Below are 72089 nucleotides of genomic sequence, written 5' to 3' on the forward strand. Positions count from 1 at the left end.
TCTTTGATATAGCTGACCATGGCACAACATTCTCAATCTTTTTTCCTCAATGAGATTTAACTATTCATAGTGCTCTCGAATCCATTTAGCCTCTTTCAGTTTAACTTATTTTAGAACCCTCAAGGATGAGATCTCTACTTCTATTAGCAATACAGCGTCCATCCCATAAACAAAGAAAATAGAGTTACCCCAGTAGAGGTGCGCACTGGCATTCGATATGCAGTGCAAATGGTAATTTTTCATGCCAATCTTTATAGGTTTCAATCATCTTCTCAAGAATTCTTTATATATTTTTGTTAGCTGTCTCAACTGCCCCATTCATTTTCGAACGGTATGGTGTCAAGTTATGATGCTTGATTTGTATTAGGCACATATTTCTTACATCATCTTACTATTTAAATTCTTGGCATTGTCCAAAATGATTCTCTTCGAAAGTCCATATTTGAAATGATCTCTCTTTTTATGAACTTACAAACCACAGATCGTGTTACATTTACAAATGATGCTGCCTTTACCTATTTTGTAAAGTAATCTATCATCACGAAAATAAACCTATGTCCATTAGAAGCTTTTGGGGTAATAGGACTAATGACATCCATGCCTCACATTGAAAATGGCTAAAGTGGTGCCAAAAACATGTAAAGCAGATGGCGAAGCATGGATCTTATCAGTATATATCTAGCATTTATGACATTTAAGAGCATAGTCAATGCAATCACTCTTCATTGTCAATTAATAGTACCATGTTTTCATGATCTATCTTGCCATCATATGTCCATTAGCATGTGCCTAATATATTCCATCATGCACCTCTTCAATGATTTTTCTTGCTTAGCCTTACTTATACATCTCAGCAATACTTAATCATGGCTCATTTTGTACAAACCATCCCCGTCCAGGAAAAAGCTCATAGCTAATCTTCGGATGACCTTTTTATCGTTCTCCATCGCTTGAACTGGGTATTGTTGGTTTTTAATGTACTGTAATATATCATAAAACCAAGGCTTCCCATCCTCATCTTCTTCTACATTGGAGCAATGAGCTAGCATATCCTTGACATCTAACTTGATAGGTTGAATGTCAGTATTATCATTAATTCAGATCATTGCAACCAAAGTAGCTAAGACATCAGTAATCAGATTCTCCTATCGAGGTAAATGATCAAATTAGACATCTTCAAACTACTTAATCAACTTTAAAATATACTTATGATATAAAATGAGTTTTGAATCTCTCATCTCCCATTCTCCTTTCAGTTGATATATAACTAGAGCTGAATCTCCAAACACTTTTAATGCTTTAACTTTTCTATCTATAGCAGCTTGTAGACCTATGACAATACCTTATATTCAGCGATGTTATTTGTACAATTGAAATTTAACCTCGCTATTATAGGATAGTATTGCTCTTTTACAAAAATCAAAATTACCCTAATTTCATCTTCCAACACATTTCTTCATGTTTCCCCTTCTCTAATTAGGAAACAGTCATCAGACTTTCATCGAAAAGCTCCAATCTTATTGGTTTATATTTTTTAGTAGCACGATCTATAAAAAACTAAGCTATAGCACTCATTTTTATTACCTTTTGACTTACATATATGATATCATATTTCAAGAGCATTACTTGCCACCTAGTAATTCTCCCAAATAAAGAAGGCTTCTCGAAGATGTATTTAATTAGATCCAGTTTTGCTATAAGCCAAGTGGTGTGATAGAGCATGTATTGTCTAAGTCTTTTAGCAGTCCAAGCTAATGAATAACATATTTTTTTCAAAGAAGAATACTTGGACTCATATTTTGTGAATTTTTTACTCAGATAATAAATAGCTCTCTCTTTTCAATCATATTCATCTTGCTACCCGAGCACACATTCTATTGAATTATTGCACACTGTCAGGTATAAAATTAAGGGTTTCCTTGAAACAAGTGGCACCAACACTGAAGGATTTGATAAGTATTGCTTAATTTTATCAAAAGTCACTTGGCATTCCTTGTTCCATTCTTCAAGGTTATTCTTGCAGAGAAGCTTAAAAATGGGATTACATTTATAAGTAAGCTGAGATATGAACTGTGAAATGTAGTTTAACCTTCCCATAAAACCTCAAACTTCTTTTGGTGTACTCGGAGGTGACAAATTTTGAATGGTTCATATTTTGTCTGGATCGATTTCAATCCCTCTTTCATTGACCACAAAGCCTAGCAACTTCCCTGACTTTACCCTAAATGTGCACTTAGCTGGGTTCAACTTGAGTTAAAATTTTCTTAACCTCTCAAATAACTTTTTAAGGTTTGTGACATGATTTTCATTTTCATGAGATTTTGTAATCATATCGTCCACATACACCTCAATCTCTTTGTACATTATGTCATGAAAGAGTGTCATCATGGCTCTTTGGTATGTTGCCCTAGCATTCTTTAACCCAAAAGGCATGATTTTGTAACAAAAAGTCCTTCACATGGCCACGAAAGTGGTTTTTTTATATCATCTGCGGCCATTTTTATCTTATTATACCATGAGAACCCATCCATAAAGGAGAACATTGAATGCTTAGTCGTATTATCTACTAGTATGTCAATATGAGGTAAAAAAAAGTTATCTTTTGGGTTAACCCTATTTAAATAACGATAATTTACATATATTTGTACTTTTCTATCTTTCTTAAGAACTGGTACTATATTAGTTACCCACTTTGGATACTTAGTCACTTACAAAAAACCTGCATCAAACTACTTCTTCACCTTTTTTTTTAATCTTTAGTAGTATTTCAAGCTTCATTCACCTCAGTTTCTGTTAGACTGGTTTACATTCTAACTTTAGGGGTAATCTATGCTCTACTATATCTGTACTCAACCCTAGTATATCTTGGTTAGACCAAGCAAACACATCTATGAATTTTTGAAGTAAATTTTCCAAACGTTGTCTATCTTCTTATGAAAATGAAGTACCAATTCTAATCTCTTTCTTATTCTTTTCATCTCCTAGATTCACCAAGTCAGTTATCTTCTGATAAGGCTCAATTGGCTTGCTTTCTTGTTTAATTAATCTCATTAGGTCTGAAGGTATAACATACTCTTTAGAATCATCTTTATTGTCAAGTTCATCAGTATTAATTGAATTCTCAAAATTAACCTTTTGATCGTTATCATAATTATCTTTTTGTTCATTTAAAGATCTGAAATTGAATAAAATGAGATATGTTGGCAAGATGTGTTTGAAAAAGGGAAAAATGGCAATAATAAAGGCATAAGAAGAAATGAATGAAAATACATCCTTCCTAATCTTTATTAGAATAATAAAAGACAAATGGCCCAAACAAGAAAGATCACCCTAATGCTTTGGGCAATAGCTATTGGGATTTACAATTACATTGAATTAGTCTTAAGGGTAAAAGGTATTTCAATGGTACTCTAATTTTTAGCTCGTAATCTAGTGGACAAAGACAGATCCATCCTTTTTGTTCAAGCCCTGTTTCATCTTCAATAGTATAGATGGTTAACTGGGCGAACGCTTCTTCTATACGTTGTTTATAATTTTCTTCTACGTTTAGGTACATGAATCCTCTAGACTTGAAAGTCTCATACAAATGTGAGATGATCATTAATCTTGCTATTTTACCTGCTGATCTTCTTCTGATCTCTCATTCTACTGCTTTATAGCCTAGGCCTAGCCTTTCACTGTTGTCTACCACCGTTAGAGGCTCTCTTATTCCCTGTAAGTTCTTGTCCAGCCCTACTTCTAAATACCAACCTTTATTGATGACTTGACACATTACTATCTTTGAAAAAGGTTAATTTTTAAATCTTTCACCCATAGAGTTAACTAACTCGAAAAACTGATAAGAGCATTCCATTCCTTCCTCAGTAGCTTTCACATATGGGGCATTTAATGGCTGAGTTACTAGCATATCTTCCTCCTCAAATACCACTACCAATTGACCTTTTATATTAAACTTGATCTTTTAGTGTAGGGTAGAGGGCACAGCACCTGCCATATGAATCCATGGCCTTCTTAGCAGATAATTATAAGATGAAAATATATCTATTACTTGAAACTTCACATTAAAAGTGCACGACCTAGTTTGCAAGGGCATCTCGATATCTCTCAGGACTTCTTTTTTGCTCTCATTAAAAGGTCGCACTATCATTTGACTATCTTTCATATTAGAGTAGTCAATAAGTAGCTTTGCCAAAGTTGACATAAGCATGACATTGATAGCGGAACCATTATCAATAAGGACCTTGGCTATGATATGGCTCTTACATTTGATCGTTATATGTAGAGCCTTAGCACTTTTTCTTCCCTCTGGGAGAATCTTATCATCACTAAATTATATATAATTTGGCATAACTAAGTTTTCGGCTAAATGGTTCACATATTCAACAGACACATTATGCGTCATATATGCCTAGTTTAACACTTTCAACAAAGCATTTTGGTATGGTTCTGAGTTTAACAACAATGATAATAATGAAATTCGTATTGTCATTTTGTTCAACTGTTCAACAATTGAATATTCACTATATTTTATCAATTTTATGAACTCACAAGCTTTCTTTTCTGACACTGGCTTTGGATGATCCTCCTCAGGTTCTACTTCAGGGTTATTTCATTCCTCTCCTACTTTAGCTTTTTCTCTTCTAGCCTTCTTCAATACTTTTAGAGTATAGCATCTTTCACTTTGGGTAATGCCTCTTACACCAGTTATATTTGAGGTATTAGTCTTAGAGGCATTCTCTTCTTGCCCTTGAACTATTGTATCACAGCAATATTTTTAAGGTACAGCTTTATCATCTTTATATGGAAATAGAGTTGAAACTTTAAAAGTTATCAGCTTGGGAATAAGTTTGTCTATGACTGACTTTGGCTTGTTCCCATAATGAATTATTACTAATTTTGGAAATAGTTTTGCAAGCTTGTCAGTCATGGATACTTCACTACTCTTTAAGTCTTTTTCCTTTTCATAAACTTTCATCTGGTATGAATCCAAGAGCTTTTGTACCTCTTGGTGAAATTGCTCACAAGTTTCGATAGAGTGACCAATTGCCTCACTATAATATTTACAATTAGTGACTACTATATATGCTTCATGATAATAGTGCGAACTTATTAGTTGTATCATGTCAGCTTTCCACAAAGTTTTGAATAACTGACTGAGAAGTGTCTTAATATTTGTAACTTTTCTCTTCAGATGACGTTCCTATTCCTCACTTAGAGCATTCATATTGTGATTAAGCAAAGGATTACCACTAACGTTTGGTGTAGTTGCCCCTCATATATCAAAGTTAATCATCCCATCCTTAATCAATCATTGCATTTTATGTTTCAAGGCAGTGTAATTTTTAGTGAAATGACCAGTAATCCCATAATGATAGTCATAATGGGCTGCAGAATCATACCACTTAAGGTAAAGTAACTTGAGTGGCTCTAATTTGCTATGAGCAATCAAATGACTATTATAAAGCTCATGATATAACTCTATATAGGTCAGGGGAATTGGGTCAAATACAGGCTTTTCGTGAGTATTTCATTGCTCCTGTGAACCACTAATTGGGCTGGCTAGACGGGTCTGAGGTCTTGGGGTAGGTTGAATGTTAAGACTATATGTGGTATTTTGAAGCCTAAAAATATGTTGATATGTTTAGGGATAAGATGACTGTGGGAATGGTTGGTATGGGTAAGGGGAAGTGTTATTCACAACAGGATAATATGGATGGTAACCTTATGGTGAGTAAGATTGATAACCCCTAAATTATTTTCTGTCAAAGCTTACAGCTTGAGCTTCAGTCTTTTTTTTCTTTGGGGCGCTTTTACTTGATGCCTCCCCTTATTCTAACTTTTCATTCTTGATAGCACTCTAAATAATTTCTCATGAAATCACCATGTCGGTAAAATTCTTGATTGCATTTCCTATCATCTTTTCATAATAGGGAGATTTCAGAGTGCTAACGAACAACACTGTAGTTTTTTTTTCGGTTAGAAGAGGTTGCACTTGAAAAGTTACATCATTCTATCTCTAGGCATATTCTTTAAATGACTCATTTACCTTTTTCTCCATAATCTGTAAAGACAAACGATCATGAGCCAAATCCATGATATTTCGATATTGACTAATAAAGTCATGGGCCATATCACTCTAAGAACGGATGTGAGTTATATCTAGCTGTACATATCATCTAGCAGCAGAGCCTGTAAGGCTATCTTGAAAAACATACATTAATAATTTTTTATTATGAGCATGAGCTGCCATCTTTCGATAGTATATGGTGATATGAGTCTTTGGGCACTTTATACCATTATATTTCTTAAATTTTAATACTTTAAACTTTGGTGGAATGATTACATCTAGGACTAAGCACAGCCCAACAACATCAAAGAACTATAAAACCTAATTTCTTCTACAGCTCATAGCCTTTATTCAAGCATACTAATCTTCGAATCTTCCTGAGACTCCACCACTTTTACTTTTTCTTTCTCTTTCAAGTCATCTAAATTAGGAACTTGGATTGATTCTACTATCTTTTTAGTAAAGACAAGATTCACATAGCTATGGTAATGCCCTGGGTTCGAAGCTTACAACATTTTAAGGTATACAGGATATATGAACTACTATAGCAGTATATCTTATGTGGACTTGGCTTGTTATGGACTAAAAACTAGAAGATATAAAAGGTCGACCACTTCTTATGATTGAGGGCCCTGTTGGCTTGTGTTTTCTTCTATCTTTTTTTTTTGTTCAACTTGTTAAGAGCATCCAGAATCCTACTCAACTAATTCTCAATCTTTTGCTATGTTTTTTCTAGTTTCTCAAATCGGTGAGAGTTTTCTTACTCCATTTGTTTGGCTCTTGTGTTATATCGGTGGGCAGGATTTTGCTTGACGAAGCTATCCTTGAACCTTAAATATCATATCTTAGAATTAGCAAGTTTATATGACTATCTTATGGTTACTTTGTTAAATGTATTGAATGAGAATACAATGAATGAAAATGCATGCATGAAGAGAATATTTTCCTTAAGACAATGTTCAACCAAAATATTTCATTTATTCCAAAGAACTTTCATTTACATAAAATCTATCATCCTAGAGTTATAACTATTAAATCGTTTGATCTGCGCATACTGGTTTTTGGCTTCTTCGATGAAGTTTAAGAGACACTGTCCATGTTCTTTTACTGGGGCCACCACTTGTTTTAATGCCTCTGCCTCTTCTACCATCTATCTTTCCTGACATACCCCTTTGTAAATTTGGGTCGTTAAATGCTTAGTGTACTTTTATCTTCCTAGGTTTCCCTTTTACCACACCAAACTTGGTATGATAACTCTCTATGCTCTCTAACTAATGCAACAATGTAGTCTTTTTGTTCATTCAACCTTTGTCTCAACCTACTTAAGTAGCTATTCAACATATTTTTTATCTGTACTTAGGTTTTTTTTTTTCTAATTTAGCATAATCTTTCTTCAATTATTTATTTTTATCTGTCAGCTCAATGATTGTTATCTCTTTGGCTTGTACCTTCATTCACAACCTTTTATGTTGATGGTGTAGCTCCGCTAAGTCTTGGACAGCTGTGTCACGTTCCCTAGCAATCTTGTAAACTTTGACTTCATGCTTTTCAACTTTATCTTTCTATTGATCCTTCTCCTATTGAAGCTTCTAGATTTCTTACTTTAACTTTTCTTTTTCAAATTTGAATTCTTTTGTCGCAAGCTCCAATTCTAATGGCGTCTCTTTAAGCTTTTCTCTTGTTGGTGGTTGAAAGCTTTCATAAGTGAATACCATTTCTTGTCTTCGTGTTGCTCTCCAAACTAAGTACCTATGAGTGACTTTATCAGTGATTGGTCCAGGACTCACTCTACGGTGGTTTTTCCATGCTTTAACCACCTTATTCATCCTCTAAAACGCTTTTGGCTCACTGTAAGAAAAATCTGATTGATGAAGCTTATGTGTCATAGGAATGAACCATTTTGCCCCAAACTACCTCTTCACTAGAAATGACGCATAACTTATTGTTCCCCATAAACCCAAAAATGGGACCATAGTGTTATCTCTACACTGATATAGCAAAGGTTCATGATTTATCCAAGGGACTAACCATCTTACTTTGACACTTATCAATTTTTGTAAAAAAACTATCCACTCTTTTTTAGATTTTTATTCTAACCACCCACTTTCATATAATTCCTTAATCAGAGCTCGATTACAGACATAAAGCTTCAAGAAAGCACTTTTTCTCCATTCGAAGTAGCTTTTCATCTATAAGTACAATAATTGTATACAACCTATAAAATGCTCTCTATTCTGATGATAGTAACTCAAAGATCTGACAATCTTTGCTAATATTACCGTTGAAGGGTTATAACCATTAATCACACTTTTGAAGAAGTCAATCACTACTATTTCAATATAACCTAGAACCTTTGGAAATATCACCATTCCGTATATGGCTAAGGCAAATACGTCTAACCCCTGTTCTTCGTTGGCATGTTGCACTAGAAAATCATGAAAGAACTTCCAAGTTAGGCAAACCTGTTTTTGTTTCTTCTTTGTATGAGAATCTACAACCTCTTTGTCTATCCCCATGAGATGGGCCAAATCTTTACAAAATCTTGACTTGTGTTTTTTGACATATATATTGTCGGGAGCTTTGAGGTGCAAGCCTAACAAAGTCAAGTATTCTTCAATGATTGGTGTCATATCAACTTCATTGAAAATCAAACTCTTGTATGCATGATCCCAGAATTGTGTCGTAGCTTTAATTAGTTGATTGTTGACATTTATTGCAAGAAAATGTGCTATATGCCCATGTCTCTGGTAAAACTCTTTTGTCTTAATAGACTCATCTTCTTTTATATATCAACCAAATCTTCTAAATTGTTTTGTTTGAGGAGGATAGATGTCTCTTGAGATAAGGTAGAAGCATAGTCGATTGGTAAACAATCCTCCATCTTTAATTGAATCTTTTCTGACTGGACCTTTACTTCATTTGGTAACTCACAAGGAGCTAACATAGATGAAGAGCAAATTAGCCGTTCTATGGAGTCTATGAAAAATTCGTTGTTGAAGATCGTCTTTTAGGGTAATGTTCTTTATGCAACTTTATGATATGAGTATGGATCATGCAAACATGAATAAGAGAATAGGTTAGTACATCAAATAGAGAGAAATAAATAAATAAATAAATAAATAAATTAAAACATCATACACAATAAAAGGAATGAATCCTATATTTTTAGTTAACTCTAAAGGGAAGAAGATGACTCTATCTATAGGTTAGGCACTTCTAAAGTCCACTATATGTGGTTCGAGGTTAAAGTCTAAAGATTCCTAAATTGTTTCTTACATCATTGTCCATTACAAACTAGTAAGGCACCCAAATCCTCACCCATTATAGGCTATAAGCGAAAAAAGTTTAATTTGAGTGGGAGTATTTTGCTACCCATTGCGGAAGCATTAAAACCTCACGAAAGTAATAGGTACTTTACTCCCTCCTAGAGGGACCGAGCTCGGGTATAAAGCTCATGTTATGCACATGCATATGAATGACAATATTAACAAAGTAAATAAATATGAATGAATAAAAAATCTATACAAAAGGTTCAATTTTATTAGGCTTTTGGATAACACAAATTTATTTGCTGGTCTGACTCTCGAATTTTTCTAGTGGAGTCACCAAACTGTCATAACATATAAATATGGGGATCTATCGCTAGACATTGACTTAAGGAGTTGCCACCAATCTTTTTTGTTTAGGTGCGATTGGCCACCTAAGGAATCTATCCTTTCAAGAAACACCTAAGCTTAAGGGTCCCTAAAAGAATAGGTTCGGGTCTATTAACCAAAACATGATTTAAGAGTACAGTTATGAGCGAAGAAGGTTATAGTACCATCACAACGCCCATCGAAAGATGGTACCAACTTAATTTCATGTTATCCAATAAGCCTTAAAAATTTTATCAAGTAATTAATTATTAAAAATTATTCTTAATTAACTTTAATACTTTTGGCAGAAAATTAAGAAAATTCCCTCACCTCAAGAGTATGCAAGAAAACTACTGTTTCACTTGTAGAGACTCCATCGTCGGATTATTTAACATTAAAAAAATTTCAAAAATAAAAAAATAAAAAAAAAAGATTAATGATTCAACTTTTGATATAAATCTTTTTCTTAAAAAAAAAATTCATTACTTTTGTACAAGGAAAATTGATACTGTCAACTTTTTCTTAAAGCATTTGGAAGTTTTTATTTTAAGGAAAATTGATACTTTCAACTTTTTCTTGAAATATTTTTCTTGATAATTTTTATTTTTGAGGAAAATTAATACTTTCAACTTTTTCTTAAAATATTTGAAAGATTTTATTTTAAGAAAAATTGATACATTCAACTTTTCCTTAAAGCATTTGGAAGTTTTTATTTTAAGAAAAATTGATACTTTCAACTTTTCCTTAAAACTTTTTTCTTAACAAATATTTTTTTTAAAAAGAAAAATTGGTACTTCCAACTTTTCCCCAAAATGTATTTTTTTGAAAATTTTATTTTAGAAATTTTATTTTAAGAAAAATTGATACTTTCAACTTTTTCTTAAAAATATATTTTTTGAAACTTTTTTATTTTCAAGGGAAATTGATACTTTCAACTTTCCCCCAAAATTATTTTTTTATAACTTTATTTTCAAGGAAAATTGATACTTTCAACTTTTCCGTAAAAATATATTTTTAAAACCTTTTTATTTTCAAGGAAAATTGATACTTTCAACTTTCCCCCAAAAATATTTTTTTAAAACTTTATTTTCAAGGAAAATTGATACTTTCAATTTTTCCTCAAAATTGTTTTTTGAGAATTTTAGTTTAGGAAAATCTTTGACAAAAAAAAATAATAAAATAAAAATAAAAAATAAAAAATTAAGGAATACCAAATAATTCTAATTTAGAAATAATAATAAAAAATAAATAAATAGAAAAAAAACCATAACGTGGCTCGGCTCAGCGGCTTGGATTCGGCTCAACTTCAAGAAGAAAAATGGCTCAAAAACGTGGTTCGGGAGTGCGTGGCTCGGCTTGGCTCAGCTCCAGGGGTTAGCTGGCACTCGTGTCAGACACGGGTTACGATCGGGTCGGGTTGATCCAAGCAAAAACATGCGGACCCTGGGTTGATTTAATGCCAAAACGATGTCGTCTTGAGCAAATATAAAAGGCAAAAAATCTCATTTTTTCCTTAGATGCCTCCATTCCTTCTCTCTCTCTTCCCCTATTTTCTTTTCTTCTATCTCTAATAGAACCTAAAATTCAGTTGAATTTTCATCAAATTTTGGAAAAAAATGCTGGAATTTGGAAAAACACGTCGGAAACTTCAAATTTCGTCGAAAAAATTGGTCGAAATCTAGAAATTTCAAAAAATTTTGAGAAAAAATTTCATCAAATATTCTTAAAAAATCTTAAAATCACTTTTGAACCTTATAAACAGCTTTTTTTGCATTTCTTTTCTCTTTATGTGTTTTCGGTGTCTTTTCTGTGCCCCTTTTTTGTATGTTCTAGCATCTATTTATAGGGATTGATAAGAAGAGTTTCTAATCAATCCAAATTTCATCTAGGATTGGGATTCATTCTTTGAATCCAATCCAAACTCTACCAACCCCCTGATTTACGGCAGAAAAGTTTCTTCTAGAACAAAAATCATATATAAAAGCAATAATAATTAAAACAAAATTCAGATAAGATAAACCAAAAGAAAATAATAATAATAATAAATAAATAAATGAAAATAAAAATAAAAATAAAAATGAATATGGGCTCCATTTGGAACAGGTCCAATTGATCCGGGGTTGGACCAAATTGGGTGTCTACGAATACAATAACCATAATTAATAGATAAATATTATTTTTAAAACTGAAAGCTAGTTGCAGCCAAATAGATATACAGTAATAAATATTATCTGTAGCACATAAAAATATATGCCATGTAGAAGAACACTTTTACTAATATTCTAATGTTATAAATGTTTTTTTATTACTCAACTAGATTCTTTTAACCCAAGTGTTGCAAGATCAATTTTTTAATATATTATTTAAAATTAAAAATTAAATATATCTACAAAAAATTTAAATACCATATATTAAATAAATTGTTATAATAAAATTTATATTTATAGGACTACTATTATAAATATATTTCTCTATCCATTAGCAAGTTTATGAATTGTTTTATTTGTGTTATGAAATTTATTATATATATTAAAGTAAATATATGAAAATTTCATTAAATAAACAAAGAGTTTAAAAACATATATATATATATATATAACACATATATGCCAACAAATATCTAAGCATGTTGAAAGCCAAAAGACAAGTACAGATACAATATTAATATAATATATATGTTTTTAAAATGATAAAAAATCTGAAGGTAAGAAAAATAAAAAACACAATCAATTATCATAATTAATAAATAGATATTAATTTTATTAAAATAAAAAGAATCAAAGGCAAATAAAGCTTAAAAAATACATTTAGCGATCATAATTAATCTAATTTTAAATAAGTGAATACTATCTTTAAAATTGTAAAAATACTAAAAAACAAAAATCCCAAAAGAAACAATCAATTATTATAATTAATAGATAAATATTATTTTTAAAAGTGAAAAAAAATGAAAAGGTAAAAACCAAAAAAAATAAACAATAAATTATTACAAGTAATAGATAAATATTATTTTTAAAAAAGGACAAGATAAAGCCAAAAGGAAAAAAAAAAAAAAAACAACACACAATCAATTTAATATATATCTCCTTAAAATAGAGACAATCAAAATATAAAAAAAACAAAAAAATTCAATCAATTATCATAATTAATAAATACAAATTATTTTTATTAAAATCAAAAATAAAAAATCAAAATGCAAAGTAAACCCAATTAATCTAATTTTAAATAAATAAATATTTATGAAAAAATCGAGAAAGCTTAATTGTCACAATTAATAGATAAATATTATTTTTAATACTGAAAGCTAATTCCAGCCAAAATAGATACACAGTAATTTCTCTTTTGTGGGTTTTTTTTTTTTTCCAATTCCCATAACTGTTCAATTTAAAACTTTCTACAAAGGCTGGTTCTAACGTGAACTTTCTAAGGCAAATGCTGGATTCCAAAACTGGATGGATTGCTCCCTCTCTTTTGCTTATAGATTATATTATTCTGCAATTTATGAATTCATATTTGCCAATCAGTAACTTGTCTAAGTTTAGTCTTGATCATTCCATAAGATTGTCATAGCCTAATTATAATTTTTTGGGTATTTGAAGATGTCAAGATTTAAGTTCCGATTATTAAAACTAAAAGTTTAGCACTTAATCAATAGATTACATGGCAGCTTTCTAAATTATACCTGTGTTTATGGCTTTTTCATAGCCTAAATCTATTGGTTAACTATGTTAAAGAAGCAACGAAAACCTAGCGTTTAAATAAACTATATTTTTGTTTAAAAAAAAGTAGTATATATTTTATAAGGATTTGAACTTGGCTAAGCTAGCAAAGAAGTTGTTCAACAACCCTTTTCATCACATTCAAATTCAATGATGAAAATGATGACTTGAGGCAAATATACTTCAAAAGGGGAGACAAAGAAATGCTACAAGTTTAAAGGTACATATTTTATAAAAAAAAAAGCATGAAAAATGAGAGAAAATGTGATAGCAAAGTGTGTGGCTTGGCAGAAGAGTGGGCAATTGCAAGAGCTAAGAGTAGAACAGAACCCCACATTTCCAACAGACAAACAAGTGAAACTCAACCTCCTTCTATAAATAAAATCACTAATAGAAGAAATAGAGCATGGAGCCGTGCGGTAAGCACAAAGCGAACTATTCTTTCGCCTTTTACTAAAGAATACCGTGTGCTTACCACTTTTGGCGGCATACGTCTATTTTTGGAAGGTTGTTCCTGGTTGAACAGCCTATCAATTTTAGTTAAAAATTTTGAAATACCAAAGTAAGAAGTCAGTATTTTCTAGGGCCATTGTCATTTTCCTATGAACCTTGATTACTGTCAATGGACTATAAAATAAGGTAAGATGCAAAATTGAACGGAAAAGTTTCTTGTTAGCTTGAAACTTATGGTACAACTCAAACAAAAATCCCAGTTGTTCAACAAGTTCAATGTCGAGGCGGTGCTTACTGCTGTTGCAGATGTGATTTAAAAAATGCTGGTATGATTTAGATTTGTAGACAGTAAGAATCTTAGTGTAGGAGTAGATGCTTGTTGGTCTATGTTCAAAGTTCATACTTGTAGCAGTTCAGACAGACTTGCTTTCAGACTTTTGTTATGTAATTGGGGAAAGTTGTTACCTATCTTTATCTGGTTTAGAGTCTTTTGAAGTTTAAACCTATTTAGTGAATTTTTTTTTACTTAAACTTTCAAATTATTTCAACATTTGCAAAACAGGATTGAAACCACCAAGTATCAAACTGAGAAGTGGTCTGGTGCTCTAGCATTTGTGTCTCTTCAATTGATATAAAGAATGGGTTCTGTCGCTAACTTGTTTTGGTTTTGTAAATTAAATTTCTAGCATGTCAGTCCAACTGTACAACTGGAACATATTTGGTTATATCAAATCCTCAAACCATTACTTATAACCTCATTCTAGTGGTCTAAACAATGTATTGATTTCCTGCTATTGGAGGTAGCAGATCTCTGCAAGGAAAGATGATTGAAAAGTTTGCTCAACGGTTGGTGAATTGTCCTCTGCTCTTTCAGCAGGTTTGGAATCTCCCTTCTCCAAATCAAAAACAGGAAAAGGAAAATAGAAAAGTTAAAAAATTAGGCCATAGCTTATAAGTAATCTTAAAATTATACTTGTTGTGTTAGTTTAATGGTTCATGCATTTACCTTAAAAGATGACATCTAATGACTTTGGTATTCAAATTTCAATATTTACAATCACTTACCTATCCTAAGTTGAGATCTCATTTCTTAAATAAAAAGAAACACAGCAAATTTGGAAGTAGTGGAAAGAATCCCTGGCAATTCATGGTTGCTCCATCTGTGTCCTTGGTTGCTTTAAATATAGAGCTTTGGTTGCTCTATCTCTATAACACTTTTTTCTCTTAATTTTTATAATAAAAGGATGAGATTTGTTAGATAGAAGAAAATCACACCAAAATGTGCAGTTAAAATATTTATAATTATTTTTTTCTTCATTTCACTATATTCTTTTGTTAAACAAGGGTGTTGAGTGGTAATGGTTTAGTTATAATAATATATTTTTTTTGTAGATTTTCACTTTTAAACAACAGTGTACAAAAAGAAAAAAGTAAAAATGTTAATATTAAATACATATAAGTAGGGAAGGCAAAAAAATCCGTACCCGACGGGTTCCGGTCCGACCCGATTTTTTAGGGTCGGTTTTTTTTTAAAAAAATTGGGGGTCGAGTCGTGTAGCATGAAGACAAAGTCGGGGTCGGGTTTTAGGCAAACCCGACCCGATATATATATATAAAAATAATTTTTTTAATTAATTTTTTAATTTTTTAATTATATATATATTTATATAATGATATTTTTAAATATTTATATTTAAAAAATAATATTTTATTAATTTCGGGTCGAATCGGGTACGGTTTATATAGTGTTGGGTCGGGTTCGGGTTCGGGTATGAAAAAACAAAAAAAATTTCGGGTAGGATCGGGTTCGAGTTTTTTAAGCATTAAGTCGGGTCGGGTTCGGGGCGAGCAAAACCCGCCCCGAACCCGACCCGATGCCAACCCTACATATAAGGTTCATAAATCTTACAACAGAATTTATTTTTTTTATTATTTTTAAATTTAATATTTTTATCAAAATAATAACTTAACCTGATTAATAAAACTGAATATATTTTATATTTGTTTTTTTGTTCAATTTTTGCTTAAAACATGGGCTTCAAGGAAATATTTAATAATAGAATTTTTGTATAATTTTTTCTTTTAAGAACCTAAAATACACATAAAAACTATTTGAAAAAGTGTTCATACAACATATGAATTTGAATAGAAGCTAAGGGATTTAATATAACATTGATAAATTCTATAAAACTTGTAATGAATTTTATCTATTTTTTACATATTCTTTGCAATTTACTATCTATAAGACATCTTAACTTGATTAATAAATATTTTTATTTCTCATCTTATGCATTTATTTTTTTTTAATTAAAATAGGGGTTAGAATGATGATTTATATGGTAAAAAACTTTTATAAGCAAAACAAAAGGTGGATAATATTTATATTAAATATATATAAATATAAATATATAAATATATATAAACTCAATTGGCTTCTAAGGGTTTAATGTTAATTTCAAAAATCTCATGGTTAATTAAATTTATTTTCATATTTAATTTGTAAATCAATTTTTCTCAAAACATTTTAAATAGTTCTTTTATTTTTTTTCATTCACACTCATAGTTGAAAATAAAAAATTAAGCGATAACTTATAATAATAAAATTTTTATTTTAATTCTTACTTTAAAAAATATAAAAAAGGGGCATGAAAAAAAAATATTAATATTATAAATATAAGTGAGCTTGTATCAATTATTGAGGTTTAATGCTAATTCATAAAACCCATGCTTGAAAACAAGACTAAATTTATTAACTTTTTTATATTTTTTTCTCAATTTAATTTTTATCAAAAGAATATTTTGAATTTGCCAATGAGAATAATTTTTTCTAACTGCAACATTAATTAGTGGGCTTAAGATCAAGTCTAAAGCCTTACTTTCCTAAGTAATTTATGTTTTTATTAATTAGCAAAAAGTAATTTTTTTTGTTTACATTTTTCTCCACATCCATGACTTAGAACTTAAGTTTGAACCATATATTTTCATATAAAATTTCATTTATAATCGGCACACATATAACTAAAAAAGAAAGGTTGAAAATTTTTCTATTAAATAAATTTGAAGTCAAATGAATACTAGAGATTTAATATCAAATTCAAAAATTTCATCATTTAATTATCATAGTTTTATTTAGAATAAAATAAAACATTGCGTGAAAAAAGTACTCTAAAACTTTTTTTACTCTAAAGATTAATTTCTTTTTTCTCGTGAGATTGATAATTTCATTAAAGCGATTTTTTTAAAGATAAATAAATTTAATAATTAAATAATGAATTCTTTTTTATGAGATTGATACTTTCGTTAAATGAATTGTTTTTTTTTTTTGAAAGATAAATAAAGTTAATAATTGACTAATAAATTTCTTATATTTTCACATTATTTAAGGCTCTATTTAATAAACAGAAAACAACTTCCAGAAAATAAAAAAAAAAATTTCATAAAGATATTTTTTAGAAAAGAATTAATTTTTCATTGTTTGGATTGTTTTAGAAACCATAACATCTCCTTCTTCTATTTCCACCACAACCAACGCAAAGTAGCAGTCTACAAAGCTAACTTTTCTTCTTTCTTCCCTCTCCACCACTAGAGATGGTAGCCCAACTTGCCCTTGATGAGTTTCGACCTAACCTGATTTTTAGGATCGATTTTATTTTTTTGAAAATCGAGCTTCATGTTCGATCAGATTTGGTAATAGTAAGAAAAAGTTATAGTCAAATTTTAGACAAACCCGACTCAATCCGATATATATAAAAAATTACTTTTAATTAATTATTTAATTTTATATTTATATTAAAAATAATATTTTATATTAAAAAATAATATTTTATTAATTTCAGATTTAATCAAGTACGATTTATATAATATCGGATAGAGTTGAGTTCGGATATAAATAAAATAAAAACATCATCAAATCAAATTGGATTCAGATAGTATGAGAATAAAGTTGAATCAAATTTAGGATTAGTAAAAACCCATCTCACCCTTACCTGTTGCCATCTACCACAACCCACCAAGCCAACTCTTCTTTCTTATTCTTGCAAGAATAAGAAATCTATGGGTATGTTTTAAATTTTTTGATTTCTTACTTTTAAAAAATCCTGTTGAAAAATTTTGGCTTTTGCCAAAACAAAATCAAGCATGCAAGGTATTTCTCTATAGATTTCATCGTTAGATTCACTATTGAAGACCAAAATTTAGTTTTTTTTAATAAGGTTCAAGATATTGGGTTTGGAAATACTTAACACATCATCTGTTAAGCTACCCAATTAGAGCTTGTCAGCCATACTCTTGTACCTAGATTCGATCGAACCCATTCTAACTTGTTGCTGACCCAATAGAATGGCTTGAATCGACTTTAGATTAAGTTTGCTGTGTCATAATATCTAGATCTATAAACCTATCGCTAGACATTGACTTGAGGAGTCACCACCAATCTTTTTTGTTTAGGTGTGATTGGCCACCTAACTGAATCTGTCCTTTTAAGAAACTCCTAAGCTTAACTAAGGGTCTCTAAAAGAACAGGTTCAGGTCTACTAACTAAAACAAGGTTCGGGAGTCGATTACATATGGGGAAGGTTATAGCACCCCCACATACCCATCAGGAGATGGTACCAGCTTGATTACGTGTTATCCATTAAATCTTAAAAATTTTACCAAGTAATTATTATTGGAAATTATTCTTAATTGACTCCAATACTTTTGGCAGAAAATTAAGAAAAATCCTCTCACCTCAAGAGTATACAAGAAAACTATTGTTTCACTTGGAGAGGCTCTATCGTCAGATTATTTAACATTTAAAAATTTTTCAAAGAAAGAAAGGAAAGAAAAAAAATGATTTGACTTTTGATATAGATCCCTTTTTGTTTTACAAGAAAAAAAAAACTCATTGCTTTTATACAAGAAAAATTGATACTTTTAACTTTTCCTTAAAAATATTTTTTTTAATTTTTATTTTTTTGAAATAATAGCATAACTGAAAATATTTTTACTCAAATTATCTTTTAATTATTAACCAACATATCTTTAATGAATAAAAATAAATCAAATGAATGCTAAGACTAAAAGCAAAATAGGATAGAAAATGTAATACTGAAATTTAGGCTAAAATCATAATCAAAGTGAGTCTAAGCCCATTTGAGAAGAAATTCTGGGCCTGAATGGATCGCTGAGTGGGCTGGTTCAATCGAAGCTCAAACCAAGTCTAAGCTTTGAACGGGTCAACCCGTCCCTTTTCTTCTCATTTATCCCTTTTCTCTACCAATCCTCTCTTTCTCTTTACAAGTGGGTAAAAACCCAAAAACTGGTTATCACTGTTCCTTGTTGTCACCAGCTGCTACCAGCAATCAAAGATCGTCGTCTACTAGAAGCGTAAAATCCAATCGATGTTCGTTACAGCCTTCACCAGTCATCGCCATGCCAAAGACCACCTTTGTCGCTACTTGAAAACAACTTGATCACCATTAAAATAGCCAAGGAACTTCCCTTCTCCCTAGCTTTTGCATTCCACCTTTGTTTGCTAAATGTGTCTATTTTGGGTTTTGTAGGTTTCGGGTGTGGGTTTGATTCAACTTCATTGATTTCGTCTCTTTAAAACGGTGCACTTTAGCTTCAAAATCAAACTCTCCATTCGCTTTCCAAGTCCCTTTCTTTATTCAACATTTTTCTCTTCTTTCTAGTTTAAAGATTTCCCTAGAAACCTAAGGACTTAAGAACACAGCGCTGGCCAGTAAGGGTCATTGTCACTGTCGCTCGTCGATGCCAAACTTTTTCTCTCGATTTCTCTCTAAAAGGTTGCTAGAAACTATGATGCCCTTCTAGAACTTGACATACCTCAAGTATCGTAACCGTTATAGGTGACCACCAATCGCCACCATCAGTCATCCATCATTTTCGGAGTCCGCCTGAAAGCTACTTCTAAAATCAGTTTGACCTTCTTAATTTTTCAGTCGAATGGGTTTTTGAAAGTACTTTGAGGTTTTCATAAATCTCTCATGTTTGAATGTTGCTACACAATTGAATATTACTTAGGATTATTTTTCTTTCTTATTGATGGTAATGGGGAAGGCAGAGATCAGTGGACTATTTATGGCCATGAGGTAGTGGTTTAAATGGGGGATGGCAGAGATCAGTGAACTGTTTCTGGCCACAAGGTAATGGCGTGGTAAGTGCTTAATGGTGAAAAATGAATTCAGGTTTGGGTGGTTTGGGCTAGTTGTATTCTGTTAACGAATCTAGAATAATTGCTCTCTGATTTCTGTGTGTCTTAGTGTATGCTTTTTTGATCACTTTTCCCTTGTCACTATGAATTGCAGTGATATATAAACCCATGCTGATAGAGTTTCAATTCAATTCTAATTAGCATCCAAAGCTAAAGATTAGCATCTAATTATGCTTTCTGATAACAATCATCACCGAGCTTAATCTCAATCTTTCAGCTTTTTTTTTAATTAATCAAATAATGAAGAAAGAAAAAGAAAATAAACAATAGATAGATCATAAAATAAAATTAAAAAAATGATGAATACGAAATAAAAATGAATAAAAATCCCTACAATTGAGCTTGGATTGGTTTCAATTGACAAAGAACCCTGGACAAAATGGGATGTTTACAGTTGCCTTTCTTTGCGCAATTTTTGTGTAACAAGAATTGTCCAAATACGTAGACACTCATTTAAGATCAACTCAACACTTATTTTTTATTTTTTGTTAAAATTTTGATCAAAGCTCCTCTAAGTAGAGGCTTAACAACTTTGAGAAACATAAATGCTCCTCTAAACAAAGGCTCAACGACTTTGAGAAATAAATTGCTCCTATAAAGAAAGGTAACAAAACTTTGGAAAAATAAATGAAGCTCTTCTAAACAGAGACTTAACGACTTTGGAAAATTAATAAAGCTCCTCTAATAAGAGGCTTAACAACTTCAAAAAAATAAACAAAGCTCTTCTAATAAGAGGCTTAATGACTTTTGAAAAATAAATGCTCCTTTAAATAGAGGCACCACAACTTTTGAAAATAAAATGCTTCTCTAATAGAGGTAACCACGACTTTGAAAAATAAATGCTCTTGGAGACTAGATGAGTCATAGATCATGTTTGATGGAATTTGTAAAAGCAACTAAAAGATTTACAATTTGAGTTAAAAATTCAAAGGTTCATATTCGCAAAAACATTTCAGCTTTGTAAGAACCTTTCAGCTTCGTAAGAATCCACTAAAATTTGGTTATCAAAATTTTAGTTTTACAAGAGTTTGATTCATAAAATCTCAAGATTCGCATTTGTAAATTGCAAGACTTGCATCCAACATTTAAACATTCTCATTCAAATTTTGGGGATTCTCATCCAGAAGTTTGAAACTTCTTATTCGAATTCAAAGGTTCACCTAAACTTGGGATTCATATCCAAAAAGTTTAAAGCTTTTTGTTTGAATTTTGGAGATTCACATCCAAGAGTTTGAAACTTTTCATTATAGTTCGAGGATTCTCATTCAATGAACTTTAGGGTTTTGAATCTCAAATATTCTCATTTGAAACTCAAAGATTCTCATTTAAATTTGAAGATTCATATTTGATAAATTTTGGGTTTCACACCTCAAAGATTCTCATTTGAAACTCAAATATTCTCATTTAACACTCAAAGATTCTCATTTGAAAATATCTTAAAGATTCTCATTTAAAACTCAAAGATTCTTATTTGGAAACGTCTTAAAGATTTTCATTTAAGATTCAAAGATTCTCATTTGAAAATATCTTAAAGATTCTCCTTTAAGACTTAAAGATTCTCATTTGAAAATGTCTTAAAGATTCTCATTTGAAAACATCTTAAATATTCTCATTTAAGACTCAAAGATTTTCATTTGAAAACATCTTAAAAATTCTCATTTAAGACTCAAAACTTCATCAAAATACTCAAAATCGATTTTTCAGATGAACTTTAAACTTTTACCAAAGTTAAAATTTTGTATGTACTGAATGTCATTATCAACTATGCAAATGCTTTCTTAATGATGCAAATGCAACAATCTAGATTCTCACAATGTCATATTTTCAACCATGATTTAAATATTTACTGCAAATGCATAGCCAAACCAAAGTTTCAAATATTCTCTAAATAATAATGCAAATGCAATGCATGTAATATAGATATCCATGTCATGAAATCCTAATCAAAATGTGGTACCATGGTTCTTAAGACCCCACCATTTTTTAATTTATCATTTTAGCTTCTCAGCACTTTAGAATGAGTTTCGTCAACTGATCCTCATCATTTTCATCACTTGATCATCATTCACAGGTTTTTCAGCATTAACAATTTCAAAACAAGTTTTTGTCTTTCATTGTTGGGTCACTACTCATAGGTTTCTCAGCATTAGCCATTCTAGAATGAATTTTGCCCATTGATTCGCATCATTTGATCACAATACACAGGTTATGTTGATCAATCTATCACCATATTCATTTCTTGATCACATTATCTTTTTAGATCTTATTGAGCAATCCATCACCATGCTCAACATTTGGCTATCCCATGTGTCATTTTTCAAGTTTCTGCCATCTTTTCATAATTTTTGCCTTTGATCATTTTGGATTTTTTTTCAAAAGAATGCAAGAACCTTTTAAGCACATATTTATTCATTCATAATCATCTTAATTCATGACAAAGATAATGCAATCATACATTTTCTTGATTCATTCTAGAGATATAAGAATAAAAGAGCACAAGGTGCATTGAAAGAAAAGTAATCAATGAAGAGTGAATTTGGTAAAAAAATAAATAGGGAAAGATACAAGTTAGATGCATGTCATTGGGATGAATGGTATATCGAAATAATGAATATTCAGACAATTTCGAACATTAATCCAAGATTTTTTTTTGAAAACTCATTCCATTGACTTTCAAAATCATTTTGAGCTCAGTAAACTTTGCCCTAGCTTTGAAAGATCTTTAGATGCCTTGATCTTCTATATATTTGAATTGTTCATCCAACTTTTAGCTCAAAGATCTATCTTTCCAAATCATCATCTCAAGTTTTCAATTTGAGTCTACCTTTTTCTCTTCTTTTCATCTTTTTTCCATTCTTTCATCTTTCTCTTTTTTTTTTTCCTTTTTCCTCTTTTTTTCTTTATCTTTTTTCTCTTTTTTTTCTTTTTTTTTTTCTCATTTTTTCATCCTCTTTTTTTTTTCTCATCTTTCACCCATTGTTGATATCTTTCACATATTAATCTCTAGAGCAATGTAGCATGATTTCATTGTTTCATCATAAGCATGCCTTTGCCTAACATATGATCATTCAATTCGAGCATTCACACTTGATCCAAATAGACTTTTCAAGGTTGTAATATAGGCCATGGTGAGGGGTCATGAAAGAAATAGATTAAATAGGCTCAAAACATGTGTTTAAAGGGTTAATCATTTCTTATCATTTGAAATAACTTGGCATTTTGTCCCTTTCCACTTCATTTCACTACTTTTCCCCTTTTTCCATCTCATTCCTCATAAAAAGATTCTCATTACTTTGCCCCAACTTGTTTGTGGCATTTTTTTTTCTTTCTTTTCTTTCTATCTTTGAGACCTTTTATGATTCTTTTTTTTTTAAATTCCTCCCAGTGTAGAGGGTGATCCTTAATTAGGGTTCTTTAGAAAAAAAATCATAATAGGCTCAAAGGGGTAGTAATGAATGGTTTTTCAAATGGTAAAAGAAAGATGGGTATTTTTCATCTCAAATGTTAATGCTTTCTTTGAAGATCATCTATTGAACAAAAAAAAGCTCATGGATCTTCATAAAAGATTGCATCTTCATAAAAGATTGCATCTTTAAGATATATCCATTCCATATCTGTCAATAACTATTTTTTTTTCAAATAATCACCCCAAATCAATGTGAAAGAGTTCTCAAAATTAAATCTCAGAATTATTGTTAGCATTATTATCTAAACATTCATTGTTTGGAGTTCAAAAATGGGAATGAAAAGTTATGAAAGGTGATAAAGAATGGAACAGTGATTGAATGAAAGAGAAAATGTAATGAAATGCATTATCCTTGCCTTTTATTAAAATAATAACAAATGAAACTTTATTGCATAAAAGAAATCCTAACATTACTTTAAAAGAAATCCTAAAATGACACATAGCTTCCAACCAGCTTTGACATCCTTCTCTAAAATCATGCCCATATGCCATTAGGTGAAAGATTTTTATTGACATCTTGCCCCAATGATTCGTTGAAGCTCACTAAGCCTTTCTGGATCAAACTTTACACTTTATGTTTGAAAGTAGGGTAGATTTTAATAGAATGACCCATATTTCCATTATGATGATCGCACTTTGCATTAGCATCGTACCATTTTGAATAGGGTGGCTTTAATGATTCTAGAATAATTGGAGATACCAAGTTGTTCTTGACCAGTTTTGGGAATAACTTAGTGTAAGTCATAGGGATAGGGTCAATATGTACCCTTTCTTAATTATCTCAGGATTTTCTTAAACCTCTTACTTGGTTGTTAGGCCTTAAAGCTTATGTAGGTACTTGAAAGGTTGACTATGGATAAGCTGGTTGTGGATATGGTTGGTAAGGGTAATGTGAATATTGTTTACAGTAGGATAGTATGAGGCATAACCTTGTGGTGGATAGGGTTGATATCCCTTGAATTATCTATCAAAGCTCGTGGCTTGAGCTTTAGTCTCTTTCTTCTCTGGCACCTTTTTGGTTTCCCCTCCTTTCAACTTTCCATTTTTAATGGTATTTTCAATAATTTTACCCAAAATTACCATGTTGGCAAAATTCGTTGTGGCATTCTCTATCATCTTTTTATAATAATGAGATTTCAAAGTACTGACGAACAACACTATGATCTTTTTCTCAGTCAGAGGAAGCTGCACCTCAAAAGTGATATCCTTCAATTTCTAGGCATACTCTTTAAATGATTCAGTCACTTTCTTTTCCATATTCTGTAAAGAAAGACGATTTGGGGCTAAGTCTATAATATATCAGTACTGACTAATGAAGGCATGGGCCATATCGTTATAAGAAAGAATATGAGTTTTGTCCAACTGAACATACCACCTAGCAGCAGAGCCCATGAGGCTGTCTCAAAACACATGCATTAATAGCTTCTCATTATTAGCATGGGTAGCTATTTTTTGACAATACATGGTAATGTGAGTTTTCGGACACTTTGTACCATCATACTTTTTAAACTCTGGCATTTTGAATTTTAGAGGTATTACCACATTTAGGACCAAATAGAGCCCAACTGTATCTACTAAACCATAAAAAACCAACTCCTTCCACTGCTCGAAGCCTTTTCTTTAACAAGTTCATCTTTTGTTCAACTTTTGAGGCTTCTAAAGTCTTCTTCTTTTCGGGCCTCATCTTCTCTTTCTCTTATGAATTATCTAAATTAGGGATTGGTATTGGTTCTACTACCTTCTCAGTAAAGATAGGATTCACATAACTCTGATACTGCCTCATATTTAAAGTTGATGGCATTGTAAGGTATGTGTACCCTACAGGATAGATAAACTACTGTGGTGGTGGACCTTATACAGGTTAGGCTTGATGTGACCTAAAACCAGAAGGGAACAGTGGGTCATCCTTCTCTTATGAGGGATGGTCTTGTTGGCTAGTATTTTTCTCTATCACCTTCCCTTTATTTAACTTGTTCAAGGCCTCTAGAATTCTGTTTAATTCCCCTTCAAGCTTCTCTTGGGCTTTCTTTAGCCTTTCAAGACAGTTGAAATTTTTTTGTTCTATTTGTCTGACTCAAGCTCTTGTGTTGTACTGGTGAGTGAAGTTGCTTAGTGGAGCTATCTTTAAACCTTGAGCACCACAATTAGGATGAGAAATGCTATGCTATACTTTATGCATGATATGTTGATGCATGAATGAAATGTGGATTTTCATAGATAAAATCTAATATGAAAATGATGCAGATGCACAATGTTACATATGACAATAAAAATGATGCATAACATGATAATGCAAATGCATAAAGTCAAACAATCAAAACAGTTAGATCAATACAACTTATTCCTTATTGTGTCTTAGTTTTGAGGTATATCTATCATTGGGTATGAAGGGCTCTATCTTAGGGTTAGGCACTTCTAAGGCTCACTATATGTGGTTTAAGGCTAAAGTCTAAAGGTTTCTAAATTGCTTCTTACATCATTGTCCATCACAGACTAGTAAGGCACCCCAATCCTTACCCATTATAGGTTGCAAACGGAAAATGTTTAATTTGAGAGGGAGTATTTCGTTAGCCACTACGGAGGCATTAAAACCTCACGAAAGCATAGGTACTTTACTCCCTCCTAGAGGGATGAAGTTTGGGTATAGAACTCATGTCACGCAATACATATGAATGACATAATTATCAAACAAATAAACAAAATAAATGCATAAAAATCTTTACAAAAAAATTTAATTTTATTAGGCTTTCGAATAACAAAAATTTATTTGCTGGCCTGATTCTCGGCTTATCCCTAGTGGAGTCACCAAACTGTCATAATATCTAGATCTGTAGACCTATCGCTAGACATTGACTTAAGGAGTCACCACCAATCTTTTTTGTTTAGGTGTGATTGGCCACCTTACCGAATCAGTCCATTTAAGGAACTCTTAAGCTTGACTAAGGGTCCCTAAAAGAATAGGTTCGGGTCTACTAACCAGAATAGGGTTCGGGAGTTGGTTACATATGAAAAAAGGTTATAGCACCCCCACATGCCCATCGAGAAATGGTACCAGCTTGATTACGTGTTATTCATTAAGCCTTAAAAATTTTATCAAGTAATTATTATTGAAAATTATTCTTAATTGGCTCCAATACTTTTGGCAAAAAAATAAGAAAAATCTCATCACCTCAAAGGTATACAAGAAAACTATCGTTTCACTTGTAGAAGCTCTATCATCGAATTATTTAACATTTAAAAATTTTCCAAAGAAAGAAAGGAAAGAAAAGAAAAATGATTTGACTTTTGATATAGATCATTTTTTGTTTTACAAGAAAAAAAAACTCATTACTTTTATACAAGAAAAATTGATACTTTCAACTTTTCTTTTAAAATATATTTTTTTAATTTTTTTGAAATAATAGCATAACTAAAAATATTTTTACTCAAATTATCTTTTAATTATTAACCAACATATCCTTAATGAATATAAATAAATCAAATGAATGCTAAGACTAAAAACAAAATAGGATAGAAAATGGAATATCGAAATTTGGGCTAAGATCATAATCAAAGTGAGTCTAAGCCCATTTGAGAATGAGAGAAATAATTTTGGGCCTGAATAGATTGTTGAGTGGACTGGTTCAATTGAAGTTCAAACCAAGTCTAAGCTTTGAATGGTCAACCAATCCCTCTTTTTCCCCTTTATCTTTTTTTTTTCTGCCAATCCTCTATTTTTTTTTACAAGTGGGCAAAAACCCAGAAATTGGTTGTCACTAATCCTCGTTGTCGCCAGCTACTGCCAGTAGTCGGAGACTGTCATCTACCAAAAGCGTAAAATCCAACTGATGTCCGTTGCAACCTTCACCAGTCATCGCCACATTAAAGACCACCTCTATCGCTGCCTGAAAATAACTTGATCACCATCAAAATAGCCAAGGAATTTCCCTTCTCCCTAGCTTCTACATTCCACCTCCATTTGCTAAATGTGTCTATTCTAGGTTTCGTAGGTTTCGATTGTGGGTTTGATTTAACTTCATTGATTTCGTCTCTTCAAAATGGTGCATTTTAGCTTCAAAATCAAAGTCTCCATTCACTTTCCAAGTCCCTTTCTTTATTCAACATTTTTCTCTTCTTTCTAGTTTAAAGATTTTCCTAGAAACCTACGGACTCAAGAACACAACGTCGGCCAGTAAGGGCCGTTGCCATGGTCACTTGTCGGTGCTTAACTTCTTCTTTCAATTTCTCCCTAAAAGGTTGTCAGAAACTATGATGCCTTTCCAAAACTCGATGTATCTCCAGCGTCGCAACCGCTATCGCCGACCACCAATCGCCACCATCAGTCGTCCACCATTTTCGAAGTCTGCCCGAAAGCTACTTTTAAAATCGGTTTGATCTTTTCAGTTTTTCAGTCGAATGGGTTTTTGAAAGTACTTTTAAATTTTCACAGATCTCTCATGTTTGAATGTTGCTGTATAATTGAATATTACTTGGGACTATTTTTCTTCTTGTTGATGGTAATGGGTAGCCTAAATAGGGGATGGTAGAGATTAGTGGACTGTTTCTGGCCACAAGGTAATGGTCTAAATGGGGGATGGCAAAGATCAGTGAACTATTTCTAGCCACAAGGTAATGGTGTGGTAAGCGCTCGATGTTGAAGGATGAATTCAGGTTTGGGTGGTTTAAGCTAGTTGTATTCTGTTAACGAGTCTAGAATAGTTGCTCTCTAATTTCTCTGTGTGTTGGTGTATGCTTCTTTGATCACATTTCCCTTGTCACCATGAATTGCAATGATATATAAACCCATACTAATAGAGTTTCAATTCAATTCTAATTAGCATCCAAAGCTAAAGATTAGCATCTAATTATGCTTTCTATAACAATCATCACCGAGCCTAATCTCAATCTTTCAGCTTTTTTTTAATTAATCAAATAATGAAGAAAGAAAAAGAAAATAAACAATAGATGGATCATAAAATAAAATAAAAAAATGATAAATACGAAATAAAAATATAAAATAAAAATAAATAAAAATTCTTACAATCGAGCTTGGACTGGTTTTAATTGATAAAGAACTCGGGACAAAATGGGGTGTCTAAATGCTGGATGGACACCATGATACCATGAATGGGTTAGGCAAACCCACAATAAGTCGATCTGCCTCATTTCAAGGAGAAAGCTCCAACATCTCTCTCTGTTTGCTTTTGGCAACAAACACAAGAATCTTTTTTATATTTTTGTTTTTTTTTATGTTTTGTTGCTTTAGCTTTTGGGTTTGTGGTTTTGAGAAATTGGGTATGATTTCCCATTTTTTAAGTTTCTGTTTTTTTTTTTAATAAAATTTTTGAAGCAAAATTCATTGGATTTGCTTTGGTGGTTATTGGCAATAAATGAGATAAACTGTGGAAAATCTGTTGGGTTGTGAATCTGTTATATTTGTAAAGGTTTTAAGTTGTTTTCTTAGGGATCACCACAAGGAAGACATAGGAGATGAGATGTGGAAATTGTCGTTCGGAGTAGAGGAAAGGAATACATTTTCCCCCAAAATGATACTATTTGCCTTTGACTCATTGAAAAGTTTGCACAATGGATGGTGAATTTATCCTCTGCTCTTTCAGCAGGTTTCGAATCTCCCTTCCCCAAATCAAAAACGGGAAACAGAAAATGGAAAAGTTTAAAATATTAGGCCATAGTGTAGCTCATGAGTAATATAAAAATTATACCACTTGTCTTATTGGTTTAATGGTTTATGCATTTGCCTTAAAAAACGACATCCAATAGCTGTGATATATATTCAAATTTCAATATTCACAATCACTTATTTTAGGTTATGACCTCATTTGTAAAAAACAAAAAAAATCCCTTACAACTCATGATTGCTATATCTGTGTCCTTGGTTGCTTTAAATATAGAGCTTTGGTTGCTCTATATTATAACACTTTTTTCTCCCAATTTTTATAATATAAGGATGAGATTTGTTAGATAGAAGAAAATTACGTACATCAAAATATTTACTTAGAATATTTATGGTTATTTTTACTTCATTTCACTATATTCTTTCATTAAACAAGGGCATTGAGTAGTAATGATTTAATTATAATAATAAATTTTTTGTTTGTAAATTTTTGCTTTTAAAAGGCACAAACATACAAAAAAAAATGTAAAAATATAATATTAAATACATATAGGGTTCATAAATCTTACGACTGAATTTATTGATTTTACTATTTTTAAATTTAATATTTTTATCAAAATAATAACTTAACTTGATTAATAAAATCAATATATTTGTTTTTTTGTACAATTATTGCTTAAAACATGGGCTTCAAGGAAGAATTTAATAATAGAATTTTTATATAATTTTTTTAAAAAAGATAAAATATGCATAAAAACTATTTGAAAAAGTATTCAAACAACATATGAATTTGAATAGAAGCTAAGGGATTCAATATAACATTGATAAATCCTATAAAACTTGAAATAAATTTTATTTATTTTTTACATATTCTTTGCAATTTATTATCTATAAGACAACATCTTAACTTGATTAATAAATGTTTTTTATTTTTCATCTTATGCATTTATTTTTTAATTAAAATAAGGGTTATAATGACGATTTATATGATAAAAAACTTTTATAAGCAAAACAGAAGGTCGATAATATATATATTAGATATATATATCTATAAATATATATATATGTATATATATAAACTTGATTGGATTCTAAGGGTTTAATGTTAATTTCAGAAATCTCATGGTTAATTAAATTTATTTTCATATTTAATTTATAAATCAATTTTTCTCAAAACATCTTAAATAGTTCTTTTTTTTTATTCACACTCATAGTTGAAAATACGAAATAAAGCGATAACTTATAATAATAGAACTTTTTTTTTTTAATTCTTACTTTAAAAAATATAAAAAAGACATAAAAATATTAATATCTTAAATATATGTGAACTTGTATCAATTATTAAGAGTTCATATTTGCCCATTGGTAACTTGGCTAAGTTTGGTCTTGATCCTTCTCTGAGATTGCCATAGTCTAAATTTTTTTTTGTTTTTTGGTATTTGAAGATGTCAAGATTTCAGTTCTGATGATTAAAATTAAAAATTTAGCACTTAATCAATAGATTACATGGCTGCTTGCTAAAATATTCATGTCTTTATGGCTTTTCCATATCCTAAATCCATTGGTTAACTATGTTAAAGAGACAACGAAAACTTAGCGTTTAAATGAACTATATTTTTGTTTAAAAAAAAGTACCATATATTTTATAAGGATTTGAACTTGGCTAAGCTAGCAAAGAAATTTTTCAACAACTCTATTCATTACATTCAAATTCAATGATGAAAATGATGACTTGAGGAAGAAATACTTCAATAAGGGAGAAAAAGAAATGCTACAAGTTTAAAGGCACCGAATTTTATAAAAAAAAAAACAAAAAGCATGAAAAATGTGAGTAAATGTGTTAAAAAAGTGTGTGGCTTAGCAGAAGAGTGGACAATTGCAAGAGCTAACAGTAGAACAGAACCCCACATTCCCAAGAGACAAACAAGTGAACCTTAACCTACCTCTATAAATAAAATCGCTAATGGAATGGATAAAGCACGGAGTCTTGCGGTGAGCACAAAATGAACTATTATTTTGCCTTTTACTAAAGATTACCGTGTGTTTGGAGTGCTGTTTCTGATTGAACGGCCTATCAATTTCAGTTAAAAATTTTGAAACTCCAAATGTACAATTCGTGTTTGCTTTAGCCACTGTCATTTCGCTATGATCCTTGATTACTGCCATTGAACTAAAATAACATTAGCCGTAAAATTGAACAAAAAAGGCTCCTTTTTTTGTTTCATACAATTATCTTTCTTGTCACGGCCTCCACCATTGTCAGCTTGAAACTTATGGAACAACTCAGACAAAAAGTCCCATTTTTGTTCAACAAGTTTAATGTCAAGGCGGTACTTACTGCCGTTGCAGATGTGGTACTTACTGCCGTTGCGGATGTGATTTGGGAAATGCTGGTATGATTTAGATTTGCAGACAGTAAGAATCCTAGTGTAGGAGTAGATGCTTGTTGGTCTATGTTCAAAGTTCATACTTGTAGCAGTTCAGACAGACTTGCTTTGAGCCTTTTGTTATGTAATTGGGGAAACTTGTTATCTATCTTTATCTGGTTTTAGAGTCCTTCGAAGTCTAAACCTATTTAGTGAATTATTTTTGACTCAAACTTTCAAATTATTTCATTTTTTTGCAAAACAGGATTGAAATAGCACATTTTAAACATTGAAACCAGCAAGTATCAAACTGAGAAGTGGTCTGGTGTTCTTGCAATTGTGTCTCTTCAATTGATATATATAATGGCTTCTGTTGTTAACTTGTTTTGGTTATGTAAACTAAATTTCAAGCATGTCAGCCCAATTGTATAACTGGAACCTTTTTGGTTATATCAAATATTCAAACCATTACTTATAACCTCATTCTTGGGTTCTAAACAATGTTTTGATTTCCTGCTATTGGAGGTAGCAGATCTCTTCAAGGAAAGATGATTGAAATGCTTGCACAATGGTTGGTGAATTTATCCTCTGCTCTTTGAGCAGCTTTCCAATCTCCCTTCCCCAAATTGAAATCAGGAAAAAGAAAATAGAAAATTTAAAAATATTAGGCTATAGTATAACTTATAAGTAATCTAAAAATTATACTTGTCGTGTTAATTAGTTTAATGGTTCATGCATTTGCCTTAAAAGATGGTATCCAGTACTCACAATCACTTACTTATCCGAGGTTGTGACCTGGTTTGTTTATATGAAAAAGAAATATAGGAGACTTGGAAGTAGGGGAAAGAATCCCTTGCAACTCATGGATGCTCTATATGTGTCCTTTGTTGCTTTAAATATAGAGCATAAACTCCGCAAATTTTAACAAGACAGTAATTGTAGTAAAGATCTCTGAAAGTCCTTACAACAGTGGTCCTGTAATGGCTCCCACCACTGTTAGCTTGAAGCTTCTGGTTGACTCAACAAGCCAAAGGGTTCTACTTGCTGAAGCTGGGAAAGATTTTGTTGATTTTCTGTTCAATATTCTGCCATTGCCTCTAGGCACTGTCATAGGGCTTCTCACCAAACAAGACATGGTCGGTTGCCTTGGAAACCTTTACGAGAGCCTTGAAAATCTGAGCGACACTTACCTGCAGTCAATGGCGAATAAAGACACCCTTTTGAAGCCTAAAGTTTCCAACTATGCTGCAAATTTACCATCCTTGTTGCCAAACATTCAATCGCTAACATCCACCAACATTTATAACTGTGGCAATAGTTACCATCGTAGAGGCTGTGGTATCTATGTGGCAAATGATTCGAACTCCATTTGTCTTTCCTGCAACAATATTATGAGCCAAATCGCAACCGTTGTCAATCCACCAACGAAGAAGGCTTCATCATGTGATGAAGGAGGTTATGTCAAAGGGGTTATTACTTACATGATCATGGATGATCTGGTTGTAAGGCCTATGTCAACTATTTCTTGTATCACTTTACTCAAGAAGTTCAATATCAAGGATGTAGGGGTTCTTGAAGAGAAAGTGATTGATATAGGGGCGGATGAGGTAAGAAATTACCTCATTTCTTTTGTTGCCTTAATTTTAAGTAGGGTTAATGTCTTGAATGCCTTACTAACTATGAACTATGGTAAAATATTTAATACGTTAGCTCAACTTTGAAAATCTCTAATATAATATATGAATTATAAATTTGTTAACTAATATAATACTCATTCATTACACTCTTAAAATTATTAGTTCTCAGTGATAACATGTGATTGACAAGTAGCTTTCATTATAATTATGAAATCATTAGTGATATTATCTCTTTTTAATTAACCGAGGTGTAATTTTCCACGTGAGATTTGAAAACTTTAGGATGTGGCACACTTTCATTGATGATAAAAGATTGGCTTAAACTTGTTTTTCTGCAATAGGGTGTGAAATTGCTGAAGGCATCTTTGCAGTCCAAGACCGTTCTTACCGATGTATTTCTCGGGAAGAAGGGGGACCAAAGTGATGCTAGCAATTCTAGTGCAGTACTTTCAATCTGATTTAGGAAAAGCTGGTTGATTTTCGGTTTGCAGACAGTTTTAATAGTCTCAATGTAATAGGGGATGCTCACTGATTTCTGTTCAAATTTTAGCAGTTTGTATGAGAATTGCTCTGAGCCTTTTGTTATGTAATAATGGTGGTTTTAGAGACCTCCCATGTCAGAACCTATTTACTGCTAAAATCTTTTGGCTTATTGCAGGAGTGCGGATCGTTGATCTCAAATATAAGTTTGTTTGCTTCACATATATATATATATATATATAGCTTTCATCAAGCCTGATTCAAATATGACAGCCCAAATCTAAGACTTTTAAGTTTTAACTGGTACCTGTTTCGAAATTCGAAGCCTCAAAGGCTTTCTTATTCGTACCCTTGCCTTCATGCAATTTGAACAGATTGCTACCTTCAAAATCATTAAATGAGTTTATACACGAAAATTCTAACTTTATGCAATCAATTATTTTCCAAAATTGTTTAAATTATGAAGCTGAAATTTATGTCTATTAGTTCGTATAGTTATCTATAAAAGATGGCATTTAGTAGATTTGGAGTTTGAATCCCAATACTTTCTAACAGTCCCATTTCCTGTCTTCATGCTACAGCTTCTTTTTTTTTTTGTAAAAAAATAATTTGAACTCTGAAGCTTGGAAACTAAACTATGGAATTGATAAGTATCGATAACATGGAAATTGTATAGTATCAGATTGAGAATTGGTCTAGTGTTCCTGCAATTGTATCATTAGATTGCAAATGATAGGTCATGCTCTTCAATGGATATTAAATAAAGGGTTCTTTGTTCTTGACAGACTTAATTTTGTAAATTGAACTTTCAAGAATTAATTATCATAATTAATTATTAATATTTATTTGATATGTATTATATATAATTTTATGATCATGACAAATTCATTAATTTAAAAGGTGTTTTTAAAAGTATAAGGAATTTGTTTGTCTGAAAATTTTAAAAATTTATTTTATGGAACAAACTCATTTGAATTTTTATACAAAATTAAAATGTTAAAATGGTTCTAATGTGCGATAACAATTTTTTAATTAAAATTTTTAAATATATTTTAATTTTATCTTTTAATAATTCATGAAATTATAATAAGAATTATATTATTTCACATTATTTTTTATTTGTTTCAATTGGAGAATCAAATTTAATAATTTTTTATTTGGTTCATTTATTTACAAATAATGATAAATGCTTTTGTACTATTTTTTTTTTTTTTTACTTTAAAACGGTTTATTAGACTAGGTTTTTTACATCCATGCTTTATACAATTAATTTTATAGAAAAGTAATATTAGAATTTATAAAATTATAATAATTATAAGATTTTATATTATATCATCAATATCATATTTATTTCTCTTTTTTAGTATTGTACTTAAATTTCAATATAAAAATGAAAATCTCAATAGCAAAGATGAGTTAAATTGTTCCTTTTATTATGATTGTGGTAATAGTTTTAAGGACTGCTAGATGAATTTAAAAATATAGAGAGTCGCTATCAAATTTGTTTATTAGGCGCAATTCGTTACTTATTAAAACTTACATTTTTAGTAAAATCTTAAAATTAATTAAAATTTTATTAAAAATATAATTTTGGGGTCTACGAAAATAATTTGGATTCGGGAGTATGAGTATGCTTAGGGAAGGATTAGTATCCCCACAACGTTTATTATGGTACCAATGTGTTATCTTTTGATCTTGACAAAAAAAAAAAGTCTTAATTTTGATATTCAAAAATAATATCCTTAAATCGCTTTTTACTATAATTTTATCTTTTCTTATTTTCTTAAAAATTATTTCTTTTTTATTTGAAAAATAAATTGGAATCATGTTATTGAAAAATTCTCAAAATACTCTAATACATTGGTAACACTAAAAGAAATTTTCTCACCAAAAGATTTTATAAGAATCACAACTAGGATTTCTTTAGAATCTCATCTTTGAAGCCTTTTATTTTTTAATTAAAGCAATTAATATTCACACATTGTTATACATAATCTAATTTTTTTAATCTTTTCTTTTATTATTATTATTATTTTCTAATTAAAAAAATAAGTAAATGATAACCGTTTTGAGTTGATTTTTTTTAAATACTTCAATACTTTAGTAGCATTTAAAAAAAATTCTCACTAAAGATCTTAAAGAATCACTACTTGAATTTTTTTAATATCTTATCCTTCGAAGTTTGCATCTATTTTTTCATAATTTAGTGATATAAATACAATGCAAATAATGAAACATAATATTAGTAAGGTATGCATCTATTATATGTGTATTTACCATTTATTTTATTTTATTTATAAATTATTTATCCTTTTTAAAAAAAAAGATTTCTTTATTAATTTTTTCTTTTTTTTAATATTTTATGAATATTTTATAGAAAAAAGATTTTTTATTGAAAATATTTTATAAATACTTCAATACAGTAGTAATATTTTTAAAAAAATCTTATTACCTAAAAATTTTTAAAAATCACTATTTGGATTTTCTTACAATATCATGGTAGAAAATCTTTATTTTCTTTAAATATTTAATGATATAAATTCTTACAAAAATATATAATTATCTATAGTATTTATTTTCTTAAGCATTATTAATTATTTCAAAACATGCATATTTTATAAAAATATTATTGACATGAGTAATATAAAAAATATTCTAATAAAAAGTCCAAAAATATATAAAAATTATACCAAACAGAGTATTATGCTGAAACCCAAAGTCATGTGCTTACTAGGCCAAGCTAATAGAGTCTAGCTATCAAGGAAGGATCCAAGCGGGCTAGGTTGTTGAATGGGTTAGTTCAGTACTATTAGGCGCGGGTTGGTTTGGCGAGTCATGGGTTGGGTTGACTCGCTCTTTTATTAAACTATAAAAACTCAATTTCTTTTTCATTTCATTCCATCTTTCCTCTTTTTTTTTTTTTTTTTAAAAAAGCTCACTTTTAATTGTTTTAAACGCAAATCCAGCAACCCCCTAATTTGCCTAGAATTCGACAAGTCGACGCTATCGGTTGGCATCTATTGGGTCTTAAAATTACGTTGCAGGCTCTTCTCAACCCCTTAATTATCATTCTGAGCTTAGTTTTCCTTAAAATTACGTTGACTAATAAATTTCTTATATTTTCACATTATTTAAGGCTCTATTTAATAAACAGAAAACAACTTCCAGAAAATAAAAAAAAAATTTCATAAAGATATTTTTTAGAAAAGAAATAATTTTTCATTGTTTGGATTGTTTTAGAAACCATAACATCTCCTTCTTCTATTTCCACCACAACCAACGCAAAGTAGCAGTCTACAAAGCTAACTTTTCTTCTTTCTTCCCTCTCCACCACTAGAGATGGTAGCCCAACTTGCCCTTGATGAGTTTCGACCCAACCTGATTTTTAGGATCGATTTTATTTTTTTGAAAATTGGGCTTCATGTTGGATCAGATTTGGTAATAGTAAGAAAAAGTTATAGTCAAATTTTAGACAAACCCGACTCAATCCGATATATATAAAAAATTACTTTTAATTAATTATTTAATTTTATATTTATATTAAAAATAATATTTTATATTAAAAAATAATATTTTATTAATTTCATATTTAATCAAGTACGATTTATATAATATCGGATAGAGTTGAGTTCGGATATAAATAAAATAAAAACGTCATCAAATCAAATTGGATTCAGATAGTATGAGAATAAAGTTGAATCAAATTTAGGATTAGTAAAAACCCATCTCACCCTTACCTGTTGCCATCTACCACAACCCACCAAGCCAACTCTTCTTTCTTATTCTTGCAAGAATAAGAAATCTATAGGTATGTTTTAAATTTTTTGATTTCTTACTTTTAAAAAATCCTGTTGAAAAATTTTGGCTTTTGCCAAAACAAAATCAAGCATGCAAGGTATTTCTCTATAGATTTCATCGTTAGATTCACTATTGAAGACCAAAATTTAGTTTTTTTTAATAAGGTTCAAGATATTGGGTTTGGAAATACTTAACACATCATCTGTTAAGCTACCCAATTAAAGCTTGTCAGCCATACTCTTGTACCTAGATTCGATCGAACCCATTCTAACTTGTTGCTGACCCAATAGAATGGCTTGAATCGACTTTAGATTAAGTTTGTTGTGTCATAATATCTAGATCCATAAACCTATCGCTAGACATTGACTTGAGGAGTCACCACCAATCTTTTTTGTTTAGGTGTGATTGGCCACCTAACTAAATCTGTCCTTTTAAGGAACTCCTAAGCTTGACTAAGGGTCTCTAAAAGAACAGGTTCAGGTCTACTAACCAAAACAAGGTTCGGGAGTCGATTACATATGGGGAAGGTTATAGCACCCCCACATACCCATCAGGAGATGGTACCAGCTTGATTACGTGTTATCCATTAAATCTTAAAAATTTTACCAAGTAATTATTATTGGAAATTATTCTTAATTGACTCCAATACTTTTGGCAGAAAATTAAGAAAAATCCTCTCACCTCAAGAGTATACAAGAAAACTATTGTTTCACTTGGAGAGGCTCTATCGTCAGATTATTTAACATTTAAAAATTTTTCAAAGAAAGAAAGGAAAGAAAAAAAATGATTTGACTTTTGATATAGATCCCTTTTTGTTTTACAAGAAAAAAAAAACTCATTGCTTTTACACAAGAAAAATTGATACTTTTAACTTTTCCTGAAAAATATTTTTTTTAATTTTTATTTTTTTGAAATAATAGCATAACTGAAAATATTTTTACTCAAATTATCTTTTAATTATTAACCAACATATCCTTAATGAATAAAAATAAATCAAATGAATGCTAAGACTAAAAGCAAAATAGGATAAAAAATGTAATACTGAAATTTAGGCTAAGATCATAATCAAAATGAGTCTAAGCCCATTTGAGAAGAAATTCTGGGCCTGAATGGATCGCTGAGTGGGCTGGTTCAATCGAAGCTCAAACCAAGTCTAAGCTTTGAACGGGTCAACCCGTCCCTCTTCTTCTCATTTATCCTTTTTCTCTACCAATCCTCTATTTTTCTTTACAAGTGGGTAAAAACCCAAAAACTGGTTATCACTGTTCCTTGTTGTCACCAACTGCTGCCAGCAATCAAAGATCGTCATCTACTAAAAGTGTAAAATCCAATCGATGTTCGTTACAGCCTTCACCAGTCATCGCCATGCCAAAGACCACCTTTGTCACTACTTGAAAACAACTTCATCACCATTAAAATAGCCAAGGAACTTCCCTTCTCACTAGCTTTTGCATTCCACCTTTGTTTGCTAAATGCGTCTATTTTGGGTTTTATAGGTTTCGAGTGTGGGTTTGATTCAACTTCATTGATTTCGTCTCTTTAAAACGGTGCACTTTAGCTTTAAAATCAAACTCTCCATTCGCTGTCCAAGTCCCTTTCTTTATTCAACATTTTTCTCTTCTTTCTAGTTTAAAAATTTCCCTAGAAACCTAAGGACTTAAGAACACAGCGCTGGCCAGTAAGGGTCATTGTCACTATCGTTCGTCGATGCCAAACTTTTTCTCTCGATTTCTCTCTAAAAGGTTGCTAGAAACTATGATGCCCTTCTAGAACTTGACATACCTCAAGTACCGCAACTGCTATAGGTGACCACCAATCGCCACCATCACTCATCCATCATTTTCGGAGTCCGCCTGAAAGCTACTTCTAAAATCAGTTTGACCTTATTAGTTTTTCAGTCGAATAGGTTTTTGAAAGTACTTTGAGGTTTTCATAAATCTCTCATGTTTGAATGTTGCTACACAATTGAATATTACTTAGGATTATTTTTCTTTCTCATTGATGGTAATGGGTGGCCTAAATGGGGGATGGCAGAGATCAGTGGACTATTTATGGCCATGAGGTAGTGGTTTAAATGGGGGGATGGCAGAGATCAGTGAACTGTTTCTGGCCACAAGGTAATGGTGTGGTAAGTGCTTAATGGTGAAAAATGAATTCAGGTTTTGGTTAGTTGTATTCTGTTAACGAATCTAGAATAATTGCTCTCTGATTTCTCTGTGTGTTAGTGTATGCTTTTTTGATCACTTTTCCCTTGTCACTATGAATTGCAGTGATATATAAACTCATGCTGATAGAGTTTCAATTCAATTCTAATTAGCATCCAAAGCTAAAGATTAGCATCTAATTATGCTTTCTGATAACAATCATCACCGAGCTTAATCTCAATCTTTCAGCTTTTTTTTAATTAATCAAATAATGAAGAAAGAAAAAGAAAATAAACAATAGATAGATCATAAAATAAAATTAAAAAAATGATGAATACGAAATAAAAATGAATAAAAATCCCTACAATTGAGCTTGGATTGGTTTCAATTGACAAAGAACCCTGGATAAAATGGGATGTTTACAGTTGCCTTTCTTTGTGCAATTTCTATGTAAGAAGAATTGTCCAAATACGTAGACACTCATTTAAGATCAACTCAACACTTTTTTTTATTTTTTGTTAAAATTTTGATCAAAGCTCCTCTAAGTATAGGCTTAACGACTTTGAGAAACATAAATGCTCCTCTAAACAAAAGCTCAACGACTTTGAGAAATAAATTGCTCCTATAAACAAAGGTAACAAAACTTTGGAAAAATAAATGAAGCTCTTATAAACAGAGACTTAACGACTTTGGAAAATTAAATAAAGCTCCTCTAATCAGAGGCTTAACAACTTCGAAAAAATAAACAAAGCTCCTCTAATCAGAGGCTTAACGACTTTTGAAAAATAAATGCTCTTTTAAATAGAGGCACCACAACTTTTGAAAATAAAATGCTTCTCTAAATAGAGGTAACCACGACTTTGAAAAATAAATGCTCTTGGAGACTAGATGAGTCACAGATCATGTTTGATGGAATTTGTATAAGCAACTAAAAGATTTACAATTTGAGTTAAAAATTCAAAGGTTCAGATTCGCAAAAACATTTCAGCTTTGTAAGAACCTTTCAGCTTTGTAAGAATCCACTAAAATTTGGTTATCAAAATTTTAGTTTTACAAGAGTTTGATTCATAAAATCTCAAGATTCGCATTTGTAAATTGCAAGACTTGCATCCAACATTTAAACATTCTCATTCAAATTTTGGGGATTCTCATCCAGAAGTTTGAAACTTCTTATTCGAATTCAAAGGTTCACCTAAACTTGGGATTCATATCCAAAAAGTTTAAAGCTTTTTGTTTGAATTTTGGAGATTCACATCCAAGAGTTCGAAACTTTTCATTATAGTTCGAGGATTCTCATTCGATGAACTTGAGGGTTTTGAATCTCAAATATTCTCATTTGAAACTCAAAGATTCTCATTTAAATTCGAAGATTCATATTTGATAAATTTTGGGTTTCACACCTCAAAGATTCTCATTTGAAACTCAAATATTCTCATTTAACACTCAAAGATTATCATTTGGAAACATCTTAAAGATTTTCATTTAAGACTCAAAGATTCTCATTTGAAAATATCTTAAAGATTCTCCTTTAAGACTTAAAGATTCTTATTTGAAAATGTCTTAAAGATTCTCATTTGAAAACATCTTAAATATTCTCATTTAAGACTCAAAGATTCTCATTTGAAAACATCTTAAAAATTCTCATTTAAGACTCAAAACTTCATCAAAATACTCAAAATTGCTTTTTCAGATGAACTTTAAACTTTTACCAAAGTTAAAATTTTGTATGTACTGAATGTCATTATCAACTATGCAAATGCTTTCTTAATGATGCAAATGCAACAATCTAGATTCTCACAATGTCATATTTTCAGCCATGATTTAAATATTTACTGCAAATGCATAGCCAAACCAAAGTTTCAAATATTCTCCAAATAATAATGCAAATGCAATGCATGTAATAGATATCCATGTCATGAAATCCTAATCAAAATGTGGTACCATGGTTCTTAAGACCCCACCATTTTTTAATTTCTCATTTTAGCTTCTCAACACTTTAGAATGAGTTTCGTCAACTGATCCTCATCATTTTCATCACTTGATCATCATTCACAGGTTTTTCAACATTAACAATTTCAAAACAAGTTTTTATCTTTCATTGTTGGGTCACCACTCATAGGTTTCTCAGCATTAGCCATTCTAGAATGAATTTTGCCCATTGATTCGCATTATTTGATCACAATACACAGGTTATGTTGATCAATCTATCACCATATTCATTTCTTAATCACATTATCTTTTTAGATCTTATTGAGCAATCCATCACCATGCTCAACATTTGGCTATCCCATGTGTCATTTTTCAAGTTTCTGCCATCTTTTCATAATTTTTTCCTTTGATCATTCTGGATTTTTTTTTCAAAAGAATGCAAGAACCTTTTAAGCACATATTCATTATTCATAATCATCTTAATTCATGACAAAGATAATGCAATCATACATTTTCTTGATTCATTCTGGAGATATAAGAATAAAAGAGCACAAGTTGCATTGGAAGAAAAGTAATCAATGAAGAGTGAGTTTGGTAAAAAAATAAATAGGGAAAGATACAAGTTAGATGCATGTCATTGGGATGAATGGTATATCGAAATAATGAATTTTCAGACAATTTCGAACATTAATCCAAGATTTTTTTTTGAAAACTCATTCCATTGACTTTCAAAATCATTTTGAGCTCAATAAACTTTGCCCTAGCTTTGAAAGATCTTTAGATGCCTTGATCTTCTATATATTTGAATTGTTCATCCAACTTTTAGCTCAAAGATCTATCTTTCCAAATCACCATTTCAAGTTTTCAATTTGAGTCTACCTTTTTCTCTTCTTTTCATCTTTTTTCCATTCTTTCACCTTTCCCTTTTTTTTTTTTTTTTCCTCTTTTTTTCTTTATCTTTTTTCTCATTTTTTTTCTTTTTTTTTTCTCATTTTTTTTTCATTCATTTTTTTCTCATTTTTTTATCCTCTTTTTTTTTTCTCATCTTTCACCCATTGTTGATATCTCTCACACATTAATCTTTAGAGCCATGTAGCATGATTTCATTGTTTCATCATAAGGATGCCTTTGCCTAACATATGATCATTCAATTCGAGCATTCACACTTGATCCAAATGGACTTTTCAAGGTTATAATATAGGCCATGGTGAGGGGTCATGAAAGAAATAGATTAAATAGGCTCAAAACATGTGTTTAAAGGGTTAATCATTTCTTATCATTTGAAATAACTTGGCATTTTGTCCCTTTCCACTTCATTTCACTACTTTTTCCTTTTTTCCATCTCATTCCTCACAAAAAGATTCTCATTACTTTGCCCCAACTTGTTTGTGGCATTTTTTTTCTTTCATTTTGCTTTTTTTTTCTTTTTTTTCTTTCTATCTTTGAGACCTTTTATGATTCTTTTTTTTTTAAATTCCTCCCAGTGTAGAGGGTGATCCTTAATTAGGGTTCTTTAGAAAAAAAATCATAATAGGCTCAAAGGGGTAGTAATGAATGGTTTTTCAAATGGTAAAAGAAAGATGGGTATTTTTCATCTCAAATGTGAATGCTTTCTTTGAAGATCATCTATTGAACAAAAAAAAGCTCATGGATCTTCATAAAAGATTGCATCTTCATAAAAGATTGCATCTTTAAGATATATCCATTCCATATCTGTCAATAACTATTTTTTTTTTCAAATAATCACCTCAAATCAATGTGAAAGAGTTCTCAAAATTAAATCTCAGAATTATTGTTAGCATTATTATCTAAACATTCATTGTTTGGAGTTCAAAAATGGGAATGAAAAGTTATGAAAGGTGATAAATAATGGAACAGTGATTGAATGAAAGACAAAATGTAATGAAATGCATTATCCTTGCCTTTTATTAAAATGATAACAAATGAAACTCTATTGCATAAAAGAAATCCTAACATTACTTTAAAAGAAATCCTAAAATGACACATAGCTTCCAACCAACTTTGACATGCTTCTCTAAAATCATGCCCATGTGCAATTAGGTGAAAGATTTTTATTGACATCTTGCCCCAATGATTCATTGAAGCTCACTAAGCCTTTCTGGATCAAACTTTACACTTTATGTTTGAAAGTAGGGTAGATTTTAATAGAATGACCCACATTTCCATTATGATGATCGCACTTTGCATTAGCATCGTACCATTTTGAATAGGGTGGCTTTAATGATTCTAGAATAACTGGAGATACCAAGTTGTTCTTGACCAGTTCTGGGAATAACTTAGTGTAAGTCATAGGGATAGGGTCAATATGTGCCCTTTCTTGATTATCTCAGGATTTTCTTAAACCTCTTACTTGGTTGTTAGGCCTTAAAGCTTATCCATTAATTGTGATCATTGGTTGTATTTTTTGGATTTTATTATCTTTTGATTTTTACGGTATTGAAAATAATATTCACTTAATTAAAATTAGATTAATTGTGATCATTGATCATATTTTTTTAGCTTTATTTGCCTTTAAACTTTTTTATTTTACTAAAAATAATTTATATTTATTAATTGTGATAATTGATTGTAGCTTTTTTAGTTTTTTATAATTGATTGTAGCTTTTTTTAGTTTTTTATCTTTTGGTTTTCCCAATTTTAAAGAGATATATATTAAATTAATTGTGTATTTTTTTTTTTTGTTTTTTAGCTTTATCTTTTCAGTTTTTTAAGTAATATTTACCTATTAACTGTGGTAATTTATTATTCATTTTTTGTTTTCTTATCTTTTCATCTTCTTCAACTTTAAAAATAATATTTATCTATTAATTGTGATAATTGATTTTATCTTTTGGTCTTTTAGTTTTTTTTTTAATTTTAAATACAGTATTCGCTTATTTAAATTTGGATTAACTATGATAATTGAACATGTTTTTTAGGCTATATTTATCTTTTGATTTTTTTTTATTTTAATAAAATAATGTCTATTTATTAATTGTGATAATTAATTGTATTTTTTTCACCATTTTAAAAAGATACATATTATATTAATTGTAGATTGCTTTTTTTGTCTTTTGGCTTTCAACTGACTTTAAAATATATAGGTATGTATGTATACATATGTTTTTAAACTCTTTATTTATTTAATGAGATTTTCAAATAATTTGCATTAATATGAATTTAATAAATTTCATAACAAGAATAAAAAGATGCATAAAGTTACTAACGGATAGAGAGATATATTTACAATAATAGTCCTACAAATATATAACATTATATTTAAATAATATATTAAAAAAAGATCTTATAACACATGGGTTAAAATAACCTACTTGAGTAATGAAAACATTTATGTCGTTAGAATATCATTAAAAGTATTTTCTAAATGGTATATATTTTTATTTGTTGTAAACCAAATTTTATTTATGAAATTCTAGTGGATGTTGAAAATTAACAATATTGCAATTTAACTCAAAAATTGGACAAATTTTAAAAGAATAAGGTATAAACAAATTTAAAAGAAGAATATAAGAGATTTTAATAAATTCAGTATACTTAAATAATGTGAAAAGATAAAAAATTCATTATTCAATATTGATTATTAAATTTATTTATCTTTCAAAAGAAAAAATATATATATAAAAAGGACACATAAAATATAAAAATATAAAAATATAAAAATATTAATATTATAAATATATATGAACTTGGATCCATTATTAAGGTTTAATACTAATTCACAAAACCCACACTTGAGACCAAGACTAAGTTTATTAACTTTTTTATATTTCTTTCTCAATTTAATTTTATCAAAAAAATATCTTGAATTTGTCAATGAGAATAAGTCTAACTGTGTCATTGATTAGTGGGGCCTAAGGTCAAGTCCAAAGCCTTACATTGCTAGGTAATTTATGTTTTTATTAATTAACAATTTTTTTTTTTTCGTTTACATTTTTTTCTCCATATCCATGATTTAGAACTTAAGTTTGAACTATAAATTTTCATGTAAAATTTCATTTATAATAGGCACCCGTATAACTAACAAAAAAGGTTAGAAATTTTCCTATTAAATAAATTTGAAGTCAAATGAACACTAAATAATTAATGTCAAATTCAAAAATTTTCATTATTAAATATCATAGTTTTATTTATAATAAAATAAAACATTGAGTGAAAAAAGTACTCTATGAAACTTTTCTAATTCTTAGGATTGATCTCTTCTTTCTCATGAGAATGATACTTTCATTAAAGTGATTGTTTTTTCTTTTGAAAAATAAATAAATCTAATAATTGAATAATGAATTTCTTAAAATTTCACATTATTTAAGTATAGTAAATTTATTAAATCTCTTTTTTTAAAAAAAGAATTTGTTTGTATCTCATTCTTCTAGAAATTAATCAATCTTTGAGTTAAATTGCAATATTGGTAATTTTCCTAGAATTTCTTAAACAAAATTTAGTCTATAGCATATAAAAATATATACCATGCAAAAGAATACTTTTAATGATACTCTAATGTTATAATTTTTTTTTATTACTCAACTTTTTTTATTACTCAACTAGACTCTTTTAACCCATTTGTTCTAAGATCACTTTTTAAATATATTATTTAAAATTAAAAATTGAATATATCTGAACAATATTTTAAATATCATATATTAAATAAATTATGATAATGAAATTTATATTTATAGGACTACTATTGTAAATATATCTCTCTCTTAGTTAGCAAGTTTATGGATCTTTTTATTTGTATTATGAAATTTATTAAATATATATTAAAGTAAATATATGAACATTTCATTATATAAACAAAGAGTTTAAAAACATATAGACATATATATACACACACACATATATGCTTATATATTTGTAAACTTGTTGAAAGCCAATAGACAAACAAAATAATATAAAATTAATATAATATATATATATATCTCTCTTTAAAATGATGAAAAATCAAAGAGTGAGAAAAATAAAAAAACACAAGCAATTATCACAATTAATAAATAGACATTATTTTATTAAAATAAAAAGAATCAGAAGGCAAATAAAACTCAAAAATAAGTTTAGCAATCACAATTAATCTAATTTTAAATAATTGAATACTATCTTTAAAATTGTAAAAAAAAAACTAAAAGACAAAAAATCCAAAAAAAATTAATTATTATAATTAATAGATAAATATTATTTTTAAAAGCGAGGAAAATGAAAAGGTAAAAAAAATTATCACAATTAATAAATAAGAATTATTTTTTAAAAAAATAAAAAGGTAAAGCCAAAGAAAAAAAAGCAATACACAATCAATTTAATATATATCGCTTTAAAATGGTGAAAATCAAAAGATAAAAAAATTTAATCAATTATCATAATTAATAAATATAAATTATTTTTATGAAAATAAAAAAAATGCAAATAAAGCCCAAATTAATCCAATTTTAAATAAGTGAATATTTTCTTTCATACTGTAAAAAACCAAATGATGAGAGAAAACTCAAAAAACACAATAATCATAATTAATAGATAAATATTATTTTTAAAACTAAAAGCTAATTGCAGCCAAATAGATATACAGTAATTTCCCTTGTAATTTCCCTTCTGTGGGGTTTTTTTTTTTTTTCAATTCTCGTAATTGTTCAATTTAAAACATTTTGCAAAGGCAGGTTCTAACGTGAACTTTCCAAGGCAAATGCTGGATTCCAAAACTGGATGGATTGCTCCCTCTTTTGGTTATAGATGATATTATTCTGCCATTTATGAGTTCATATTTGCCCATCAGTAACTTGGCTAAGTTTGGTCTTGATCCTTCTATAACATTGTCATAGCCTTTTTTTTTTTTTTCCTATTTTGAAGATGTCAAGATTTAAGTGTTGATAAATAAAACTAGAAGTTTAGTACTTAATGAATAGAATTTCAGGGTTTCAAATAACGATTGTGTAAAGGCATTGTGGCAGCTATTTTGCGGTTTTTGTGGCCTCTGCCACCGCCACATACCCAAAATTGGGGTGTAAAAGGAATTCATGCTCATAACAATGGCTCATGGCTGCAAAATAACAGTATAGCGAACAATAGCGGCTATAACGGGACGCTACAGCTACAATCACCATTTTCAATCCAAAATGTAATTTGAAAACCCTTTCCTTTTTTTAGCAATCACAGAATTGCACATGAAGAAAACAAATTCAAAACAAGAAAAACCCTTAAGTTTACAATTCAATCAACAAATATAAACATAAATCAAGATCAAAGAAAATGTTATTGAAGTTAATCAATGACCACCTCATACCATGAGAGTTGAGAAGAAGCAAAACATCCTTCAACTGCTAATATGGAAAGATGAAGGGCTTGGGTTCACTAGTAGTGTGGCTTGTGGCTTGGGTTGAGGAAGAAGGCAGAGATAGCATGGCTGAAAATTGGAAGAGGTTAGGAGACGGAAGAACCACAAGAGATGCTATGGATTTTTGGAGAGAAAGAGAGAGAGAGAGAGATAGAGGGAGATTCAAAGAAATTTAATCGTGAATTTTGAAGAATGTAGGGTTGTGGGTTTGGGTTCAGCCTAACCAATCACAGTATTTATTTTTTAACTTAAAATCCCAATATTTCGATATTACTAATGTTATTGTTAATTGCATATTTTTATTAGTTAGTAAAGATTAGATTGTCACTATTATATTATTTTGGTTAATTAGTTATTTAATATGTTGCACTTGAAAATTTGATCTATTGGTCAACTATATGTATCCATGGTCAAAGAGTTAGTTTTAATTATCTTCCCCCAATAAACATATGCTATAAAAATATCTAAAATGTTCATCACTATTTTTCTAATTAAACTAATTATAATCATAATTAACTTCTATAAGATTTTTTTTCCGTCGTATATATTTATAGCATTTATGTCCATGAATTTAATGGGTATAATAATGAAAAACATTTTTAATATGCAATCACTACAACTGCAATCACTATTTTCAACCCAAAATGTAATTTGAAAACTCATTCTTTTTTTTAGCAATCATAGAATTTCACATGAATAAAACACATTCGAAATAAGAAAAAACCTTAAGTCTACAACTTAATTAGCAAATATAAACCTAAATCAAGATAAAAAAAAATGTTATTATAGTTAATCAATGACCACCTTAAACCATGAGAGTTGAGAAGAAGCAAAACATCTTTTAACTGCCAAAATGGAAACATGTAGGGCTTGGGTTCACTAGTAGTGTGGCTGGTGGCTTGGCTTAAGGAAGAAGGCAAGGATAGCTTGGCTAGAAATTGGAAGGGGTTAAGAGATAGAGGAAGCATGGAAGATGTTATGGATTTTTGGAGAGAGAAAGAGAGAGAAAAAGAGGGAGATTCCGAGAAATTTAATCGTGAATTTTAAAGAATGTATGGATGTAAGAAAAGTTTAGTGGTTTTGGGTTCAACCTAACTAATCACAATATTTATTTTTTTAACTTAGAATCAGAGTAGTTTAATATTACTAATGTTATTGGCAATTGTATGTTTTTATCAATCAGTAAAGATTAGATTGTCACTATTATATTATTTTGGTTAATTAGTTATTTAATGTGTTGCACTTGAAAATTTGATCTAATGGTCAACTATATGTATCCATGGTCAAAGAGTTAGTTTTAATTATCTTCCCCCAATAAACATATGTTATAAAAATATCTAAAATGTTCATCACTATTTCTCTAATTAAACTAATTATAATCTTAATTAACTTCATATAAGATTTTTTTTTCATCATATGTATTTATAACATTTATGTCTATGAATTTAATAGGTATAATAATGAAAAGCATTATAATATGCAATTTAATTATGAATTATAACTATAAAATATGAAAAAAATTATTTTAATTTATAAATAAAAAATTAAAAGTCATAAATTATTTTTAAAATTATTAAAGTAACAATTTTTATTATTATAATTATAATTACTACATTTTATAGTAAATTGTGTAAAAATTAAAAAAAATTTATGACCGAGATTACCATAATGATCGCAATAATTTTCGTTATATCCGCAATCACAATAAACACAATGTACTGGAAAACGTGTTCGTGATTGTGATTTAAATTCTTGCAATGGATCACATGACTGCTTGCTAAAATATACCTGTTTTTATGGCTTTTTCATATCCTAAATCCATTGGTTCACTACATTAAAGAAGCAACGAAAACCTAGCTTTTCAATGTACTATATTTTTGTTTAAAAAAAGTACTACATATTTTATAAGGGTTTGAACTTGGCTAAGCCAGCAAAGAAGTTTTTCAACAACCCTTTTCATCACAATCAAATTCAATGATGAAAGTGATGTATTGAGGAAGAAATACTTCACTAAGGGAGAAAAAGAAATGCTACAAGTTTAAAGGTACCATATTTTATAAAATAAAGCATGAAAAATGAGAGAAAATGTGATAGAAAAGTGTGTGGCTTGGCAGAAAGTGGACAGTTGCAAGAGCTAAGAGTAGAACAGAACACCACATTCCCAAGAGACAAACAAGTGAACCTCGACCTACTTCTATAAATAAAATTGCAAATAGAATGGATAGAGTATGGAGCCGTGTGGTGAGCACAGAGCGAACTATTCTTTCGCCTTTTACTAAAGAATACCATGTTCTCGTTGCTCTTGTGGCATACACTTGTTTTTGGAGGGCTGTTCTTCATTTAACGGCCTATCAATTTCAGTTAAAAATTTTGAAATACCAAAATAAAATTTCTTATTTGCTTGGGCCATTGTCACTTCCTTAAGATCCTTGATTACTGCCAATGAACTATAAAATAACATAAGCTGCAAAATGAACAAAATGGTCCCATTTTTTTTTTCATACAACTTCCACCATTGTTAGCTTGAAACTTATGGTACAACTCAAACAAAAATCCCCCCATTTGTTCAACAAGTTCAATGTCAAGGTGTTGCAGATGTGATTTAAGAAATGCAGGTATGATTTAGATTTGCAGACAGTAAGAATCATAGTGTAGGAGTAGATGCTTGTTGGTCTATGTTCAAAGTTCATACTTGTAGCAGTTTAGACAGACATGATTTGAGCCTTTGGTTATGTAATTGGGGAAACTTGTTATCTATCTTTATCTGGTTTAGAGTCCTTTGAAGTTTAAACCTATTTAGTGAATTCTTTTTGACTAAAACTTTCAAATTGTTTCAACATTTGCAAAACAGGATTGAAACCAGCAAGTATCAAACTGAGAAGTGCTCTGGTGTTAGTTTAATGGTTCATGCATTTACCTTAAAAGATGACTTCCAATGATTTTGGCATTCAAATTTTAGTATTCGCAATCACTTGCCTATCCTAGGTTAAGACCTCATTTGTTAAAAAAAAAAGAAAAAGAAATACAGCAGACTTGGAAGTAGCGAAAAGAATCCCTTGCAATTCATGGTCGCTCTATCTGTGTCCTTGGTTGGTTTTAATATAGAGCTTTGGTTGCTCTATCTCTATAACACTTTTTTCTCCTAATTTCTATAATAAAAGGATGAGATTTGTTAGATGGAAGAAAATTGCACCAAAATATTTAGTTAAAATATTTATGATTATTTTTACTTCATTTTCACTATATTCTTTCGTTAAACAAGGGCGTTGAGCGATAATGATTTAGTTATAATAATAATAATTTTTTTTTGTAGATTTTTTCTTTTAAAAGGCATAAACATACAAAAAGAAAAAGTAAAAATGTTAATGTTAAATGCATATAGGGTTCATAAATCTTATGGTTGAATTTATTTATTTGACTATTTTTAAATTTAATATTTTTATTAAAATAATAACTTAACTTGATTAATAAAAATGAATATATTTGTTTTTTTAAACATTTATTGCTTAAAACATGGGCTTCAAGGAAAGATTTAATAATATAATTTTTGTATAATTTTTTCTTGTAAAAAGATAAAATATGCATAAAAACTATTTGGAAAAGTGTTCATACAACATATGAATTTGAATAGAAGTTAGGGGATTGAATATAACATTGATAAATCCTATAAAACTCATGATAAATTTTATTTATTTTTTACATATTCTTTGCAATTTACTATCCATAAAACAAGATCTTAACTTGATTAATAAATGGTTTTATTTCTCATCTTATGCATCTATTTTTTTAATTAAAATAGGGGTTAGAATGATGATTTATATAATAAACAACTTTTATAAGCAAAATAAATGGTAAATAGTGTTTATATTATATTACATTATATATATATAAATTCAATTGGATTTTAAGGGTTTAATGCTAATTTCAAAAATGTCATGGTTAATTAAAATTATTTATTTACTTTCACATCTCATTTGTAAATCAATTCTTCTCAAAACAACATCTTAAATAGTTTTTTTTTTTTTTCATTCACACTGAAAACAAAATTAGAACAATAACTTATAATAATAGAATTTTCATTTGAATTTTTACTTTAAAAAATAAAAAAGGACATGTAAAAATATTAATATTATAAATATATGTGAATTTGGATCAATTATTGAGGTTTAATGCTTATTCATAAAACTCACACTTGAAACCAAGACTAAATTTATTAACTTTTTATATTTCTTTCTCAATTAACTTTATCAAAAAATACCTTGAATTTGTCAATGAGAATGGTTTTTTTTTTAATTGCTGCATTGATTAGTGACCCTAAAATCAAGCCCAAAGCCTTATATTCCTAGGTAATTTATATTTTTACTAATTAGCAAAATGTATTTTTTTTTTTGTTTACATTTTTTTCTCCACATCATGACCTAGAATTTAAGTTTGAATTATAAATTTTCATATAAAATTTCATTTATAAAAGCACATGTACAACTAAAAAAGAAAGTTTGAAAAATTTTCTATTAAATAAATTTGAAATCAAATGAACACTAGAGATTTAATATCAAATTTAAAAATTTCATCATTTAAATATCATAATTTTATTTAGAATAAAATAAAACACTAAGTGAAAAGAGTATTTGATGAAACTTTTCTGACTCTTAGAGTTGATAGCTTCTTTCTCATGAGATTGATACTTTCATTAAATGGATTATTTTTTCTTTTGAAGGATAAATAAATCTAATAATTGAATAATGAATTCTTTCTCATGAGATTGATACTTTTACTCAAGGGACTATTTTGTTTTGAAAGATAAATAAATCTAATTATTAAATAACGAATTTCTCACCTTTTTACATTATTTAAGTATAGTTAATTTATTAAATCACTTATATATTTTTTTAAATTTATTTGTATCTCATTCTTCTAGAAATTAATTAATCTTTGAGTTAAATTACGATATTGGTAATTTTCAATATCCACTAGAATTTCTTAAACAAAATTTTATCTGTAGCACATAAAAATATATGCCATGTAGAAGAACACTTTTACTAATATTCTAATGTTATAAATGTTTTTTTATTACTCAACTAGATTCTTTTAACCCAAGTGTTGCAAGATCAATTTTTTAATATCTTATTTAAAATTAAAAATTAAATATATCTGCAAAAAATTTAAATACCATATATTAAATAAATTGTTATAATAAAATTTATATTTATAGGACTACTATTATAAATATATTTCTCTATCCATTAGCAAGTTTATGAATTGTTTTATTTGTGTTATGAAATTTATTATATATATTAAAGTAAATATATGAAAATTTCATTAAATAAACAAAGAGTTTAAAAACATATATATATATATATATAACACATATATGCCAACAAATATCTAAGCATGTTGAAAGCCAAAAGACAAGTAAAGATACAATATTAATATAATATATATGTTTTTAAAATGATAAAAAATCTGAAGGTAAGAAAAATAAAAAACACAATCAATTATCATAATTAATAAATAGATATTAATTTTATTAAAATAAAAAGAATCAAAGGCAAATAAAGCTTAAAAAATACATTTAGCGATCATAATTAATCTAATTTTAAATAAGTGAATACTATCTTTAAAATTGTAAAAATACTAAAAAACAAAAATCCCAAAAGAAACAATCAATTATTATAATTAATAGATAAATATTATTTTTAAAAGTGAAAAAAAATGAAAAGGTAAAAACCAAAAAAAATAAACAATAAATTATTACAAGTAATAGATAAATATTATTTTTAAAAAAGGACAAGATAAAGCCAAAAGGAAAAAAAAAAAAAAACAACACACAATTAATTTAAAATATATCTCCTTAAAATAGAGACAATCAAAATATAAAAAAAACAAAAAAATTCAATCAATTATCATAATTAATAAATACAAATTATTTTTATTAAAATCAAAAATAAAAAATCAAAATGCAAAGTAAACCCAATTAATCTAATTTTAAATAAATAAATATTTATGAAAAAATCGAGAAAGCTTAATTGTCACAATTAATAGATAAATATTATTTTTAATACTGAAAGCTAATTCCAGCCAAAATAGATACACAGTAATTTCTCTTTTGTGGGTTTTTTTTTTTTTTCTAATTCCCATAACTGTTCAATTTAAAACTTTCTACAAAGGCTGGTTCTAACGTGAACTTTCTAAGGCAAATGCTGGATTCCAAAACTGGATGGATTGCTCCCTCTCTTTTGCTTATAGATTATATTATTCTGCAATTTATGAATTCATATTTGCCAATCAGTAACTTGTCTAAGTTTAGTCTTGATCATTCCATAAGATTGTCATAGCCTAATTATAATTTTTTGGGTATTTGAAGATGTCAAGATTTAAGTTCCGATTATTAAAACTAAAAGTTTAGCACTTAATCAATAGATTACATGGCAGCTTTCTAAATTATACCTGTGTTTATGGCTTTTTCATAGCCTAAATCTATTGGTTAACTATGTTAAAGAAGCAACGAAAACCTAGCGTTTAAATAAACTATATTTTTGTTTAAAAAAAAGTAGTATATATTTTATAAGGATTTGAACTTGGCTAAGCTAGCAAAGAAGTTGTTCAACAACCCTTTTCATCACATTCAAATTCAATGATGAAAATGATGACTTGAGGCAAATATACTTCAAAAGGGGAGACAAAGAAATGCTACAAGTTTAAAGGTACATATTTTATAAAAAAAAAAGCATGAAAAATGAGAGAAAATGTGATAGCAAAGTGTGTGGCTTGGCAGAAGAGTGGGCAATTGCAAGAGCTAAGAGTAGAACAGAACCCCACATTTCCAACAGACAAACAAGTGAAACTCAACCTCCTTCTATAAATAAAATCACTAATAGAAGAAATAGAGCATGGAGCCGTGCGGTAAGCACAAAGCGAACTATTCTTTCGCCTTTTACTAAAGAATACCGTGTGCTTACCACTTTTGGCGGCATACGTCTATTTTTGGAAGGTTGTTCCTGGTTGAACAGCCTATCAATTTTAGTTAAAAATTTTGAAATACCAAAGTAAGAAGTCAGTATTTTCTAGGGCCATTGTCATTTTCCTATGAACCTTGATTACTGTCAATGGACTATAAAATAAGGTAAGATGCAAAATTGAACGGAAAAGTTCCTTGTTAGCTTGAAACTTATGGTACAACTCAAACAAAAATCCCAGTTGTTCAACAAGTTCAATGTCGAGGCGGTGCTTACTGCTGTTGCAGATGTGATTTAAAAAATGCTGGTATGATTTAGATTTGTAGACAGTAAGAATCTTAGTGTAGGAGTAGATGCTTGTTGGTCTATGTTCAAAGTTCATACTTGTAGCAGTTCAGACAGACTTGCTTTCAGCCTTTTGTTATGTAATTGGGGAAAGTTGTTACCTATCTTTATCTGGTTTAGAGTCTTTTGAAGTTTAAACCTATTTAGTGAATTTTTTTTTACTTAAACTTTCAAATTATTTCAACATTTGCAAAACAGGATTGAAACCACCAAGTATCAAACTGAGAAGTGGTCTGGTGCTCTAGCATTTGTGTCTCTTCAATTGATATAAAGAATGGGTTCTGTCGCTAACTTGTTTTGGTTTTGTAAATTAAATTTCTAGCATGTCAGTCCAACTGTACAACTGGAACATATTTGGTTATATCAAATCCTCAAACCATTACTTATAACCTCATTCTAGTGGTCTAAACAATGTATTGATTTCCTGCTATTGGAGGTAGCAGATCTCTGCAAGGAAAGATGATTGAAAAGTTTGCTCAACGGTTGGTGAATTGTCCTCTGCTCTTTCAGCAGGTTTGGAATCTCCCTTCTCCAAATCAAAAACAGGAAAAGGAAAATAGAAAAGTTAAAAAATTAGGCCATAGCTTATAAGTAATCTTAAAATTATACTTGTTGTGTTAGTTTAATGGTTCATGCATTTACCTTAAAAAATGACATCTAATGACTTTGGTATTCAAATTTCAATATTTACAATCACTTACCTATCCTAAGTTGAGATCTCATTTCTTAAAAAAAAAGAAACACAGCAGATTTGGAAGTAGTGGAAAGAATCCCTGGCAATTCATGGTTGCTCCATCTGTGTCCTTGGTTGCTTTAAATATAGAGCTTTGGTTGCTCTATCTCTATAACACTTTTTTCTCTTAATTTTTATAATAAAAGGATGAGATTTGTTAGATAGAAGAAAATCACACCAAAATGTGCAGTTAAAATATTTATAATTATTTTTTTCTTCATTTCACTATATTCTTTTGTTAAACAAGGGTGTTGAGTGGTAATGGTTTAGTTATAATAATATATTTTTTTTGTAGATTTTCACTTTTAAACAACAGTGTACAAAAAGAAAAAAGTAAAAATGTTAATATTAAATACATATAAGTAGGGAAGGCAAAAAAATCCGTACCCGACGGGTTCCGGTCCGACCCGATTTTTTAGGGTCGGTTTTTTTTTTAAAAAATTGGGGGTCGAGTCGTGTAGCATGAAGACAAAGTTGGGGTCGGGTTTTAGGCAAACCCGACCCGATATATATATATATAAAAATAATTTTTTTAATTAATTTTTTAATTATATATATATTTATATAATGATATTTTTAAATATTTATATTTAAAAAATAATATTTTATTAATTTCGGGTCGAATCGGGTACGGTTTATATAGTGTTGGGTCGGGTTCGGGTTCGGGTATGAAAAAACAAAAAAAATTTCGGGTAGGATCGGGTTCGAGTTTTTTAAGCATTAAGTCGGGTCGGGTTCGGGGCGAGCAAAACCCGCCCCGAACCCGACCCGATGCCAACCCTACATATAAGGTTCATAAATCTTACAACAGAATTTATTTTTTTTATTATTTTTAAATTTAATATTTTTATCAAAATAATAACTTAACCTGATTAATAAAACTGAATATATTTTATATTTGTTTTTTTGTTCAATTTTTGCTTAAAACATGGGCTTCAAGGAAATATTTAATAATAGAATTTTTGTATAATTTTTTCTTTTAAGAACCTAAAATACACATAAAAACTATTTGAAAAAGTGTTCATACAACATATGAATTTGAATAGAAGCTAAGGGATTTAATATAACATTGATAAATTCTATAAAACTTGTAATGAATTTTATCTATTTTTTACATATTCTTTGCAATTTACTATCTATAAGACATCTTAACTTGATTAATAAATGTTTTTATTTCTCATCTTATGCATTTATTTTTTTTTAATTAAAATAGGGGTTAGAATGATGATTTATATGGTAAAAAACTTTTATAAGCAAAACAAAAGGTGGATAATATTTATATTAAATATATATAAATATAAATATATAAATATATATAAACTCAATTGGCTTCTAAGGGTTTAATGTTAATTTCAAAAATCTCATGGTTAATTAAATTTATTTTCATATTTAATTTGTAAATCAATTTTTCTCAAAACATTTTAAATAGTTCTTTTATTTTTTTTCATTCACACTCATAGTTGAAAATAAAAAATTAAGCGATAACTTATAATAATAAAATTTTTGTTTTAATTCTTACTTTAAAAAATATAAAAAAGGGGCATGAAAAAAAATATTAATATTATAAATATAAGTGAGCTTGTATCAATTATTGAGGTTTAATGCTAATTCATAAAACCCATGCTTGAAAACAAGACTAAATTTATTAACTTTTTTATATTTTTTTCTCAATTTAATTTTTATCAAAAGAATATTTTGAATTTGCCAATGAGAATAATTTTTTCTAACTGCAACATTAATTAGTGGGCTTAAGATCAAGTCTAAAGCCTTACTTTCCTAAGTAATTTATGTTTTTATTAATTAGCAAAAAGTAATTTTTTTTGTTTACATTTTTCTCCACATCCATGACTTAGAACTTAAGTTTGAACCATATATTTTCATATAAAATTTCATTTATAATCGGCACACATATAACTAAAAAAGAAAGGTTGAAAATTTTTCTATTAAATAAATTTGAAGTCAAATGAATACTAGAGATTTAATATCAAATTCAAAAATTTCATCATTTAATTATCATAGTTTTATTTAGAATAAAATAAAACATTGCGTGAAAAAAGTACTCTAAAACTTTTTTTACTCTAAAGATTAATTTCTTTTTTCTCGTGAGATTGATAATTTCATTAAAGCAATTTTTTTAAAGATAAATAAATTTAATAATTAAATAATGAATTCTTTTTTATGAGATTGATACTTTCGTTAAATGAATTGTTTTTTTTTTTTGAAAGATAAATAAAGTTAATAATTGACTAATAAATTTCTTATATTTTCACATTATTTAAGGCTCTATTTAATAAACAGAAAACAACTTCCAGAAAATAAAAAAAAAATTTCATAAAGATATTTTTTAGAAAAGAAATAATTTTTCATTGTTTGGATTGTTTTAGAAACCATAACATCTCCTTCTTCTATTTCCACCACAACCAACGCAAAGTAGCAGTCTACAAAGCTAACTTTTCTTCTTTCTTCCCTCTCCACCACTAGAGATGGTAGCCCAACTTGCCCTTGATGAGTTTCGACCTAACCTGATTTTTAGGATCGATTTTATTTTTTTGAAAATCGGGCTTCATGTTCGATCAGATTTGGTAATAGTAAGAAAAAGTTATAGTCAAATTTTAGACAAACCCGACTCAATCCGATATATATAAAAAATTACTTTTAATTAATTATTTAATTTTATATTTATATTAAAAATAATATTTTATATTAAAAAATAATATTTTATTAATTTCAGATTTAATCAAGTACGATTTATATAATATCGGATAGAGTTGAGTTCGGATATAAATAAAATAAAAACGTCATCAAATCAAATTGGATTCAGATAGTATGAGAATAAAGTTGAATCAAATTTAGGATTAGTAAAAACCCATCTCACCCTTACCTGTTGCCATCTACCACAACCCACCAAGCCAACTCTTCTTTCTTATTCTTGCAAGAATAAGAAATCTATGGGTATGTTTTAAATTTTTTGATTTCTTACTTTTAAAAAATCCTGTTGAAAAATTTTGGCTTTTGCCAAAACAAAATCAAGCATGCAAGGTATTTCTCTATAGATTTCATCGTTAGATTCACTATTGAAGACCAAAATTTAGTTTTTTTTAATAAGGTTCAAGATATTGGGTTTGGAAATACTTAACACATCATCTGTTAAGCTACCCAATTAGAGCTTGTCAGCCATACTCTTGTACCTAGATTCGATCGAACCCATTCTAACTTGTTGCTGACCCAATAGAATGGCTTGAATCGACTTTAGATTAAGTTTGCTGTGTCATAATATCTAGATCTATAAACCTATCGCTAGACATTGACTTGAGGAGTCACCACCAATCTTTTTTGTTTAGGTGTGATTGGCCACCTAACTGAATCTGTCCTTTTAAGAAACTCCTAAGCTTAACTAAGGGTCTCTAAAAGAACAGGTTCAGGTCTACTAACCAAAACAAGGTTCGGGAGTCGATTACATATGGGGAAGGTTATAGCACCCCCACATACCCATCAGGAGATGGTACCAGCTTGATTACGTGTTATCCATTAAATCTTAAAAATTTTACCAAGTAATTATTATTGGAAATTATTCTTAATTGACTCCAATACTTTTGGCAGAAAATTAAGAAAAATCCTCTCACCTCAAAAGTATACAAGAAAACTATTGTTTCACTTGGAGAGGCTCTATCGTCAGATTATTTAACATTTAAAAATTTTTCAAAGAAAGAAAGGAAAGAAAAAAAATGTTTTGACTTTTGATATAGATCCCTTTTTGTTTTACAAGAAAAAAAAAACTCATTGCTTTTATACAAGAAAAATTGATACTTTTAACTTTTCCTTAAAAATATTTTTTTTAATTTTTATTTTTTTGAAATAATAGCATAACTGAAAATATTTTTACTCAAATTATCTTTTAATTATTAACCAACATATCCTTAATGAATAAAAATAAATCAAATGAATGCTAAGACTAAAAGCAAAATAGGATAGAAAATGTAATACTGAAATTTAGGCTAAAATCATAATCAAAGTGAGTCTAAGCCCATTTGAGAAGAAATTCTGGGCCTGAATGGATCGCTGAGTGGGCTGGTTCAATCGAAGCTCAAACCAAGTCTAAGCTTTGAACGGGTCAACCCGTCCCTTTTCTTCTCATTTATCCCTTTTCTCTACCAATCCTCTCTTTCTCTTTACAAGTGGGTAAAAACCCAAAAACTGGTTATCACTGTTCCTTGTTGTCACCAGCTGCTACCAGCAATCAAAGATCGTCGTCTACTAGAAGCGTAAAATCCAATCGATGTTCGTTACAGCCTTCACCAGTCATCGCCATGCCAAAGACCACCTTTGTCGCTACTTGAAAACAACTTGATCACTATTAAAATAGCCAAGGAACTTCCCTTCTCCCTAGCTTTTGCATTCCACCTTTGTTTGCTGAATGTGTCTATTTTGGGTTTTGTAGGTTTCGGGTGTGGGTTTGATTCAACTTCATTGATTTCGTCTCTTTAAAACGGTGCACTTTAGCTTCAAAATCAAACTCTCCATTCGCTTTCCAAGTCCCTTTCTTTATTCAACATTTTTCTCTTCTTTCTAGTTTAAAGATTTCCCTAGAAACCTAAGGACTTAAGAACACAGCGCTGGCCAGTAAGGGTCATTGTCACTGTCGCTCGTCGATGCCAAACTTTTTCTCTCGATTTCTCTCTAAAAGGTTGCTAGAAACTATGATGCCCTTCTAGAACTTGACATACCTCAAGTATCGTAACCGTTATAGGTGACCACCAATCGCCACCATCAGTCATCCATCATTTTCGGAGTCCGCCTGAAAGCTACTTCTAAAATCAGTTTGACCTTCTTAATTTTTCAGTCGAATGGGTTTTTGAAAGTACTTTGAGGTTTTCATAAATCTCTCATGTTTGAATGTTGCTACACAATTGAATATTACTTAGGATTATTTTTCTTTCTTATTGATGGTAATGGGGAAGGCAGAGATCAGTGGACTATTTATGGCCATGAGGTAGTGGTTTAAATGGGGGATGGCAGAGATCAGTGAACTGTTTCTGGCCACAAGGTAATGGCGTGGTAAGTGCTTAATGGTGAAAAATGAATTCAGGTTTGGGTGGTTTGGGCTAGTTGTATTCTGTTAACGAATCTAGAATAATTGCTCTCTGATTTCTCTGTGTCTTAGTGTATGCTTCTTTGATCACTTTTCCCTTGTCACTATGAATTGCAGTGATATATAAACCCATGCTGATAGAGTTTCAATTCAATTCAAATTAGCATCCAAAGCTAAAGATTAGCATCTAATTATGCTTTCTGATAACAATCATCACCGAGCTTAATCTCAATCTTTCAGCTTTTTTTTTAATTAATCAAATAATGAAGAAAGAAAAAGAAAATAAACAATAGATAGATCATAAAATAAAATTAAAAAAATGATGAATACGAAATAAAAATGAATAAAAATCCCTACAATTGAGCTTGGATTGGTTTCAATTGACAAAGAACCCTGGACAAAATGGGATGTTTACAGTTGCCTTTCTTTGTGCAATTTTTGTGTAACAAGAATTGTCCAAATACGTAGACACTCATTTAAGATCAACTCAACACTTATTTTTTATTTTTTGTTAAAATTTTGATCAAAGCTCCTCTAAGTAGAGGCTTAACAACTTTGAGAAACATAAATGCTCCTCTAAACAAAGGCTCAACGACTTTGAGAAATAAATTGCTCCTATAAACAAAGGTAACAAAACTTTGGAAAAATAAATGAAGCTCTTCTAAACAGAGACTTAACGACTTTGGAAAATTAATAAAGCTCCTCTAATAAGAGGCTTAACAACTTCAAAAAAATAAACAAAGCTCTTCTAATAAGAGGCTTAATGACTTTTGAAAAATAAATGCTCCTTTAAATAGAGGCACCACAACTTTTGAAAATAAAATGCTTCTCTAATAGAGGTAACCACGACTTTGAAAAATAAATGCTCTTGGAGACTAGATGAGTCATAGATCATGTTTGATGGAATTTGTAAAAGCAACTAAAAGATTTACAATTTGAGTTAAAAATTCAAAGGTTCATATTCGTAAAAACATTTCAGCTTTGTAAGAACCTTTCAGCTTCGTAAGAATCCACTAAAATTTGGTTATCAAAATTTTAGTTTTACAAGAGTTTGATTCATAAAATCTTAAGATTCGCATTTGTAAATTGCAAGACTTGCATCCAACATTTAAACATTCTCATTCAAATTTTGGGGATTCTCATCCAGAAGTTTGAAACTTCTTATTCGAATTCAAAGGTTCACCTAAACTTGGGATTCATATCCAAAAAGTTTAAAGCTTTTTGTTTGAATTTTGGAGATTCACATCCAAGAGTTTGAAACTTTTCATTATAGTTCGAGGATTCTCATTCCATGAACTTTAGGGTTTTGAATCTCAAATATTCTCATTTGAAACTCAAAGATTCTCATTTAAATTTGAAGATTCATATTTGATAAATTTTGGGTTTCACACCTCAAAGATTCTCATTTGAAACTCAAATATTCTCATTTAACACTCAAAGATTCTCATTTGAAAATATCTTAAAGATTCTCATTTAAAACTCAAAGATTCTTATTTGGAAACGTCTTAAAGATTTTCATTTAAGATTCAAAGATTCTCATTTGAAAATATCTTAAAGATTCTCCTTTAAGACTTAAAGATTCTCATTTGAAAATGTCTTAAAGATTCTCATTTGAAAACATCTTAAATATTCTCATTTAAGACTCAAAGATTTTCATTTGAAAACATCTTAAAAATTCTCATTTAAGACTCAAAACTTCATCAAAATACTCAAAATTGATTTTTCAGATGAACTTTAAACTTTTACCAAAGTTAAAATTTTGTATGTACTGAATGTCATTATCAACTATGCAAATGCTTTCTTAATGATGCAAATGCAACAATCTAGATTCTCACAATGTCATATTTTCAACCATGATTTAAATATTTACTGCAAATGCATAGCCAAACCAAAGTTTCAAATATTCTCTAAATAATAATGCAAATGCAATGCATGTAATATAGATATCCATGTCATGAAATCCTAATCAAAATGTGGTACCATGGTTCTTAAGACCCCACCATTTTTTAATTTATCATTTTAGCTTCTCAGCATTTTAGAATGAGTTTCGTCAACTGATCCTCATCATTTTCATCACTTGATCATCATTCACAGGTTTTTCAGCATTAACATTTTCAAAACAAGTTTTTGTCTTTCATTGTTGGGTCACTACTCATAGGTTTCTCAGCATTAGCCATTCTAGAATGAATTTTGCCCATTGATTCGCATCATTTGATCACAATACACAGGTTATGTTGATCAATCTATCACCATATTCATTTCTTGATCACATTATCTTTTTAGATCTTATTGAGCAATCCATCACCATGCTCAACATTTGGCTATCCCATGTGTCATTTTTTAAGTTTCTGCCATCTTTTCATAATTTTTGCCTTTGATCATTCTGGATTTTTTTTCAAAAGAATGCAAGAACCTTTTAAGCACATATTTATTCATTCATAATCATCTTAATTCATGACAAAGATAATGCAATCATACATTTTCTTGATTCATTCTAGAGATATAAGAATAAAAGAGCACAAGGTGCATTGAAAGAAAAGTAATCAATGAAGAGTGAATTTGGTAAAAAAATAAATAGGGAAAGATACAAGTTAGATGCATGTCATTGGGATGAATGGTATATCGAAATAATGAATATTCAGACAATTTCGAACATTAATCCAAGATTTTTTTTTAAAAACTCATTCCATTGACTTTCAAAATCATTTTGAGCTCAGTAAACTTTGCCCTAGCTTTGAAAGATCTTTAGATGCCTTGATCTTCTATATATTTGAATTGTTCATCCAACTTTTAGCTCAAAGATCTATCTTTCCAAATCATCATTTCAAGTTTTCAATTTGAGTCTACCTTTTTCTCTTCTTTTCATCTTTTTTCCATTCTTTCATCTTTCCTTTTTTTTTTTTCCTCTCTTTTTTTCTTTATCTTTTTTCTCTTTTTTTTCTTTTTTTTTTTCTCATTTTTTCATCCTCTTTTTTTTTTCTCATCTTTCACCCATTGTTGATATCTTTCACATATTAATCTCTAGAGCAATGTAGCATGATTTCATTGTTTCATCATAAGCATGCCTTTGCCTAACATATGATCATTCAATTCGAGCATTCACACTTGATCCAAATAGACTTTTCAAGGTTGTAATATAGGCCATGGTGAGGGGTCATGAAAGAAATAGATTAAATAGGCTCAAAACATGTGTTTAAAGGGTTAATCATTTCTTATCATTTGAAATAACTTGGCATTTTGTCCCTTTCCACTTCATTTCACTACTTTTTCCTTTTTTCCATCTCATTCCTCATAAAAAGATTCTCATTACTTTGCCCCAACTTGTTTGTGGCATTTTTTTTTCTTTTTTTTCTTTCTATCTTTGAGACCTTTTATGATTCTTTTTTTTTTAAATTCCTCCCAGTGTAGAGGGTGATCCTTAATTAGGGTTCTTTAGAAAAAAAATCATAATAGGCTCAAAGGGGTAGTAATGAATGGTTTTTCAAATGGTAAAAGAAAGATGGGTATTTTTCATCTCAAATGTTAATGCTTTCTTTGAAGATCATCTATTGAACAAAAAAAAGCTCATGGATCTTCATAAAAGATTGCATCTTCATAAAAGATTGCATCTTTAAGATATATCCATTCCATATCTGTCAATAACTATTTTTTTTTCAAATAATCACCCCAAATCAATGTGAAAGAGTTCTCAAAATTAAATCTCAGAATTATTGTTAGCATTATTATCTAAACATTCATTGTTTGGAGTTCAAAAATGGGAATGAAAAGTTATGAAAGGTGATAAAGAATGGAACAGTGATTGAATGAAAGAGAAAATGTAATGAAATGCATTATCCTTGCCTTTTATTAAAATAATAACAAATGAAACTTTATTGCATAAAAGAAATCCTAACATTACTTTAAAAGAAATCCTAAAATGACACATAGCTTCCAACCAGCTTTGACATCCTTCTCTAAAATCATGCCCATATGCCATTAGGTGAAAGATTTTTATTGACATCTTGCCCCAATGATTCGTTGAAGCTCACTAAGCCTTTCTGGATCAAACTTTACACTTTATGTTTGAAAGTAGGGTAGATTTTAATAGAATGACCCATATTTCCATTATGATGATCGCACTTTGCATTAGCATCGTACCATTTTGAATAGGGTGGCTTTAATGATTCTAGAATAACTGGAGATACCAAGTTGTTCTTGACCAGTTTTGGGAATAACTTAGTGTAAGTCATAGGGATAGGGTCAATATGTACCCTTTCTTAATTATCTCAGGATTTTCTTAAACCTCTTACTTGGTTGTTAGGCCTTAAAGCTTATGTAGGTACTTGAAAGGTTGACTATGGATAAGCTGGTTGTGGATATGGTTGGTAAGGGTAATGTGAATATTGTTTACAGTAGGATAGTATGAGGCATAACCTTGTGGTGGATAGGGTTGATATCCCTTGAATTATCTATCAAAGCTCGTGGCTTGAGCTTTAGTCTCTTTCTTCTCTGGCACCTTTTTGGTTTCCCCTCCTTTCAACTTTCCATTTTTAATGGTATTTTCAATAATTTTACCCAAAATTACCATGTTGACAAAATTCGTTGTGGCATTCTCTATCATCTTTTTATAATAATGAGATTTCAAAGTACTGACGAACAACACTATGATCTTTTTCTCAGTCAGAGGAAGCTGCACCTCAAAAGTGATATCCTTCAATTTCTGGGCATACTCTTTAAATGATTCAGTCACTTTCTTTTCCATATTCTGTAAAGAAAGACGATTTGGGGCTAAGTCTATAATATATCAGTACTGACTAATGAAGGCATGGGCCATATCGTTATAAGAAAGAATATGAGTTTTGTCCAACTGAACATACCACCTAGCAGCAGAGCCCATGAGGCTGTCTCAAAACACATGTATTAATAGCTTCTCATTATTAGCATGGGTAGCTATTTTTTGACAATACATGGTAATGTGAGTTTTCGGACACTTTGTACCATCATACTTTTTAAACTCTGGCATTTTGAATTTTAGAAGTATTACCACATTTAGGACCAAATAGAGCCCAACTGTATCTACTGAACCATAAAAAACCAACTCCTTCCACTGCTCGAAGCCTTTTCTTTAACAAGTTCATCTTTTGTTCAACTTTTGAGGCTTCTAAAGTCTTCTTCTTTTTGGGCCTCATCTTCTCTTTCTCTTATGAATTATCTAAATTAGGGATTGGTATTGGTTCTACTACCTTCTCAGTAAAGATAGGATTCACATAACTCTGATACTGCCTCATATTTAAAGTTGATGGCATTGTAAGGTATGTGTACCCTACAGGATAGATAAACTACTGTGGTGGTGGACCTTATACAGGTTAGGCTTGATGTGACCTAAAACCAGAAGGGAACAGTGGGTCATCCTTCTCTTATAAGGGATGGTCTTGTTGGCTAGTATTTTTCTCTATCACCTTCCCTTTATTTAACTTGTTCAAGGCCTCTAGAATTCTGTTTAATTCCCCTTCAAGCTTCTCTTGGGCTTTTTTTAGCCTTTCAAGACAGTTGAAATTTTTTTGTTCTATTTGTCTGACTCAAGCTCTTGTGTTGTACTGGTGAGTGAAGTTGCTTGGTGGAGCTATCTTTAAACCTTGAGCACCACAATTAGGATGAGAAATGCTATGCTATACTTTATGCATGATATGTTGATGCATGAATGAAATGTGGATTTTCATAGATAAAATCTAATATGAAAATGATGCAGATGCACAATGTTACATATGACAATAAAAATGATGCATAACATGATAATGCAAATGCATAAAGTCAAACAATCAAAACAGTTAGATCAATACAACTTATTCCTTATTGTGTCTTAGTTTTGAGGTATATCTATCATTGGGTATGAAGGGCTCTATCTTAGGGTTAGGCACTTCTAAGGCTCACTATATGTGGTTTAAGGCTAAAGTCTAAAGGTTTCTAAATTGCTTCTTACATCATTGTCCATCACAGACTAGTAAGGCACCCCAATCCTTACCCATTATAGGTTGCAAACGGAAAATGTTTAATTTGAGAGGGAGTATTTCGTTAGCCACTACGGAGGCATTAAAACCTCACGAAAGCATAGGTACTTTACTCCCTCCTAGAGGGATGAAGTTTGGGTATAGAACTCATGTCACGCAATACATATGAATGACATAATTATCAAACAAATAAACAAAATAAATGCATAAAAATCTTTACAAAAAAATTTAATTTTATTAGGCTTTCGAATAACAAAAATTTATTTGCTGGCCTGATTCTCGGCTTATCCCTAGTGGAGTCACCAAACTGTCATAATATCTAGATCTGTAGACCTATCGCTAGACATTGACTTAAGGAGTCACCACCAATCTTTTTTGTTTAGGTGTGATTGGCCACCTTACCGAATCAGTCCATTTAAGGAACTCTTAAGCTTGACTAAGGGTCCCTAAAAGAATAGGTTCGGGTCTACTAACCAGAATAGGGTTCGGGAGTTGGTTACATATGAAAAAAGGTTATAGCACCCCCACATGCCCATCGAGAAATGGTACCAGCTTGATTACGTGTTATTCATTAAGCCTTAAAAATTTTATCAAGTAATTATTATTGAAAATTATTCTTAATTGGCTCCAATACTTTTGGCAAAAAAAATAAGAAAAATCTCCTCACCTCAAAGGTATACAAGAAAACTATCGTTTCACTTGTAGAAGCTCTATCATCGAATTATTTAACATTTAAAAATTTTCCAAAGAAAGAAAGGAAAGAAAAGAAAAATGATTCGACTTTTGATATAGATCATTTTTTGTTTTACAAGAAAAAAAAACTCATTACTTTTATACAAGAAAAATTGATACTTTCAACTTTTCTTTTAAAATATATTTTTTTAATTTTTTTGAAATAATAGCATAACTAAAAATATTTTTACTCAAATTATCTTTTAATTATTAACCAACATATCCTTAATGAATATAAATAAATCAAATGAATGCTAAGACTAAAAACAAAATAGGATAGAAAATGGAATATCGAAATTTGGGCTAAAATCATAATCAAAGTGAGTCTAAGCCCATTTGAGAATGAGAGAAATAATTTTGGGCCTGAATAGATTGTTGAGTGGACTGGTTCAATTGAAGTTCAAACCAAGTCTAAGCTTTGAATGGTCAACCAATCCCTCTTTTTCCCCTTTATCTTTTTTTTTTCTGCCAATCCTCTATTTTTTTTTACAAGTGGGCAAAAACCCAGAAATTGGTTGTCACTAATCCTCGTTGTCGCCAGCTACTGCCAGTAGTCGGAGACCGTCATCTACCAAAAGCGTAAAATCCAATTGATGTCCGTTGCAACCTTCACCAGTCATCGCCACATTAAAGACCACCTCTATCGCTGCCTGAAAATAACTTGATCACCATCAAAATAGCCAAGGAATTTCCCTTCTCCCTAGCTTCTACATTCCACCTCCATTTGCTAAATGTGTCTATTCTAGGTTTCGTAGGTTTCGATTGTGGGTTTGATTTAACTTCATTGATTTCGTCTCTTCAAAATGGTGCATTTTAGCTTCAAAATCAAAGTCTCCATTCACTTTCCAAGTCCCTTTCTTTATTCAACGTTTTTCTCTTCTTTCTAGTTTAAAGATTTTCCTAGAAACCTACGGACTCAAGAACACAACGTCGGCCAGTAAGGGCCGTTGCCATGGTCACTTGTCGGTGCTTAACTTCTTCTTTCAATTTCTCCCTAAAAGGTTGTCAGAAACTATGATGCCTTTCCAAAACTCGATGTATCTCCAGCGTCGCAACCGCTATCGCCGACCACCAATCGCCACCATCAGTCGTCCACCATTTTCGAAGTCTGCCCGAAAGCTACTTTTAAAATCGGTTTGATCTTTTCAGTTTTTCAGTCGAATGGGTTTTTGAAAGTACTTTTAAATTTTCACAGATCTCTCATGTTTGAATGTTGCTGTATAATTGAATATTACTTGGGACTATTTTTCTTCTTGTTGATGGTAATGGGTAGCCTAAATAGGGGATGGTAGAGATTAGTGGACTGTTTCTGGCCACAAGGTAATGGTCTAAATGGGGGATGGCAAAGATCAGTGAACTATTTCTAGCCACAAGGTAATGGTGTGGTAAGCGCTCGATGGTGAAGGATGAATTCAGGTTTGGGTGGTTTAAGCTAGTTGTATTCTGTTAACGAGTCTAGAATAGTTGCTCTCTAATTTCTCTGTGTGTTGGTGTATGCTTCTTTGATCACATTTCCCTTGTCACCATGAATTGCAATGATATATAAACCCATACTAATAGAGTTTCAATTCAATTCTAATTAGCATCCAAAGCTAAAGATTAGCATCTAATTATGCTTTCTATAACAATCATCACCGAGCCTAATCTCAATCTTTCAGCTTTTTTTTAATTAATCAAATAATGAAGAAAGAAAAAGAAAATAAACAATAGATGGATCATAAAATAAAATAAAAAAATGATAAATACGAAATAAAAATATAAAATAAAAATAAATAAAAATTCTTACAATCGAGCTTGGACTGGTTTCAATTGATAAAGAACTCGGGACAAAATGGGGTGTCTAAATGCTGGATGGACACCATGATACCATGAATGGGTTAGGCAAACCCACAATAAGTCGATCTGCCTCATTTCAAGGAGAAAGCTCCAACATCTCTCTCTGTTTGCTTTTGGCAACAAACACAAGAATCTTTTTTATATTTTTGTTTTTTTTTATGTTTTGTTGCTTTAGCTTTTGGGTTTGTGGTTTTGAGAAATTGGGTATGATTTCCCATTTTTTAAGTTTCTGTTTTTTTTTTTAATAAAATTTTTGAAGCAAAATTCATTGGATTTGCTTTGGTGGTTATTGGCAATAAATGAGATAAACTGTGGAAAATCTGTTGGGTTGTGAATCTGTTATATTTGTAAAGGTTTTAAGTTGTTTTCTTAGGGATCACCACAAGGAAGACATAGGAGATGAGATGTGGAAATTGTCGTCCGGAGTAGAGGAAAGGAATACATTTTCCCCCAAAATGATACTATTTGCCTTTGACTCAAAAATTATTTTTTGTTGGCTGGAATATCCAAACACCAAAAAACACTGAGAACAACTTCTGGTAATGATTTTACGCCAAAACAAACGAAGCCTAAATATAGTTAATTTATTAAATCTCTTATATCTTTTTTTAAATTTGTTTGTATCTCATTCTTTTAGAAATTAATTAATCTTTGAGTTAAATTGTAATATTAGTAATTTTCAACATCCACTAAAATTTCTTAAACAATATTTAGTCTATAGTAAATAAAAATATATATATCATGTAGAAGAATACAATATTCTAATGTTATAAATGTTTTTTATTACTCAACTAGATTCTTTTATTCCACATGTTGCAAGATCAATTTTTTAATATATTATTTAAAATTAAAAATTAAAATTTTTTTGCACAAAATTTTAAATATCATAAATTAAATAAATTATGAAATTGAAATTTATATTTATAGGACTACTATTATAAATATATATCTCTATCCATTGGCAAGTTTATGAATTTTTTATTTGTGTTATGAAATTTATTATATATTTTAAAGTAAATGTATGAAAATTTCATTAAATAAACAAAGAGTTTAAAACACACACACACACACACATATACATATACCTATATATTTTTAAGCTTGTTGAAAGCCAAAAGATAAAGAAAGTAATACACAATTAATATAATATATATCTCTTTAAAATGATGAAAAATTAAAAGATAAGAAAAATAAAAAACATAATCAATTATCACAATTAATAAATAAACATTATTTTTATTAAAATAAAAAAAATCAAAAGGTAAATAAAGCTCAAAAGATACGTTTAGCGATCACAATTAATTTAATTTTAAACAAATGAATGCTATTTTTAAAATTGTAAAAAAACTAAAAGACAAAAAACCCAAAAGAAACAATCAATTATTACACTTATTAAATAAATATTATTTTTAAAGGTGAGGAAAATGAAAAGGTAAAAAAAATTATCACAATTAATATATAAATATTATTTTTTAAAAATAAAAAGGTAAAGCAAAATGAAAAAAAAAAATACAGAATCAATTTATTATATATCTCTTTAAAATGGAAACAATCAAAAGAAAAAAAATTTCATTCAATCATCATAATTAATAAATATAAATTATTTTTATTATTAAGAGTGCATATTTGCCAATTAGTAACTTGGCTAAGTTTTGTCTTGATCCTTCTATAAGATTGCAGAGCCTATATATATATATATATATATGGTATTTGAAGATGTCAAAATTTAAGTTCTGATGATTAAAACTAAAAATTTAGCATTTAATCAATAGATTACATGGCTGCTTGCGAAAATATACCTGTTTTTATGGCTTTTTCATAGCATAAATTCATTGGTTAACTATGTTAAAGAAGCAACAAAAATCTAACATTTAAATAAACTATATTTTTGTTTTTAAAAAAGTACTATATATTTTATAAGGATTTGAACTTGGCTAAGCCAGCAAAGTTTTTCAACAACCCTTTTCATCACATTCAAATTCAATGATGAAAATGATGACTTGAGGCAAAAATACTTCAATAAGGGAGAAAAAGAACCGCTACAGTTTTAAAGGTACCATATTTTACAAAATAAAGCATGAAATATGAGAGGAAATGTGTTAGAAAACTGTGTGGCTTGGCAGAAGAGTGGACAATTGTTATATAACTAAGAGTAGAACAGATCCCCACATTCCCAAGAGACAAACAAGTGAACCTCAACATACTTTTATAAATAAAATCACTAACGGAAGGAATAAAGCATGGAGCCGTACAGTGAGTACAGAGCGAATTATTCTTTCGCCTTTTACTAAATAATAGCGTGTGCTCACTGCTCTTAGCGGCATACGCCTATTTTTGGAAGGTTGTTCCTCGTTGAACAGCCTATCAATTTTAGTTAAAAATTTTGAAATACCAAAATAAAATTTCGTATCTTATTGAGCCATTGTCACTTCTCTATGAACTTTGATTATTGTCAATGGACTATAAAATAAAGTCTCATTTTTTTTTCTTACAATTATGTTTCTAGTTATGGCTTCCATCGTTGTTAACTTGAAACTTATGGTACATCT

The 72089-nt window shown here is 29.7% G+C and overlaps 1 protein-coding gene, 4 non-coding genes and 1 pseudogene across 5 annotated transcripts; all 6 read left to right on the forward strand.

Annotated features, from left to right (window-relative positions):
- Positions 1–13831: 13831 nt before the first annotated feature.
- On the forward strand, positions 13832–13949 carry LOC149515817 (U5 spliceosomal RNA). The gene has a single exon (XR_016326402.1). It is a non-coding gene; the product is annotated as a U5 spliceosomal RNA (small nuclear RNA).
- A 17215-nt stretch (positions 13950–31164) lies between these two features.
- Positions 31165–31218, forward strand: LOC149515818 (U5 spliceosomal RNA; annotated as a pseudogene).
- Positions 31219–32428: 1210 nt separating this feature from the next.
- On the forward strand, positions 32429–33860 carry LOC149515819 (uncharacterized). The gene is made up of 2 exons (XM_089740946.1): positions 32429–33144; positions 33516–33860. Exons 1-2 carry the CDS (start codon positions 32518–32520, stop codon positions 33630–33632), a joined length of 744 nt encoding a protein of 247 aa, XP_089597072.1. The 5' UTR covers positions 32429–32517; the 3' UTR covers positions 33633–33860.
- A 16233-nt stretch (positions 33861–50093) lies between these two features.
- LOC149515820 (U5 spliceosomal RNA) lies at positions 50094–50212 on the forward strand. Its single transcript, XR_016326409.1, has one exon. It is a non-coding gene; the product is annotated as a U5 spliceosomal RNA (small nuclear RNA).
- A 4544-nt stretch (positions 50213–54756) lies between these two features.
- LOC149515821 (U5 spliceosomal RNA) lies at positions 54757–54874 on the forward strand. The gene has a single exon (XR_016326403.1). It is a non-coding gene; the product is annotated as a U5 spliceosomal RNA (small nuclear RNA).
- Positions 54875–71784: 16910 nt separating this feature from the next.
- LOC149515822 (U5 spliceosomal RNA) lies at positions 71785–71903 on the forward strand. Its single transcript, XR_016326406.1, has one exon. It is a non-coding gene; the product is annotated as a U5 spliceosomal RNA (small nuclear RNA).
- The last annotated feature ends 186 nt before the right edge of the window (positions 71904–72089 follow it).

Source organism: Durio zibethinus, chromosome 12 (genome assembly GCF_047325235.1).
Source record: "Durio zibethinus cultivar Kanyao isolate XHJ-2024 chromosome 12, ASM4732523v1, whole genome shotgun sequence".
In the NCBI taxonomy this organism is placed as follows: domain Eukaryota; kingdom Viridiplantae; phylum Streptophyta; class Magnoliopsida; order Malvales; family Malvaceae; genus Durio; species Durio zibethinus.

Excerpts from the sequence above, each read along its gene's own strand:
- LOC149515819 (XM_089740946.1), top strand. The coding sequence starts at position 32,518 with ATGGCTCCCACCACTGTTAGCTTGAAGCTTCTGGTTGACTCAACAAGC. Across the intron at positions 33,145-33,515 it reads TTGATATAGGGGCGGATGAG|GGTGTGAAATTGCTGAAGGC; the intron begins GTAAGAAATTAC and ends TTTCTGCAATAG.